The sequence below is a fragment of the Eleutherodactylus coqui genome, chromosome 1, assembly GCF_035609145.1.
Source record: "Eleutherodactylus coqui strain aEleCoq1 chromosome 1, aEleCoq1.hap1, whole genome shotgun sequence".
NCBI classification, from domain to species: domain Eukaryota; kingdom Metazoa; phylum Chordata; class Amphibia; order Anura; family Eleutherodactylidae; genus Eleutherodactylus; species Eleutherodactylus coqui.
In genome coordinates, this window is record NC_089837.1 from 394926049 (window position 1) to 394998137 (window position 72089).

Sequence of the window (72089 nt, forward strand, 5' to 3'; positions counted from 1 at the left end):
CGGAGTTAGCCACACAGGTATAGATAATTAATTTATCTTACCGTGTATTTGGTGGGCCCGCTAAGTCCAAGGTTGTCTATGTCCGTGCCTTGTGTCCGATTTCTTCGGAGCCTATCGATCACAGTCCCATCTGGGGTGCCAGCTGTCGTAGAATTCCTTTGCGGAACCACGGCTTACTCAATTTGGAATGTTTACACCCTTCCATATTAATTCTGAATTGATAATGCGCATAAGAAGTTTTCACACTGACACAAGGTTCAGCATGCATAGCTTCCTCAATTCTAACTTTAATGATCGGCGTGTAGCCTGTTTTAAGAGTTTAACATATCCGCCCATCTGGGCAGGTCAAAGATTACATAGATACAACGTATTGTTTAATTATTGGATAAGCATCTTGCAATTTTTCCATCCTCCATGAGTGGGTTGTCTTGGCCCCACGTGTGGTTCCTTCGATATGATTGGATGTTACATCATGAGTTAATAATAGCATAGACCTCCCATGTTATTCGCGTCTGTTTCCAGTAAAGTCGCTGGGGAAATTTTCGCGGTAACTTGAAAGCAGAAGCTTGTCTCAGATTCGGTTCATTGTCTACTTCCTAGTTCCTTTAATCACCCATGCAACCAGACAAACAGATATATTTATATCTTGGTTGCGTGCTAAATTCCATCCAGCAGAGTTTATAAACCAGATATTTCATATAAGCGGAAGTACCTATTGCATAACTGTAAGAACATTATATTTGTAGCAAGACAGAAAGCAAATATGTATACAGAATGTTAAATTGACAACTGTCTACTGCCAAGGCCCACCGATCCATCTAGATATATACTGGGCTTCCACCACAGAAGGATAGGAACACAATCACTGCACTGTAATGCTCATGTGCAGCTCAAAGTGCTGGAAGGTTCTGTGTTATGGCTAATCGGTGTGTGCATGTTAGGGTATATATGTATATACTCTTTGGTGTAGGTATATATATATATAATACATATATAATTTATATATATATATTTTTCTTTATAGGTTTTACAGTACTGCTATAGTAAGTACAGTATAGTATACTGTATACTGCACATACATAGGGCAAATAGCACAAATTCATAGTATAGCATTTATGTATTCCAGCTTTTTGTGTCTTCTTAGTTCTGCATCTCCGTAGTATATAATCATATTGAAAGCTGTCTTCATGTTCTTAGTTGATAATTCTTTCAACAAATGTTCAACATCTATTTATTTTCCACCTGCAGTAGACTGGTGAATAATACATGGCACCTGTCCTATAACTAAAGAGCGCACCTCCCTGAAGAGGAAAGCTAGCTAGCTACACTGGGGTATGGGAAAAAGGACGTGGACAGATTCCTCAAAAATATACTGCAGTGTATATACTTATATGTGTGTGTATATATATATATATATATATATATATATATATATATGTTCTTGGAAATTATTTTTATATGATTTACTTCACTTATAATTTGTCAGCTAACTACGTCAAACATTTTATTAAAAGGACTGGTCTCAAAAACCTCCTTCTTAGTTATCCAGAGATTCAGCTGATTGCTATAGGTCAGGCATCTTCAACTGGTGATTAACTGTTATCACTAGGAGAAGACATGTCAGGCCATACATTCAAAGAATTGTGTAATAATTAGACAGGCCAGGTTCACTTTAGTGACTCTCTAGTAAGAGAATTCCCATGTAGACGGACATATGATCTATAGAATTAGTGTACATATAAAGACAAAACATCATAGAGAAGTATCATGTGTTTTCAGCTATAAGCCAGCTCTTGCCATTGTTAGATAATTAGCCTTCAAGTACAACATTGAAAACACATATCCTAACAGTATCTCTCTAGAGGGAGCATTATTAATTGTATTAACTAGAATTATTAACATAAAAGAGGAAATATGAATCACAGAGTTCTCTCTTTCTTCTCCGAGTCTATAAGCAAACAAACAAACACCCATTTGAAGTATATTTTTTTGTTTGAAACAAATGGTAATTATACTGAGAAAATATGTTTTGAAAGGTTCATTCATCAACCTAATAGCTAAAGTCAGGAAACAGAAATCACAACAAAAATGGTGACAATGAAAATATATGTATTTCTTGCAAGACAAAACTAAGTACCCTTTCTTTACAACTGCATGTGTCAGCTAATTAGTTATTTTAAACAAAACAACAACAAAATGCAGGGAACTTACAAGGGATGATGAAACTTCCAGCTGTTTGTCTTTCATTCCAGAATTTGGCGTGATGATGTATAGATGACAAACAAAGTAACCTGATTTATATGGCACCTTTTCTGACATGGAGTGTTGACTGGCATCGAATAGTTGGGTGCAGTCTAAAAATCCCAAATATGGATAAATCCAAAAGCAGTATCATAAGCAACTACTCAGTCAAACTTCCTTAGAGAGGTTTTCTAAAAATACAGCTTCAACTAGAATACATTTTATGAAGAAAAAGCTGATTGGGAAGCCTTTTTTTTGAGCTGCTGCAGACGGTAAAGGTGTCCATATGCACATGTATGAGATTGTATGGGATTGTATGGTTCCTCCTTAACAGATGATATTGGGGGGGAAAGGAGCAGGCATGTTGAATTTCAACATGCCCGATCTCTTTCCCCAACTTATTTCATGTATGTGTATAGCAAGTTGGGATGAATCGCTGTTGGTCGAATGAGCATTCAATCAACGGCTATTCAAGGAGTATGGCTACCTTTAGATTTATGCACAGTCTAATCATGATTTAGAATTTTTATCAGATTTTTTTCAGGTATGGATACACACACAGCAGAGCTGTACTTCGGCACACAGTGACGCTATAATTCTCCACTATAAAGCCGTAGGCACACCCTGTGTTATAATGTGATGCCTCTATAATGGAACATTGCACTATTTTGTCCTGTTAGATTTCATGTGAAGCCAACAATTGTAGCTTCATTTCCAGTTATAATTTTTCCAAAACTGGATAGCAAAAGAAAACAGAAAAATGGCAATAGGTCTGTAAGTAAATAAAACATAATTGCAAAGACTTGAATGCAACTAGCACTTCATCTAATATATATGTACATCTTAGCCTACAATGTAGAGGTCAAGTGTTCTCTCCTTCTCTCCGGAGTTCTGATTGAGGGGAGGGGGCTGGAAGTGGAAATTACTTGAATTTATTTTGCATATACTTTAGATATGCCATAAATGTCTCAGATGGTAATACCCTTCTGGCCAATGGAAGTGGTTCAGTATGGCAATGTAACCAGACCAGAAAAGGTTGTGCACCCCTGCGTAGAAGCTTTCTATTAGTCACATTGAGCATGTTATCTGTTTATGGTGGTCTTTTGTGTTGGGTTCACTTTTGCCTCTTTTTTAAGTCTCTGTACTCAACAAATTACTGGTGTACTCAATGGTTCTGATTTACTACAAATGGGAAAAGCGCACACATGAGACTATAAAGAGTCCGATTTTCCAGCGCTGAAGGGCGACAGCGCTGTATCATGGGAGCTGATTATGAAAATACAGCACCTAGCTCCCTGTCATGTTCTTTAACAGCACCATAACTTATTTTATGATGCTGTAGGGACGTGACAGGTTCTCTTTAATATAAAATGGATTTAGAGGAGCCTCTTAATCAGAGGCGTAACTTGAAGCTTCTGGGCCCCAATGCAAAATCTGTAATGGGGCCCTCAACTAAAATCCTTTAGTCATGTTACTGGCTCCCTATATGAAGAAGAGAGGCCTTATGGGCCTGGGTGCAACCGCATCCCCTGCATCCCCTCTAGTTACGCCCCTGCTCTTAATAATTTTGACTCATCTTTAGCCTTTTGTGCACCTGAAAGTGAAACTTATACTAGCTGTGAGCTGTAATAGATTTTCAATATAATGTACAGCAGTTTGTGACATAAATTATAGTAAATCTGTTGAGCCGTTGGAGGGCATGGCCCTCCCACAAAGTTCCATCTACTTTTTGAAAAGTGAAAAACACAATGTAAAACAAAAAAGTTGCAAGAAATCCTGAGCCAAACCAGTTCTAGTGCTTTGAAAAATTCCCCAGCTAGTGTGTATCAGGAAAATCTCCTGTTGTACAGGCTACGTGTATTCATTGGGCTCTATCCAACAAGCAAAGGTAAAAAAGTGTTTATTTGGGCTCCGTCAGACTGATATACAATAATAGGCAGCATCAGCCAATCACCACCTATGGACGTCACCTTGCCCTCCCCTGTATGTCAGCCCAGCTAACCCATGTCTCCAGCCATACTTCCAGCAAGATGCACCAGTACCACAATGATATACTTTAAAACACATATGGTAGTAGTAGAAAGTTATAGAGTAAAAGAGAAACATGTACTGTGTGATATATTGTACATTCTTTACAGGAGGACCTTATGGGCAATGTATCACATTGTATGACTATACAGTAAGATACCTCTCATCTTTCAGGAGGAGGCTTATATCAAGAGTTTGTAGAGTCCTATCCTAAATGACAGAAAAATTACTATTAGTTGTTTAATTCCTTGTAAATTTCACAAAATTGTCCATAAAATTGGATTTAGTATAAAGAGAAATAATTATTTTGTTACCAATGGTTACATGATAATGGTAAATAGTGCTATAAAGTTATATATTACATATTGCTTTATTTGACCAGTGAACAAGGCTATCTGATTCTAGCTGGTATGTGTCGTTACATTTCATTTGGATGGAATTCCTATTATTGCTATTATTAGAGTTCAATGAGGGTGCAGCTTGTGGGTGTTTGGGATATGTTATTCATACACGAGGTAGACTCAGTGACAAATGGCTGAAAAATGCAACAGTAAACAAATGTGCCATTAGCTCTGCTGAAATTCCCTTGAAGTCAGATCTTTAGATCACACATTTGCTTTAGAGATTTTGCTTGGCTCTATCACAGCAGTTTCACCTGGTGACGTTACTGCCGGTAGGGAAGGATTGTGTAATTTGTCTGCTGACTCACACGGCACTGGGGAGGATAGTTTTTATATGACTTGGGCAGGCACCTGTGAGGAAACATTTCTCTTGCACTCTTTCAGATCCTCTTCATCTGTCACAACACAATCACCCCACCCTGAGTTGAAAAGAAAGCCTCATTAACAGACCAAAGGCCATCACTGTTGATCCCATAGGGAGCTGATGAAAAAGGATCTGCAACACTAATTTATGTTTTTGCAAACTTTTTTTGGTTTCCCAAAGTATTAGCGAATACAAGTGAATGGAGCTGCTGGTATCTAGGCTTGCCACATGCTCCCAGGCACTGCAGGGAGCTTCAGCCAAAAACATTGCTGTCCAGAGCAAAGCTGTGAAAACAAACCCCTTCCAGATTAGTTGCGTGCACCGCTGCACAGGTCATCGGGTGTCATCATTTATTCTCTAATGCCGCTCATCTAAAACATCCAAGATTATTTTAGGTGTCTTTTCCACATCCCAATGAATACAAATATAATTCATGTTCAGTATACCCTCTGGACAGCTTTGTATTCTCATGGACATATCACCAAAAAGTACTCCGATGTGTGAGATTTCTTCACCTTGTGCAGGGCTATCTAATCATTGTAAGATTGCTTATCACATGTCGTTGGCAATATACAAAGTTTACATTAACAGTTCAGAGATGTCGATGGTGACATCACACAGTTCAGAGAAGGCGGCTTCAGACAGCCATATGCACTAATATGCTCTTAGCTCGCTTCAGCACAATGTATTTGTACATGAACGAGATTGAATGAGGTGGATTAGCGCATAGTACTGTACTTTTTGTGCAATGCAGGCCAGTTCACATGCGCAGGCAAAACACCCCTTCCTTGGATTAAAATGCCAGTTAGCTGAATGAGGTCTAGATGTGTCCTTTTCCCCGCGGTTTTGCGCAGTGTTTCATGCATTCCCTTTGCGTATTTGTGCACCTGCCATCAACTTCTATGGCGCCATTGATGCTTAAATTCGCTGGAAAATAGAACAGGACCCATTTTTTTAAATTATTTGGTTCTATTTGCTGTGTTTTTGAGCACATATATTTTACATGTGTAAATGTGGTCGTGTGAAGAAACCCTAAGGGCTCATGTCCACGGGCAAAATATGATTTAGGATCCGCAGCGGATTACCTGCACGTGGATCCGCACCCCATAGGGATGCATTGACCACCCGCGGGTAGATAAATACCCGCGGATCGTCAATAAAATGGATTTTAAAAAAAATGGAGCATGAAAAAATCTGGACCATGCTCCATTTTCGTGCGGGTCTCCCGCGGGGATGGCTCCCGCGGGCTTCTGTTGAAGCCTATGGAAGCCGTCCGGATCCGCGAGAGACCTAAAATAGGAATTTAAAGCATTTACTCACCCGCAGCGGGCCGGGAAGCTCTTCTCTTCCTCACGGCCGCATCTCCCTTGCTTCGGCTCGGCGGATGTGCCCGGCGCATGCGCGCGGCACGTCGACGACGTGCCGGCGACGTGCCGCCGGCGTCAGGAATTCATCCGCCGTCCGAAAAAGAAGATCCGGCCGTGAGGAAGAGCTGAGCTTCGCCGCCCGCTACGGATAGGTAAATTCTTATTTATTTGTATTTTCAGCGCTCACGTCCGCGGGGCAGGAGGGACCCGCTGCAGATTCTCCATGTAGAATCCGTAGCGGGCCCGATTTTCCCCGTGGACATGAGGCCTTAGGGGTATTACTTATATTATGTTTTGTTTTCAGACTAGGAGCATACGTTTATCTTAAATATGGTGGATTTCTTTAGATCGGCACATGACAAAGAAAGCAGAAGTCATGTCTTGCTAAGGTTCTTTCACACACCTTCTGGGCACCGGTGAGGGGTCCCCTGCCCAATGATATCTCAGGCTGTGCGCCCGTTCACGCGTTTTTACGTCACCAGCGGGTGAATGTAAAAACATTGACGCCCGAGTGAAAGAGCCCTAAGGGAGGATGATACTATGTGCCTCATCTGCAGACTTTTGTAGAATGAGCTTGTTTAAGGACAGCTGCCGCCAACATGAAAATGAAGCTTTGATATGAGATTAGCACATTGGCAATTTTCTAATGATCAGAAAACTAGGGTGCTCTTCTTTAAGGGCTCCTGCCCACGGATGGGAATTTGCTGCGGAAACCGCAGTGGGCGTCCGCACTGCGGATCCACAGCAAATAGCGCCCATAGCATGCTATGGGAAATCGATTCTTCCTGCACACGAGCGGAAACCAATTGTCCTTACAGAACTGTTATAGAGTCACTGCATAAGTAAGGGAAAACTAATCATGGCAATTCAAAGTCAAAAAATGCCAGCGACTTTCATATCAGCTCTGCTGATATAAAAACAGATAAAGCAGCTCTGTGGTGTTAGGATATCCAGTATCTCCACATTACAGATCCCAGTCTGAGATACTGGATAAGTCTTAGGCCACTCTCACACGCAGCGATTTATCAAATGCAGGTTACTGCGCTCATCAGTGTTTTTTAATGCACCCCATCAGGTGACAAGGTTCATTAAAAAACACATCAAAATAGAGCAGACAGCGCTCGAAAAGCGTATTGTTAGAAAACACCACATTCGAGCGCAGATCTGTGAGGCCCCATTGAAATCACTGTAAAAAGCACATGTATGAGAGTAGCTTCAGGGTGCTTTCACATGGGCTGTACTTGGCTGCAACATGCACTGCAACGCTGAGAAAATTCTGCACCAAAATTTGCATGCCTCTGTGCGAATTTTGATGTGGAATTGAAAATGTTTAATTCTGCCAGCAATTCTGCATCTAAATTCGCATTTAGATATATAGCTTTTGGTGTGAATTTGTAAAGCAGCATATTCAGCTGCAAGTTGTAGTATGTATTGTTGCCAAATACTGCTCCATGTGAAAGTGCTATTAATTCCAGTTAAGGCCGCCTGCAGACAGCCGGGTCAGATCCCTCTGCATAGCCCTACGGCTCACCCTCTCCCGGCATCACCTCTGCTCTGTGATGTGCCGGCTGCCGCCCAGCGGGCGCACATGCAAGACAGAGCCGCCATGTCACTAGTGACATTTTTGTGCGGGTCTATGCGAGACCCGCACTGAAATAGAACATGCTGCAATTTATTTTCCACGCGTGTTTTCACCCAGACATATCGCTGCTGTGTGCATAGGATTGCATTATGTAATGCAATCCTATGCAAGCGGGCATGGGCGGAAATTCTGTGTGAAATCCCGCCGCTAAATTTCCGTCCGTGTAAAGGGGGCCTAAGGCTACTCCAATGAAAACTGCTACAACTACTGAGGTTTCCTTTAAAACATGTGTACTGTACAGGAGCTAATGCATGGAAGTTTCTGGATGTTTCTGAGTGATCTATGTAGTCTTGTGCCTATGTGTTGTCAGTGTTTTCTATGTGAGTGAATATGATGTGTATTGCACACATGCAGCACTGAATAGGTTACTGTCTGGGTTATGTCTGGAAAAGTATCTATTTGTACGTCATGTGACCGTGTTATATATATATATATATATATATATATATATAGTTGCAAGGTGCATGAGTAAGCTTTTTGCTGTCTGTCCTTCCAGAGAGTCTTTGGACTGGAGCTGGCCTACACACAGACACCTTCAGTCTGTGTGTAGTAAATATGGAAGAGGTGGAAAGGATATCGAGCAGGTGGTTTGGACCCCTTATTCTTTCTCCGCTGATTAAGTAAGAGTAAGAATCCGCAACAAGTGGGATTTCCCACTGTGCAGTGCTGGGTGCGTTCCTCAAGTCCGTGAGTGTGTACCGGTAGAGAGTTGGTGAGTATTTGTGAGGCCGTGTCCCGGAATAAACACAGATAACTTGGCCTGTGTAATTCACTCTGTCCTCTCATGTTTGGCTCCCTGTCACACCATGTTTTCTCCTGCACTGAATACCCTTCCAGTGGATGTAAATTGTGAACTGTTGTGGACTGTATTTCAAGTTGTGTTCCAGTAAACAACTTTACCGACTGTTCCTGCTTTTGCCTTTAAACTTCAACTTTGCATGTGGACTTTTTATTCCGACATCGAAAAGTCACCACGGAGGTCGGAGCAGTGGCGTCACACGTGACAAAAGGACCAAGGTAATCCACCAGTGGGTTTCCCTATTTAAATAGCCGGCCCTTGGATGTGTCCCTGGTTACCCTCTGGGTGGGAGATGATAGAGCCATGGTGACATCTATATCCCGCTATCTCCTAGGCTGGGGCCCACTCCTCGCACGCTGCACATGAGCTGCATAATACCCTTTTTTTTTTTTACATTTTTCAAGGAGGAAGTATATAGTGCCATAATTCTGCAAAAGCACCCCACGTACATGCAGGCAGAACCTAGAAAATGTATTACTGCTTAAATCTTCAATTTCCCTATAGCTGTTCACTCTTGTATCACATAAGACATTTGTCAAAAGGTGTACATAAGAGCAATATCAAGCAAACCCCAAATTAGCCAAAAGAATTTCACCATGCTCAATCCTTTGTTTTCACGAGAGATAAGCTGCCACCATAGGTATCTTGCAGTGGCTTACTCCCTTTTCCCTAATCAAACACGTGCACACTAAGCCAAAACAAGAGTGCACTTGTATAGGTAAATCAAAACAAATAACCGTCAACCAAATGACCATTCAGCCCACAGTTATTAAAGGTTGATGGTCATCTTTACATATATGGTTAATTGCCACCGGACAAGATTACTATGAACTCAATAATCACGGGACTAACTAAAGCAATTTGATATTTTATATCCTTTTATGTAAACGTCCACCAGTATCTCAAACAGCAAAAATGTAATGTACAAAAATTGGGCTGATGTTTCCTCAAGTGTAAAAGCAATTAAACTTTAGGTCTTCTATAGAAGGTTTCCTATGGCTTGAAATTCCCACAGTTTACTTGAGAAAGCAATGTAACTGAAAGAATTAAATTGGCCGAACAGACACATGAATGAAATCCAATTCCCATCACTGAACTGAATTGTTTAATCAGAATAAGTAAGTCAAATGTGCAGTTAAATGAAAGTTGTTTTAAAGAGGGTGGTGGGTGGGGGGCTCGTAGGATCAGTGCTGAGATACGACTATATTCTATGAGCGTAAATTGAAAATTCTGACCTGGAGAGTTTGTCAATGTGTTCTAATTGCCAAATAGAGACAGGGATTAATATCAAAGTAATTAGTGGCGCCCAGAGAGGCAGGCATTGTGATGACAGGTAATAAATGTTTTAATACATCCCACAAAATGGCCCATCTATACACTAGTGATTTTTCATGATATTAATGCCAATTATTGTTACGTTTACGATCTGACAAATTCTCATTGTCTCAAGCTCCTACCATAAGTAACACAGGAGGATTCAACTATTTTATAGTGGTTTCACGCTATGGTGTGATTTTATAATAACTGGTTTGTGCTATTAGCATTTCTACAAATGATGCGTCAGAAGATGTGAGTAACTTGTACAGTTATAGACTACAAATCTGTATATTTAACATCAACCAACATTTCAGTCCTCTCATTGTCAAACTTTATGCTACTCAATAGAATTCAGTGGGATTTTTTTCATAACCACCATTGTGATCATATTGTTTCCTGAGAGCACAGAAGGCAAGCTGACAAAAGAAAGGGATCATTTAAAGGATGATCATATGTGTACGGTGTCTTTTATGTTACAGAATGTCTCCTGATGTGAGGAATCATTCAGCTGCTCCCAGGAATCTTGACTCCACTGAAAGTGCTGTGAAGTGTATTACTCGGTTTGGTAGCAGGAAGCTCATCATATTGATCGTAGAAAGCAGTGCAAACAAAAGTATTGTGTTCAATTCAATTCTGAATGATACAGAGGGTTTTTTTTTATCACAAGTGAAATGTTGATAGTTAATACAGGATAATGAAGCAATTAAATGAAATGTTGCTCCTTTAAAGATCATCACAATTTCTAACAAAGTCGGTGAGTCACTAGGCAAGCAGATTATTTTACAGGTTTATATATTCCTTCATAGCAGTTCTACTAGTTTTATATAGAGGGTTAAAATGTAATAAGACTCTACTCAAGCAGACATTGTTTTGTCGTACAGCTGAAGGCTATACCTGGACCTTTCAGTAAGCTGTTGATGACAGATGTTATAGACATCAGATTTATCTTCACAATTCTGCCCTATCTAATTGTGATAATAATACACTCATGTAATAGTTTAGTCTATGAGTCTTCTCTGATGTTGGGGCTTGATTGCAATCACTAGCTCACAAAATAGTAACACCACTATTTTTAGGACCTGCATCAAAACGTCACTAAAAACAAAAGAAGGCCCCCGTAGGGTTTCCTAGATCAATAATTATGCTAAGAGACAGCAAGTGTGTAGCTTGTTTTAAAAGCAATGTCATACATTTTCTAAGGACAAATTCTACCAGACGAACAGAACACCCAAGCACGGACCTTCTCCAAGCGAAAGTTGGAGATCTATAGCTGTTTCTTCTGCTTTATAAAATTTTCGCTGTGGGGGAATAAGGAGGAAACATGGCAGAATCAGGAAAAGGAGAGCAGTGGTAGCAGCACCACTGCCAGTACCAGCAAGTAGTTGTGTATTAGATTGTAAGCATGTTGTGTAGGCTCTCCTCTCATCTTCATACTACTCCTTCTCTTCCTCTTTTATACTTCTCCCATGGCTGGTGAAAGGTGTGGGAGGAGACACCCCCCTCTTTCTTGCCCAAAGCCACCCTCCCTGCAATGTTGGGTAATGGCAGACTGGCCAGACATTTGGGAGATTTGTATCCCTTCCTCCTCCTGAGATAACACCACGTTATTGTCCATGAGGCCCTGTAGCGTCCTTTCTGTTCCAGCAGGCACATGACAGGGATGGTCCTGCTGATCATCACAACTGATCATTTTGGTCGCTTCCTGAAAGCAAGCTAAAATGGCACAAACATCTTTGATCTGCAGTCACTCTAATCTCCATATAGCGTCTGCTAACAGCATTCACCATCCAGTACTCAGTAATCACCCTCTGTTGCTGGCTTAGCCTCTGAAAGATATACAAAGTGGAATTCCACTGTGTAGGCATTTCGCAAATAAAGAGATTGTGTAGTAGCCCAAACTGTTGCTGCATTCGACCAGGCGAAGGGTGGCTGGATGTGAACGCTGAAAATGTGAGCAGTTTTATGGTCTTTTACAAAAGTGGATGTAAACTTTGGTAATTGTTTAGGAAACAAATTCAACATATGGGCCAAGTAAGGTACATGTGTGAGATTTCTGAGGAGAAGGGCTACCTGCAGGTTGACCCCATTGTCCCACATGACCATGCCTGGCTTCAGATTTTGTGGGGTCAGCCACTTGTCAGACTGGACCTGCAGAGCTGTCAATAGCTCTACAGCCATTGACTGTGCTGCCCCAGTCATATGAGTTCTAGAACAGCATGTTGGCACTTACCACGTGCAATGCCATATGGATTCTGGGTTTTGTCACATACGGATACGTGTGCTGATGTGGAGGGTGTTTCATAGGAAAAGGTGGAGGAAAAGAAGGCGGGGGGGGGGGGGGGGTGAGGAGGGGACAAACACATATAAATGTCCCGCAAGTTTTGGGGGTATCATAAAACATGAGCTACCCCTTTCGGCGTCATGCCCCTCCTCCAGGATATTGACCCAGTGTGCTGTTAAGGATATGTAATGTCACTAGTAATTCTTGCTAGACCATTTGTGTGTAGGCAGATGCACCCTGCCACTGACAGCATTCTACAACAGAAAAGTATGCAAGGTGTGACCCTATCCTTGACACCACTTTGGCCACCAATGCTGCCCAGTTGTGCTGCTTTATTTTTTCAGCCTCCTCGGGAATGACCATAGGCACCGTTCCTAGATGAAAGCCTGTGCCATTCTAATCCTGACCACTTTGACACATGGCTTTTCTTAGGACCCCTGATGGCAATAGCTCATATACGCAGTTGAGCCTGCTGAGCTCTCTATGGCCTAGCTGTGGATATACCATGTAGTATGGCAGGGATGGAAATTTCAGATGGGCTGTTGAGTTGGATGGTGCTAGTTGCTGGATCTCTCCCTACTGCTGAAACTATAAGCAAAAGGGTTGTTTTTTCCATGATCCCATCCATTTCTACGATCACTGTAGAGTCACTCTCTGTTTTCAATATCACCTTTCCTTTGAACTTTGGATTCTGAACTCCAGTGGGAGCTCTGGGTGAGATAATTTCAGTTTCTTCATTTATTAAATTGGATAACCTGTATAAACTGGATTATTTTTGAACTGCTTAACCTGTATTATAATAGCTTGAGGCAGGGTGATATGTGCACTGTGCTTTATGAATTTTGAATTGATAGCTTTATTCCATTAAAATCTTTAAAGTAGTGAGTAACTGTGGGAACGGATCCTATGAATACTGTTTATGTGACACCCATATTAATTTGATGATCCAGCTTACGGAGGCTTGGCATGTTAAAAATACAGACTTGTGAGTGCTGGTAAAGTGACGCCCTTCTTGGAAAGCTATGTATACTGTGGAAAAGGAAGGGTGAAGAGGAGCCTACAGGCAGAAGATTTGGCAGGCTTACTACTAAAAAAAAAAAACGAATACTGGAATGAGTGAAAATGCAAAACTTTATAAGTGCTTGAACTCCTACTCTATGGCTGATTAAAAACAAATGGAATAATGGCAATGATGAGTAATAAAAATCAGAGTGGGAGAACCATATGAGATGAGTCTTCTATCAGAAGGAAAGATGAAAACTGGAAAAGGTAATAGCTGGGGGGGTTGGGACAGGGAGAAAAGAGGATAGAAGAAGGTGTGCCAGACAATAGTGGGAGGCCTGGATATGTAGTGTAGAAATTTAAGGGAACCTGTCATTACAGTTAGGCCCGATATACTGCATTATGAGGCTCAGAGGTAAGGGAAGGCGAGTCTGGAGAGCTATGTTTTATACTCACCCGACTCTTTTCATATATATCTGAATAGATAGCCTAATGCCATAGACCTGTGAAAGATGTGTTGGAGTAAGCGGGTTCAGTTAACCCTTTCCAGTCCACTGTCTGACCTCTGAAGACATTATGATTTAAGGCTATACAGCTCCGATGCTGGAAGACATCCGTCGCAGTTTCTTACTGTATATTGCCAGCGTCTCTGCTGACAGAGCCTATCCAACGTGTCACCTCATGTAGTACTGGCTTTAGCCAGCATATAGCGCAGTTGTATAACAGCAGCAAAAGAGTAAGACCCTAGGAAAACCAGGATACAAATTGGATTGGAAAGGGTTAAAGTGGAGGCTTTATGATTTTGGTAAAATAAGGAGTAATATGGAAGAAGCTGAATGAAGATAAGTAATCTACAGAACACAAGATGAAAGATATTAAGGAATTACAAACAAAAAGCAAAAAGGTGCTGTAAATAAATAATACATTAGTGAAATAAATAGCTGATTTGGTAGTTCATCCACCAATCAGATGCAGCTTTACATGACCCATTGATTGGGTTAACAAACATTCCTACATGTTTATCAGACCATGCAAAAGTCCCATGAGATATAATTTATCCAAATTGGCCAATTGCTTCCACCAAAGTCTGCGTAGCAACATTGCTTGATTAATTGTTCATGATATTTTACGTCCTATATCTGCTGAAAGTTTGTTGAAATCATTCTTATTTGGCTTTGTGGATTAAAAGAAGTGATTAAGGGCTACAGAAATGGTATATACCTTGCTCTTCTTATACATAAAAAGTATATGACATGTACCATTTAACCCCTTTGTGACAAACATACGGCTATATACATCTTAACTGTACGTACCCCATGCAGTCAGCACCTATATAGTCATCCACTACAAATGTTCTGTATGGAGCAGTCTTAGGAGCAAACTCACTCCATACATGCCAGGTCTCTGACAGCCGACACCAACCAGCAACAGCCACAATCAGAGATAACTCTAATTGTAGCTGTTAATCCATTAAATGCCGCTGTCAATTCTGCAGAGTCCCTGTTCCAAACATGCTTGTGTGAGTGGGCTGCGGCTCCTTCTGCACTGGCGCCCTTTGGGGTCAACCAGAGACTATTTTCCCCTGCTTTATACTACTTTTTGCAGCAGGTTATGGGAGAAATACGAAATGGAGGGTCCGCTGGGGTCTCTCAGGGCTGCTGACAGCAGGGCATGTGCTGGTCGATGCATTATACCCATGAGCAAGATAGTAAGCAGGATGATTATGAGGTGTGTTTACTCTATGTGTCCATTCACATCTCCAGCCTACTTTAGAGGAATCACAATAAAAAAAGCAATAGGTACAAAATACATAATAAGGTTCAGGGAACAGAACCTGAAAATAAGATTAAATAGTTGGCAGAGCAATATGTAGGAAATCCTTCTGATGCTAAGTTTGAGGACTGACAGGAAGTAGTTTAAACCTATGTAAATTATTAATTGGCTAAAGATTTCATATAGCAATGGTTCTCTCAGTACTAGACTATCTGGTTAAGAGACATCCATGTAGTATAATATATTGTGCCAGAGATAGCAGAGACCTGGATTTTGGTTCATTATTATCATTTGAAGAATATTCTACACTTTATATGGTCACAAGAGTAGGGAAGGATGAAATAAGTCACAATTATCACAAGTTTTTGGTTTAATGTGTTGATTTGTGGAAAGAGATATCTTGGGAAATATCTTAATGAAATATAATTTCTAGATTAAGGCCGCCTGCAGACGAGCAGGTCGGATCCGGCAGCGAGAATTCTCGCCGCGGGACCCGACCCGAGAGCCTGCAGGGACGAGCTCGTACTCACCCGCGCCTGGCGGCCCCGGCTCTTTCATGTGCCGGCTGCCACGCAGCCGGCGCATGCGCAGACCGGAGCCGGCGGCCGGGTGAGTGCGAGCCCCGCACAAAAATAGGACATGCCGCGGTTTGTTTGCCGCGAGAGATTTCGCGCGGCCAAACCGCGGCCGTCTGCATAGGAGTGCGTATTGTAATGCACTCCTATGCAAACTTTCAGTGGCGGAAATCCCGCGGGAAATACCGCCGCGGGATTTCCGCCCGTGTGCAGGCGGCCTTAAAGGGATTTATAAAATGCCTCAATTTTTTGGGCGTAATATTGTTAGATTATATGATAAGTTAAGATAGGGATACGGGCTAGCACATATTTTTCTATATCTGCAGGTTCTGCTTAAGGCCTTGCTCATACGAGCATTGTTTTGCCCCCGCAATATTGTTTATATTTAAAGCCCTTCCCCGAAAATCACTGCAGGCGTTGCCTGCAGCCCATTGCTTTCAATGGGGCCACCGGCAGCAGTGGCGGCCCCATTGGAAGTAATGGGAGTACATTCTTTACTCCCCACGGGGAGTACCATCATCACTGAACACTGTGACAGCACTGTCAGGTCAGTGATGAGGGGACTCCACGCTGGGAATGTTTACGCGCAGCACGGACATATGGTGCATGCATGTCCTATGTTTTGCAGGTGTGTGAATTTGCACGCCTGTAAAACACGGACATGTGAACACACCATAGGAAAACAATGGTTCAAATATATGATCATGTGAACGAGGCCTAAGAGTAAATATAGTGCCTGAATGATGAATTATCCAATAAATTGGCAGTCCAAGGTAATAGGGTTAACATTCAGATTGTATAAATTGCTGATTAATAAAAGGAAGAATGAAGGATGTGGGACATCTGTCTCAAGAACGAAGAAGGATATTAAAGAATATTCTACAGTTATCAAGGAGCCCAGCTTATAAATTGACTCAGTACATATACATTATTTAGAGCGAATATTATTTCCTGCATAGGATTGCTGGGTCTGACAAAAATAAGAATCTACAATATCAGAAATGTAAAGAAGTAATAGGGAAATTGTTTCATATGCCCTGGGAGTGTCATAAGGTTAAATGATTTTGAAGGAAGATGTTGATATGCATTAAAAAAATATATAATATCCTTGTGCCAGAGAGCCGAGTGGTATGTATACTCAGTGATCTGGATACATTAGAATCAGTTGCCTTGTATGGGCAGGTAATAATGTAATTATGTCTTTATTGCTTAGGCCAGAGTATGCAACTAAAAATGGATGGACACACTATGTTTATTCAGCTCTTCAATATTAGAACATGAACTGATGTAAGGCCAGTGTCACACGAGCGTATGCGCATTTTGCGAGCACCTTGAGCGCACCCTTTTTGTGCATTGAATGGGGCTTTTTTACATGCGTGTAAGCGTATTTTACAGTACTTTGTCCACGTGCAAGGCCTGTTCATTTGCGTACGGCAAACAAGGATGTACCAATTGAAATGGCTACTTAGTCTTATTGAGGTTCAGATGTGTTTTTCCAACGCAATTACGTAGTGTCTTACGCATCTCCTTGTCTATTGCGTGGCATTTGCGAAACCCCCGTTGACATCTATTGGGACCTGTATTTTTTGTGCAACCAAAATGCATGCACAAAATTCGGAAATGTGAGCGAAAACATTTAAATCAATATCTTTTACTCCTTGTGCATTGTGTGTGCAAATCTGCCCATTTGAAGCTGGCCTTAGGGAAGCAAAATCTGGTGATTGTTGAGCTGTGTTACTTGACCTGGCTAACTGTACAGTATAATCTGTATATGTGGACCTGTTGAGGTCATTTTTATCTCCAGTGCAGGAAAAAGGAGTGGGGGGGGGGGGGGGGGGCTGAGGGTTTGAGGGAGGTCCTGGCGTGGGAAAAATAATTTTTGGTATTAGTTTCCATGGAGATAGGAATATATTATATGTAGTGACATGCATTTCATAAAAAAGTGTAAGAAAAAATAAATACAAATAATTGTGCAGACATTTACATAATTTCCAATCTGATCTCTAAGGTTTATCTAGGACCCTTTTATACTGAACGATTATACTGGTAAACAGCATTTTTGTTACAAAGAATGTGAATGGTGTTCTTAGCTAAGTCATGGGTGCTGAATTTGAAAATGAAATCAGTTTCTGCCTATCGGCTCAGTTTTCTTGTGACATGCTATTCTTTTTATCGAAATCCTTGAAAACGCTGCATTTTAGTATTCTGTTATGGCTTAATTTAATTCAGCAGTTGTAATTGTTGAAGAACAATTGAAATATACTAGGAATTACAATACAAAACCCATAGTTTAGAAAGCCACCACCAGGATATAAGGGAGGTTTGGCAACATTGCCCATGAGTCATACTGGAACATGTACAAACATGTTCTGTTGCGTCAGTTGCCACCGATATCTCAGCATTAAAGGGCGATTTCGCAATCGAGCACCGCGATTTTCGAGTACTTCACTACTCGGGTGAAAAGTACTCGGGGGCGTTGTGGGTGAGCGGGGGGTTGCAGAGGGGAGTAGGGGGGAGAGGGAGAGAGAGAGCTCCCACCTGTTCCGCGCTGCTACCCCCACTCCCCTCTGCAACCCCCCGCCCCACAGCACCTCCGAGTACTTTTCACCCGAGTAGTGAAGTACTCGAAAATCGTGGTGCTCGATTGCGAAATCGCCCTTACCGAGTACGTTCGCTCATCTCTAGTGGAGAGTTTACTCTGAAATCGCAAAAATGAACATTTAATCCTCTTGTAAAAAAGTGCTACGTTCTATATTTCGAGTGTAAGGTTGGTGAACAGGACTGCAAATGGGCTCCCCACATTTTCCTGTTTGATATGTGTTACACTCCTGACAGGCTGGTTAAAAGTAACACATCACATGCCCTTTGCTGTTCCCGTGATTTGGGGTGAACCACATGTTGCTTATTTCTTTGATTCCCGCTTTGATATGTTTCTTCACTTCTCTTTAGTCTTATGTTGCTTATATCTTTGATTTCTTTGTGAACTGACAGGTTTTTTTGGAACTCTTGTAGCAGAAGTGTGTCATTTTGCAAGATACATATAATAGCTACATACGTCGACGCAAGCATTTACAAAAAAACATTATCACATGAAAACTGAGGCTGATACAGAAATTCTGAAATGAGATCTGGATTCAGAGAAATATTATCTTGCAGAAACAGTGTATTTTGTTCTTGTAACAGAAAAACTTTTTTTTTGTAGACCAGTGTTATCATTCAGTTTATTGCTGGATCATGCAAAACTAAATCGTTTAGTGTAAACACTGCCAGCGACTGAACTGGTGATAATTTGTTCTTCTATTGTTCATCAGTTTATGCAGGTATAAAAATTAGCCGCTAATCGACCCGTGTAATACCTGTGTAAACAGTCATTTATCTACTGAAATGAATGACTACTATTCATATATATATATATATATATATATATATATATATATATATATATATATTATTATTATTATTATTATTATTATTAAGCCTCTACAATGATCTACTGGACCTTGTTGAAGCAAATAGGAGGTGAGCCAGGCAGCTCCTATATATAGCTACTATTCCAAAAAAAGTTGGGATGTTGTATAAAATGTAAGGCCTTAGTCAGACGGGTGTTTTTAGCCGCGATTTGCGCATGCGCATGCGTCCGGCAATTTTATAAAACCATTGCTTTGCAATGGTATCGGACACATGAGCGCTTTTTATGCGCTCGTCCGATAAATTATAGAACAGAAATCGCAGATCGCACCTATCTGCGATCTGCGATTCCTGTTCTCTTCTCTATATGCGCTCAATGGGGCCGGCGGCAGCAGCGCCGACCCCATTGAGAACATATACTAGACAAATAATTCTCCTCTGCCACAGCTGTAACAGCTGTGACAGAGAAGAACGATGTTTGCCCATTGAATTCAATGGAGCCGGCAATACAGCCGCTCCATTGAAAGCAATGGGCTGCCGGCGTGCGCGGGGTGAATTGTCGGGAAGGGCTTAAATATATAAGCCCTTCCCTGCAATTCATCCTAAAATGTGTTAAAATAAAAAAAAATTGTATACTCACCTTTCCGCTGCAGCCGGAGTCCAGCCGCGGCCGCTGTCAGTTCTCCTGAACTGCTTCTCGGCACTATTCAGCCGGCGGGGCTTTAAAATCCCCACCTGCTGAATGATCTGCCTCTGATTGGTCACAGCCCTGACCAATCAGAGGCAGGTTTCACTCACACACCCATTCATGAATTCATGAATGGGTGAGTGACTGCTGCCTCTCAGCGCTGAGCCAATCAGGGGCAGGTCTGACTCACATCCATTCATGAATTCATGAATGGGTGTGAGTGAGACATGCCTCTGATTGGCTCAGCGCTGAGCCAATCAGGGGGCAGGTCCGACTCACACCCCTTTCACACCCACTGCAGGACGGCTGCGCGGAGCTCCGGCTGCCGGGAGAAGGTGAGTATATATATATTTTTTATTTTTACACATTTTAGGATGAATTGCAGGGAAGGGCTTATATATTTAAGCCCTTCCCGACAATTCATCCCGGGCTCGCCCGCAGCGCATTGCTTTAAATGGAGCTGGCTCTATTGCCGTCTCCATTGAATGCAATGCGCTGGACAGCTCCGGCCCGTTTCTAATGAAACGCGGCTAGGAGCAGATTTTCGGGCGATTTGCGGGCGACTTGCGCGCACCGGTCACGCGATTTGCGGATGCGCATCCGTCATGCGATCCGCAAATCGCGTGAAAAAACGCCCGTGTGACTAAGGCCTAAATGTGTAAATGTAAGGAAAAAAATAATGCAATGGTTTGGAATTCTCAAAAACCCGTATTTTATTCATGATAGAACATAGAACAGAAATCATTGTCTGTGAACACAGTTTACTGTGTAATCAATCCACAAATGCAATTTAAAGCCCTACATCAAAAAAATCCAGAAACACCGATGTCTTCTCTGGGCCAAAGCTAATTTAAAATGGACTGAGGCAAAATGGAAAACTGTCCTGTGGTCAGTTGAATCAAAATGTGATTTTTTTTTTTTTTGGATAACCATGGATGTCGTGTCCTTCGGACTCAATAGGAGACGGATCATGCAGCTTGTTATCAGCGCACAGTTCAAAAGACTGCATCTCTGATGGTATGTGGTTGCATTTGTGCCTATGGCATGGGAAGCTTACACATCTTGAAGGCACTATCAATGCTGAGTGGTATATAGAGGTTTTAGAACAACATATGCTACAATTTAGACAATGTATCTTTCAAGGAAGACCTTGCATATTTCAGCAAGACAATGCTAAACCACATAATACCTCCATCATAACAGTATGGCTTTGCAGAAGAAAGCTTACTGAACTGGCCGCCTGCATTCCAGACCATGCACCAATAGATAACATTTGACACATTATGGAGCGCAAAATGCACCAAAGAAGATCCAGGACTGTTGAGCCTTGCAGAATAAACGTATTACAACAGCGCTTCCAAAAGATCACCACTGCCAGTGGGAGGCGTACATAATCATGCAAAGCCCATAGTCCAGACCTGACTCCAAAGTCCAGTGTAGTGGTCATAAATGCAGAATAATGAGCAGCATATTGAGTGTCTTCATAAAAGTAGTTTGCATCTATGAAGATGTTTCTTTATTAAACTCCAAAAGATACATGCAGCAACGTTTCAACCCCAACCGGGGTCTTTGTCAAGCTCAGGGCTGTTGAGCAGCTAGATTCCTACATTAGGCAAGAATGGGACAACATTCCTCTCCCAAAACTCCTGCAATTGGTCTTCGCAGACATTTACAGACTGTTGTAAAAAGAAGACAGGATGCTGCACAATGGTAGACATTGCCCTTCCCCAACTTTTTTGAAATGTGTTACTACCGTATGATCAATTTCTAAATGGGTTAGGGTAGTTTGACACCTGCATTGGGGATTTTGCTTTCCAGTTGCATACAGCTGAATGGCTTCGTCTCTGAAAAGAACCGAATAGCAATAAACCCCATTGACTATAATGGGGACACCTGCTTTCCACACAGTTATCTAACGGTATTTTGAACCAGCTCTATGCAGATGTGAAACTAGCCTTAAGTATTTTTAAGTGAAATGCAACAATGCCTCACTTTTACCTTCTGATATGTTTTCTATGTTCTATTCTAAATAAAATATGGTTATAGCAGGTTTTCAAACCATTACACTCCATTTTTCTCTTTATTTATATTTCACACATCGTCCCAACTTTTTTTGGAATTGGAGATGCATATATTTATATATTTCTTAAATGGCCTATTTGTATATCATCAATTTTGTGATATACTCTCTTGTATTATTATATTTTGTTTGTTTTACAGTTCAAAATCAAGTTTGAAATGCCTGTCACTAGGGGGCTCCCTTTAAGCAGCTTTGCAATCCACTGCCTGTTGTTAGGTATTTGGTTTCTCTAGTAACAGGGACATGGGGGGATGCAGCTAGTTTTTATATGCTACAGAGGTCTGGGCAATGATATGCTGTCTTGCAGCTTTTTGGAGCAGGGTTTATGTAAGACACGAAGTGTGGGAGTGGAAGTACTGGCCAATACAGTGCTGTCAGAATGGCTTGTTTAGGACACACCTCCATTTGTAAACGAACTGCAAGTTAGCAAAAAACTGGAAAATCTACATGGAAAACTGAATTGATAGAGCATAAATTGGGTACAAACAGCAGCAAAACAGTGGCCAATGAAGAGCTGGCCTGCAGTGATTATAAAAATTCTTTGAAAAGTCAGGTATGCTTTGAGGCTGTGTTATCTGGGCTTCCCATCTTTTTTTCTCACTATCCATTAATAATAAATAGTGTGACTTCTTTTTTATTATAAGGCTAGTACAAATACAAATGACAATATTAGTTTATAGAAAAAAAAGGCACTGCTGTAATTTAGCAAATAAAAGAGCGAGGTCCTTTACACACCCATACATGAAGGCACAAAGGGCCTCATGTGGCACAGAGTGTTAAGGCAGAAATGACCTGGAGGTTGCTGTTCGATCCCTGCTTGGTTCAGGTTCAGCCTTCCAATTTAGCAAATAATCAGTAAAATGAGTACCCAGCTTGCTGGGGGGTAAAAGATGACTGGGGTAGGCAATGGCAAACCACCCCACAAAAAACATCATGAAGTGACGTCACCCTAGGAGTCATGACTCAACAACTGCACCAGAGGACCTCACCTTTGACTTACATGAAAGCACACATGTATGATTAAATAAAGGACCTAATTTTTTACCCTTTGTTGAATTTTAATGCTGCCATTTTTTAAAAATTCTATTACTGTGACATCATCAGTGTTGCAAGGCCTTTTTTCTTTACTATGCTGTATGATTGTGGATCTATCTATTTGTAAAAATGATCTAGATAATATTGTTTTCCAATCAAAACTTTGATAATATATTTGCCATTGGTAAATTAAATCCAATGATGTATGTCACCCATGGTTGCTATTTATACTGAACGATCAGCGATCAGCTCATCGTCCATCATTTATGCAGCATAAACGATGGACGATGAGCTGAACGTTGATCGTTCAGTGTAAATAGCAGCCGTTCAATAATGGGTGTGATTGGCTGAAGCCACGTGCGCCTTCAGCCAATCACAGCCATTCAATGATGTCATTGAATAGTGTGATTGGCTGAAGCCACGTGCGCCTTCAGCCAATCACAGCCATTCAATGCTGTCATTGAATGGCTGTAACTGGCTGACGGCGTGTGTATTAGCTTTCTGGAGGCGGGGATTTCAAGCCCCGCATTCAGAAAGCAATGCTGCGCCGGGGACGAGGAGCGAGCGACATCCTGCCGGAGCGCGACAGAACGCCGGGGGAGGTGAGTAATGTTTTTTTTTTTTACACTGTATTACCGGCGTATAAGGTGAAAGTTGGGGGGGTCGTCTTATACGCCCCGTCGCCTTATACGCCGGTATATACGGTAAGTATCATTGTTAATCATTTCCTACCAGAGACAAAAAGGTATAAGTCTTTGTTTTCAGAAGGATTTATTTGATTGCAGCATTTAAGAACAAAGGTGAGTTTATCATTTGCTTAGATGACAGAGATCCTTGTATCTTGTGTGTCTGAGTGTGATAAATGTTTATTGATGCTGGAACAACTCTAGCCCAGCTTGAGCAAAGTTAATAAAGCAAGGATCAAATATTTTATAAACTCGTTTGTTTTATGAAGATGTTTATTTAGTTGTCCTGTGATAAAACAATATATTTAAAGCACACTTTTAGTGATCAAGGCAAAAACCTGAATTTATCTTGCAGGGACTATAATAATTTCTATAGCTGTCTAAGGTCTCATTTGCATCTGTACTGGTGGCTCCCTTAGGAACCTCTGTCACAGATTATGTCTAAAAAGCTGGAAAAAAAATAAGGTAGTGTACTATTCTGTTTTTCCAGTAAAATAGCAGACACCATGATAGAAACCTGAATGCCTCTACAGGGTCCGGCAGAAGTAACGTTTTTGTTTTATGAGCTGGTTTCTGATTGACAGCACCATCAAAGAACACTAGCCCAATTATACCCGGGATTAATATCACTGCCAAAATGGTTACATCTGGTAAGTTTGTCTATCTCCAAGATAATGTGTGGCTTCATATCGCTCCAATACACAAAATGATGGCGATTGATAAGGCTGTTCAATTTGAACGTAGCCTCATCTGACCTACAAATCTTGGTTGGAAACTTATCATTCTGATGTAATTCGGCCAAACATCTTTCTGAAAATTCTACCCAACTGTCTGAATCTCCATCTTGTAAGGACTATACCAAATATGGTATGCATGGCTTAATTTTCATTTTGTCCAGCAAAGCATTTTTAATATTTTTTTCATTAAAAATATTTAGAAGCCACAGTCAGCAATGACTGCAGCATCTGAGGGATTAAATGGTGTAGAGGAGTGATAAGATGAGCAACTTTTTATTATTTCACTCCTTTTCTGGGCAAATCCTATATGTGACAATCAGAAATCAAATATGCTCTCTGATTGATGGGGTTGATAACATGAACAAACATTCTTACCACCTCACAAGAGCCTCACAGGTATTCTCTACTACCCACTGGTCCCTCTTTCCCTCCTCCCTGCTGAACACACGTTGATTGAAATGACAGCAATAAATTCGGTATTTCCAACTCCATTTCAACTAGTTGAAGCTCTAATTCTATAAGAGGTACAGACATGGCCAAGACTCTTAACTTTAAAATGACACCAAAACCATATTGCCTGGACCTGACAGAACGAAAGCTACAGATATTTAAAGTAGAGCAAGCTCTATTCATCCAAAATTTGAGGGATGAACAAAGCTTGTCCTAAACTTCTGGGGGGCTGAAGTATAGTTCTATGTTTGAGAGAGGCTGCAGTGAATCTCCAACTCTCAAACCATCCAAGTTAGGTAGAATCTTGTGGTCATTAATCTTACAAGCAAGGCTTTTGGTGTCTTTCTGCAACAATTAATTCATCCGACCAATGCACCTCTAATTTCTTTAAGTGATATTTCTCTATCTTGCCTACTGTTTCTATTATTGCCATCTCCACAGTTGCTTTTTTAAATATTACTTCAATCCGTCAAACTTCTTGCAACCCATCCTACATTCTTTGCATATATATGCAGTCTGTCTATAGAGTCGGTCTGCAAAAGTCAATCCCTTTTAGTCCAGGAACTCATAAAATCTGAGGCACATGGAGTTATAGTATGGACACATAGATTTCAATAAGTGACATATTATGGATCTGTGCAGCACTAATCCATGCTATGGCCATGTACTGCACATGAGGTCTTTGTAGCAGTTGTTCCTGCAGGTGTGTTCTGTGGTTGCAAATCAATTTAGTAAGAAAGCACAATAAAAGTAGCCATACCTTGGTGATTTTAGTAATATCTTGCCAAAAATTAGCCATTTTTTGTGACGTGAAACAGTGTATAAGATTGAGATTAAAAAAAAACATCCGATTTGATTTGCTATAAATTTTCATTTGCTGTATGGGAGTCAGTGTCATATTTAAACAATCTACTATTATGGATTCGCGATTGCTGTCAATATGTATCCGCTACTGCTGTCTATTTAACTATTAACTATTTTTATAAATATTCAATTGAAAGGCCAAAGGTTCAATGCCTATCTAGATTCTAATATTGGAAAGTCCCATAACATATTGACCCAGCAATCCAGAGTATTTGAAGATTTAATAATTTTGAGTTTTTATTTCTAAGTAAGGATTTGCAACATTGGAAATTGTATTCTTCTACCAGTGTATCTGTGTTTCGACAACTTTAAGATAGAAAGCATGAACTAAATATTATTTGCTTCCTAGGTAGAAAAACTCAGAAAAGTATCCTTACTTCCTTTTCTAAAGTCCAGACATTATTGAGAAATGGTCCAAATTAAGGAACATTTATAATCTTCAATAGTTCAATCACATTTAACAGGACATTCTATAATACTTTATAATTGCTACTTTCTTGTTCAAAATGCTCATTTCAGCTAATATGCTTCAAGTGACTTTGAAAGCATAACTGCCTGCAATTTTAAATATAATGTCCATTTGCAAGAGATTTTGACATCCAAAGAAATTGCTAAATTTTAGTGCTGTACCGGAATGAAAAAACTTCAAACAGACAGCAAAAAAATATATATTAACTTTATCATTTTCATCTATTTTATCAACGTAGGGGTATTAAAAAGTTATGGATATATATATATATATATATATATATATATATATATATACATTCATTAGGATAGTGCCTCTTTTCTTTCTGCAACTAATATTTTTCTAATATAAAGTAAAAATTCTTTTTCGACAAGTCTAACAGTTTAAATATGTACAAAATCAAATAACTTTGAATGCTGTACATTCTATACTTTAAAATATAAATATTTTATGCTTTTTAAAATCAGTTTCAGATATTTCAAATTATTTTCTTCACTCACATATGTGGCTGTTTTCTGAAGGTTTACTGATGTAAGCATTTCATTAACAAAAATTCAATTAAAAACAATATGCTAAATACATCAAAATTGAATGTACAGTACATAATGAATGTTGTAACCAAAATAAATATGCTTAAACCACAGCAAAATTAGTTTTAAATCTATTATGCAAATCAAACTTGTATCTTTTAGACTTCAAAGCTTAACATTATAATAACAAATGTATAAACAAGTTCCATAGCATATAACTGCTCATAAATCACAGGTACTGCAACAAACCAGACTGTTAGTAAACCCTAGGTGAAAAAGGTTTCTACAAGAAAACACTGAAGCTATGTACTTATTGTAACCCCTTTAGAATTTTGTAGTTGAAAGTAAAGATCCAGAATGTTTTTGTTTGCAGTAAACAATTTTTAAGTTGTTCTTCAATATCCTTGAGAACAAGCCCCCTGAACTCGAAAACCTTATGTCCCATTTAAAAAAAATGTTTAGTGACACTAGTCTTAATTAGCATTCGTATCTAGCCTGCTAAAGACACACTGTAGCCCAGTGAAAAGTAATTTTATTAAATACTTATTTTTAATATGTTGTTTTGAGTAAATGGGGAACAGGCTAGATATGAAAAAACACAAGAGGGAGTGTTAAAAAGGAAACTAATTTTCAAAGTTACCTGCTACTATATACCTGGCAATCAATAGCTAAAGTACAGTATGTGTAGTAATTTGTTAAACTGGTCTGATATGATAGATATCGTCTGCAATTTACCACAATGCAACCATTTTTGATAATTGTTCAGGAATGTACAAATCATATTAACTAATATGTAGTCATGTCTTTTGGTTAGAGAATATAATACCAAACTGTCTGCCACCTTGCTTTAAGCATTACTCTGACATGGACATTAGAAGATCCTTGAGAGATTATGAGAGTTTAATTAAATACTAGAGATGAGCGAGCACCAAAATGCTCGAGTGCTCGTTACTCGAGTCGAACTTTCAGTGATGCTCGAGACTTCGTTTCGAGTAACGAACCCCATTGAAGTCAATGGGCGACTCGAGCATTTTTGTATATGACTGGTGCTCCGCTAAGATTTTCATTTGTGAAAATCTTAGCAAATCACCAAAGTCATGTAAAAAACACAGAAATAGATAGGGCAGGCGAGGAGCAACATGCAGGGCTGCATTTTGGGCTCCGAGGTCTCACTATTAAGCCACAATAGTGGCAAGAGTGAGACCCCCCCCCCCCCGCACTGTCAGCATGAAGATCGTTCTCCTCTGCCACAGCTGTGGCAGAGAAGAATGATGTTAGCCAATTGAATACAATGGAATTGAAAGCAATGGGCTGCCGGCGAGCGCGGGATGAATTTTCGGGAAGGGCTTCAAAATATAAGCCCTTACCTGAAAATCATCCTAAGATGTATAAAAAAAAAAAAAAAAAAATGTATACTCACCTTTCCGCTGCAGCCGGAGTTCAGCCGCGTCTGGCCAGCAGTTCTCCTGAACTGCTCTGAGTAGTATTCAGCAGCCGGGGATTTAAAATCCCCGCCTGCTGAATGAGCTGCCTCTGATTGGTCACGGCGTCACCAATCAGAGGCAGCTCTCACTCACACCCATTCATGAATTCAATGGAGAGAAGAACGATGTTAGCCCATTGAATTCAATGGAGCCAGCAATACAGCCGGCTCCATAGAAAGCAATGGGCTGCCGACGAGCGCGGGATGAATTTTCGGGAAGGGCTTCAAAATATAAGCCCTTACCTGAAAAAGAAAGATTTTAGTGTAAAAAAGAATAAAAATGCAGGCATTCTCTTCAATGGAGCCGCTGCTGCTGCCGGCGACTCCATTGAAGACAATGGTCCGCTGGCACACCTGAATTCTTTTTCAGGGAAGGGCTTTACATATAAGCCATTCCCTGGAAATGAATTAAAAGTGATTTAAAAAACAAAAAAAATAGATACTCACCTCCCTTCAGCTGCCGGGGCACAGCTGCGTCTTCTCCTGCTGTCCCCTGCACTGTGGTGCTGAACTGCTGTCATTCAGCTGAGAGCTGCGTTGAGCCAATCAGAGGCAGCATTCACTCACCCATTCATGAATTCATGAATGGGTGTGAGTGAGATCTGCCTCTGATTGGTCAGGCTGTGACCAATTAGAGGCAGCTCATTCAGCAGGCAGGGATTTTAAATCCCCGGCTGCTGAATACTACAGAGAGCAGTTCAGGAGAACTACCAGCTGGCCACAGCTGAACTCCGTCTGCCTGGAGCAGGTGAGTATATATAATTTTTTTATTTTTACACATTTCTGGATGAATTGCAGGGAAGGGCTTATATATTTAAGCCCTTCCCGAAAATTAATTGTGCGATCGCCGGCGGCCCATTGCTTTCAATGGAGCCGGCTATATTGCCGGCTCCATTGAATTCAATGGGCTAACATCGTTCTGCCGGGACAAGGTGAGTATAGTTTTTTTTTAACTTTTTACACATTTTAGGATGATTTTCAGGTAAGGGCTTATATTTTTAAGCCCTTCCCGAAAATTCATCCCGCGCTAGCCGGCAGCCCATTGCTTTCAATGGAGCCGGCTGTATTGCCGGCTCCATTGAATTCAATGGTCAGTGCTCGTTTAATCGAGACGAGCACCGCGTGGTGCTCGTCTCGAGTAACGAGCATCTCGAGCACCCTAATACTCGAACGAGCATCAAGCTCGGACGAGTATGCTCGCTCATCTCTATTAAATACTAAATAATTTCAATATTGTATTTTATTACAATGTTGTAGTAGGCCAATGGGCTAATATAAGAAGCTTATCATGTCTCATTTAGATAATCATGACTAGATTTATATGTGATCGTTTGACGTTTGATAAGCTTGTTATGCAGAATGTATTGATGCAGTGGTTATTTGCAATCAAAATTATTATTATTTGGTTATTATTATTAGGATCGTTTCTGTACAATGATTATCTATAAAAGAAGTTAAAATTCCAAAATGAAATGCTAGCAAAATACTAGTTTGTACACATAGTGTAACTATTCATAGGTATGCGGACGATAGATAGATAGATGGATAGATAGATAGATAGGCGTACTGGCAGGGGTCGCCGGGGTCGCAACATCAACCTGGCCCCTGCGCTTGAGGGGGTCCAGAAGCTGCCCTCCACTATATACAGGTGCACTTTCACTTCGCACAGTTGGCAGCTGCGTGCTTAGTGCGGTCCAGCCGACAGCACGAGCCAGAGACGCAAGTAGGAGAAGGGAGAAGGAAGGACTCAGAAAGAGGACAGGGGAAGAGAAGGGGGATGGGGGAAGGAGCAGAGAGGACAGAGACACAGACTCATGGCACACAGGCACAGCACAGGACGGCATCGAGTAGAGCAGAGGATGTTATCTCCCTGCTGCTTCCCTCCTGCTGACACTGTGTACAGCTGCACTCCTCACCAGAGAATTAGTCCGAGCACCAGGGTATGTATCTATCTATCCTTCTGCTTGTCTACATGTCTGTATGTCTTTCTATGTGTCTGTCTATCTATCTATCATGCCTGTCTATCTACCATGCCTGTCTCATATCTATCTATCATCTATCTAATCTATCTCTATCATATCTCTCTCTCATATCTATCTATCTATCTATCTATCTATCTATCTATCTATCTATCTATCTATCTATCTATCTATCTATCTATCTCCTATCTATCTCCTATATATCTATCTATCTATCTCTCTGCTATCTATCTATCTATCTCATATCTATCTATCTATCTATCTATCTATCTATTAGAGTTTAGCGAACATATTCTGCCGAGCTTGATGCTCATTCGAGTATTAGCATACTCGATTGTGCTCGTTACTCGAACGAGCATTAAGCCTTATTCGATCCAGCCCCAGGTTTTGGCTCCTCCCTGCTGTGATGTGCCCATTTTGGCCCCTCTCCGCTGCGACGCAGCGCACGTCAATGGCAATTTTTTTGTCTGAGAGAGAGTAACGGACCTAGAAAAAAAAAAAAACGCTTGGCACCCGGCGTCCCACATACAAAAATGCTTGAGTCTTCCATTGTAGTCAATGGGGTTCGTTACTCGAGTAGAGTTCTAGAATTTTACGAAAAGCTCAACTCGAATAACGTGGACCCGAGCATTTGGGTGCTCGCTCATCTCTAGTATTTACCCAATAGAAACTAATAAAAAAACAGAGGCAAATGGGGGTGGAAAATTGATGACATATGTATGTAATGTCTTTTATAACACATCTGTAACATGGATCTGTTTTACAGACATGTCTTAATAAACTCGTCTCAAATAAGCCAAAAGGGCATTTACACTTTGTTGCATTTGGCATTGTTTATAAATCTATCTATCTCTCTTATCTATCTATCTATCTATCTATCTATCTATCTATCTCATATCTATCTATCTTCATATCTATCTCTCTATCTATCTCATATCTATCTCTCTATTAGAGATGAGCGAGCGTACTCGGAAAAGCACTACTCGCTCGAGTAATTTGCTTTATCCGAGTATCGCTGTGCTCGTCCCTGAAGATTCGGGTGCCGGCACGGAGCGGGGAGCTGCAGGGGAGAGTGGGGAGGAACGGAGGGGAGATCTTTCTCTCCCTCTCTCCCGCCCGCTCTCCCCTGCTCCCCGCTGCGACTCACCTGTCAGCCGCAGCGGCACCCGAATCTTCAGGGACGAGCACAGCGATACTCGGATAAAGCAAATTACTCGAGCGAGTAGTGCTTTTCCGAGTACGCTCGCTCATCTCTACTCTCTGTCTATCTATCTCATATCTATCTATCTATCTATCTATCTATCTATCTACTATCTCATATCTATCTATCTATCTATCTATTTATCTTCTATCTATCTATCTATCTCTCTCTCTTGGGCCTCATGCCCACTTGCACGCACGGATTTCACTGCTGAATCCCTCAGTAGAATTCCGTGCACGCCTGTGGACATGGAGAGGGAAAATACATTATACTCACCTCTTTGGACGCTGCGGGGCTCTCCTCTGTGCAGGCCGGATCTTCTTTCTTCTGGTCGGCGGACGTGCTCGGCATGCTGGCAGCGTGCTGCGTGCATGCGTACCAATTTTTTAGAAAATCTCCTGCTCTCCTGCATATCCACGGAACAGCTGCAGCTGTTTTTGTGCTTCCATAGGCTTCAATGGAAGCTGCTTGAGCTGTCCGTGCGGCAGATCCGCAGGAAAATGGAGCATGCTGCGATTTCTTCCTGTGCGTGTGACCCGTATGCCGGGAAGGAATCCCATCTGCATGCTTTTCGCTACCCTACCAATGCTAATGCATCCCTATGGGCAGCAAGACGCACAGATCTCCAGTGTGGGGGCCACGCGCAGATTTTATAAATAAAATCTGCACGTGGACATTGGCCCTCAGGCATAGGTACGGGGCGAGGGTGAAAAAGGGCCCGAAGGCGGCCCGAGTTGAATGTTTGCACCCGGACCTGAGCCTTTAGGTACGATAGATAGATAGATAGATAGATAGATAGATAGATAGATAGATAGATAGATAGATAGATAGATAGATAGATAGATAGATAGATAGATAGATAGATAGATAGATGTTATTATTACATATCAGTAAAATACAATACAGTAAAATAATGATACTACTGCCACTATTATTATTATTTTATTAACTTTATTTGTATACAATAGGAAGGTCAAGAAAATGCTTTTAAAGTGTATTTGGTTTCATGTTACATGAATTATGCATGATTTGATACTTGTACACAAGAGACTTTCCATGGCCCACTAGTGTCCTTTTTCAGCAATAATGTATTCAGTAAATATTGCTGACAATTCAAGTGATAACATTTCACAAGCAGGACAAATACAATAGGGAAACAAAAGCTTATCCAAGTTATTCAGAATACTAAATCTTCACTTAGTATTAAAATAATTTTACATAGCAGGTCCCAATACTGTATATTCTGTGTTGGTGGTGTAGAAATACTATAGATTTTTTTATTCAAAAACTGTGCATTTTTGCCTAATATACTGCATGGCGTTACATTTTATTTTGAGCTTTCAACACCAGGACCGCCCCCAGCACCCGACAAACCCAGGCATCTATTACTGTGTGGTGGGGAGAGGCAAAGGAAACTAATTATACTGTGTTGGAGCTCACAAAGGAGACTAATTATTATGTGGGCGTACTATTAGGGAATGTTAGAACTTTTTTAACTACGCTATGTGATTCCTTCAGATGGTTACATCACTAGTGCCAAAACCAGTATTGTGATGGAACCCCAGAACCAATAATTGATATTAATGAAACAGACACCAATCTGGTGTCCATCTGACAATGGTTTTGTTTGTTTCCATTATATTTAGAGAATAGAAGAATGTAGTCGACTATGCTGTTTTATACTCAAATTAAAACAGAAATAAGCAAAACTCTTGTCAGGTGGACAGCAGAGTGTTGTACATTTCACTCCCCCGTCAGTCTACTTACCAGATCTTCCCCTCTGCCATCTTCTTCTGTCTCCAGAACTCCAGGGGGGGGGGGGGGGGTCACTTCACCTCATCATCTACCTGATTCTTCTCCTTTCTGTGAGGTTACGTACATCGCCGGCAGTCTTCTTCTTGCCAGCCAATGAACGTTATGTCACAGTTCACTGCCTATGTGCTTCAGAGATTGCTCATGTAAGCTGACTCTGAAATAGATTAGAATTCCTTCCTAGGCAGTGAACACTACCGCACAGGGACCTGATCTTCACTGACCCAGCCGAAAGGAATATGAAAAATGCAGCCTTCATAACAAGCCGGAGCAGCAGGTGGTGAGGTGACCCAGGACACTGGAGAAGCTCAGCCAGGAGAAGATGTGGTAAGGACACTGGGGGGGTGGGGGTGGGGGGTGAAAGGAATAGAAGAGTGTAGTTTTTTTTTTTTAATGACAAAACCCCTTTAAGGGACTTGTCACAATGCTGGTTTTAGCAGCTGTAATGAAACCCCCAGTTAGAATCCTATAGTGAAGTAAAAAATCCTTTAGAAACACTCCTCTACTATGTAGGGGCACTGTTTGTTCCTTACTTTGTCCAGGAAGGCAAGTTGGTTTATTGCATCGATGGTGAAGCTTTGATTGGTCAATTCAAAATCCAATATGATTCAACACAATGGTATTTTTTATAGATTCTTCAAAAAGAAGCCTCAAAGCAGTTTTGCTCCACAACAGCGTTTTTTATGCTTCCGTCCCTGTAGGTCATTCCGTACACTTGAAAAAAACCTATGAGAACTTGGAATTGGTTCTTCGTAAACTTAAATATGAAGACTACGGTTTGTAAGTGTGTGGGGATTTAAAGGTCTAGTGCATGTTCAGGCAGCATGCTGGATATAGCAAATACCCTTGTTTTCTATGTCTATGGGACAGTTGAGACTGACAAAATCACTGGACCAAGAAGAGTTGGCAGCCGAGGGTGCTCACAGTCAATCAAAAAAAGTCCTCTGAGAAACTTTAGTACCTCCACAAAAAGTTCTTCTACCACCTCTCCATATAAAATTGGGATTGATGAAGCAATTTGTGAAATCACTTAAAAGAGATGGAGAATGCTTCAAATATTTGGTCACCAAGTATCCAGGCCTCTCGGAGGAAAAATTGAAGGCAGGTGTGTTCATCGGACTAGACATTAGGAGGCTTATAGCTGATCAAGAGTTTGTCAATACCATGATGGATTCTTAAAAAGAAGGGTGGATTGCATTTAAAGAGGTTGTAGAGAAATTTTTACGCAATAAGAAAGATCCTGACTACAAAAAAAAAGTCGGACGAATGCTGAAAGCATTTCAAGCTTTAGGTTGTCTGATGAGTTTGAAAGTGCATTTCCTCATATCCCACCTTGACTACTTTCCTGAAAATTTGGGAGCTGTCAGTGAAGAACAAGGTGAAAGATTCCACCAGGACATTGAAGAGATGGAAAGAAGATACCAGGGAAAATGGAGCATTACAATGATGGCGGACTACTGCTGGATGCTTCAGCGAGACATTCCAGATGATACTCACAAGCGTAAATGTACCAAGAGGAGCCTCAGAGGGAAGAAGAAACGATTTTAGTGTATTTAGTGAGCTCATTTCAGTTCAAAAAGGCTTTTCATGTAAAATTTGTAATTCAAAATTAATTTTACAAGTCTGTTTTCATTTATTTTGCAGTATTGCCTTATTTAACATAGATAACTGAATTGTCAGGAAACATGATGTCCTATGACAGAACGGAGGTCATTTTCAGATTCAGCATACCGAAAAATATAAAGATTATGTGGATTAACCAAAACAGCTCTTAAATTTTTTTTTTTTTTTGCAGACCTGTGTTATTTGCCTCAGTAATAGATTTTTAACGGCTGCTGTAATATTTGATGGTCTATAGAAAAATGCTATGACAATTTAAATATTGCTTTTCCCTCCCAGTAGCTCTATGCATAGAGACTCCACATGTTAATCTCCTTCACATTTATCCTCCCATTGTGTGGCTTTTACATAAAGATAAAGACCTCCCCGTTTCCGATTTCTGAACAAACTGTAATCCTGTAAGTTAACCACCCAGTCATAGCTTTTGTCTAACTTTCTGGTATTTCGACTGTGCTATTGCATTCTTCAGATGTTAATATTTCCAGTTTGTCAACCTTATTGGTCAGACCTCTAGTATTAGTCACTATATGGTTTACAGGTGTTTGATTACGTTTTATATGTGTATCCCTATCTATTCTACTAGTTCTAACTGTACTATCCCCTTCCACCACTCCACCCCCATTTTCATTCCTTAGTTCCAGATCACTGTCTACACTGTCTTCCTCTGTTTAGTGGAAACTAAAGGTGGAAATCAGACATTATGCAAATTAACGAGAACTTCTGATCAGTTTTCTTGATGATCTAGAAAGGTGCTTTACAAGCGCTTTGCCCAATCCCTATGAAAGTAGTCAGGGGATTCTGGTGTTGCCAGACTATAAGACACAGGTTCTTTCAGCAAGATTTATTCTTGCAGAGGTTCATGATTGCAAAAAGTGGTCAATTGTTGTTGACTTCATGTTATTGCTGCAGCCCTGTAAATAAAAAATGGCAAGGAGCAGCAGAGAGGTGGCACTAAAGCAGCATGGGATTCAAAAAGTAATTTTACTTTACTTACTTTGGTATTTTGCACAATCATCTGCCTTTACCCGAATTTTGTTCAATCCCAGACCAACCCTTTAATACAGTAGCATTATGCATGTCAGTATCCATACAACTGAACTACCAGCAATAGTGCCTTTATTAGAATACTAGTATAAGTGCCACTTAGTAGTTCTAGAAAGAAAGCCTTGCCCCTTTAATAGTTTCAGTTAAAAGAATCTCTGTGTCAGTATTAGCCACAATCTTCATAAAAATAGCAATAATGGTCTTTTAAATAATGCCAGACACAGTTTCAATAAAACAGTTTAGCTGATGTGCATTTTTTTATTTAACTGTGTTATTACTGAAATTTTGTCATATACTACATTAAATTAACAGGCATCAAAACTTGCAGGTGAAGATATCAGAAAGGTAAATGCAAAGCAGCAAGGTGGAAGATATTTAAGATTACAAAAAGTACTATTGGAAGTATGCTTTAAATGACCACTCTGCCAAAAACACATTTTTCCATCCCTTCCCCTCCATACCTGATTGTCTGTCACACTTTGTTTGTCTCCTCTGTATATTGCAACTACTTCTATGCAGTGCAGCTCCCTGTTTAATGCTTATTAGGCACATCAATCTCATGATGCACCAGCAAAGCATTAGCTGCAGGTTGTACCATTTCTGCCTGCTGGTGGACAGTTTAATTAGCATTACCTGCTACTTTCACCTAAAAAAGGTATAAATGATAAACTGTGATCTCCTCTATTTTAACTGTGTGACATGAGCTGTGTGATTATCTTCAGTAACTGTTACAGGAAAGTCTATGTCCCCATCTGGGCTGTTTCTGTGGTAAACGCCATGTAAAATAGCATCAAACAAATTGAGAAATTGACTAGAAACTCAACACATAATCCAAAGCAAATGTAAGCTGGTCATAACCAAGCGCATGAGGAGAAAGTGGCCAGGGTTTTAGATAGATAGGAATAACTAAGCAAAGTAACATTAGCCAACTTATATATACTGGGGACTAGCTGAATAATGAATGAAAAAAAAACACTGGAGTGGCTCTTAAAGTTACTATTGACTTCAAAATACTTGCCAGGCCTTGAATACTTTTAATTTATCTCTTTAATTTCAACTCTCTCTATTTTGCTATAAATTGTCTCAAAACTATATTGTGGGGTTGAAATTAAGGAGGTAAAATAAAAGTATTCAATGTATGGCAAGTATCTTGCCATACATACAGTTTTTTTTGTGAAAATAACTGAAGTAATAGTAGTCACAATGCATAAATATAATGACCATTTCCATTTCAAGCTATTCAAATAAGGCAAACACAGTTTACTTCAGCCGTAACAGATGTCCAACAACAACAATTCCCTTCTGCAAACCTATGCAGCTGAATAAACATCGACAGTTATGCATGTTGACACCCGCATATTCTGCGTTTGTTAACTTCCGAATTTAGGATGAGTTTTGATATATATCACAAAGTACAAATAAAGCTATCACAAGCTGCACTGAACTACTGAACTAGGGAATTTTTGCTGGCATAGGTATTCATATCTCAAAAAAGGAAATGATAGTTGAGATAAAAGCACATATACAAAGCTCAAATGCTTCCCATAGTTTTAAACAAAACATATTTTACACGGTACTTTTTATATTTCAGTTGTAAAATCTCTATATATTTTTTGCTTAGTTTACATATAATACAATCTTTTGATAACGCTTGAAAAAGATACATTTTTGACTATCCAATGTATATGGGCCTCCAGACTTTAGTGCAATGGCAGATTCCTATTTTAAAGGTCCCTAATAGTGTTGCTTGTCATGATCAACCAGGCAAAAAATTGGATTGAGCATCCAAAAAAATTTTTGCTAATAAAATGTATGTATGTATATGCTTTTGTAAATGTGCTTCAGTTGTTAGGATTGTTGGTTTTCAACTGGGGTCCTAGCTTCAAGTGCCATTCGGAATAACATAAAAAGCATCCAGATCTTGCCTTTGGTCAGATTTGAACCTGCAAAGAAACAGTGCCAAATGCTGAGCCACCACACATGTTCTTTCTGCTTCTGAGGGGAAAAACAACAAGAATGATCACAATGAGAATATAAAACAACATTTAGATGTTGCTCTTAGTCAAATTTAAAATTTAAATTACAGCATTGCAAGGCAGCAGTGATAACAACTGAGCCACCACACTTTTTTCTTCTCCCTACTGAAGAGAAGGGGAAGATGGAGAAGAACAAGAACAATAAACACAAAGAGAGCAAACAAAATTCAATGAACCTTGAACCTCAGCTCTACAAGGCAACAGTGTTAGCTACTGAGCCACCAAGCTTCTTCCTACTCGGAGGAGAAGAAGATCTCCTTATTCTCATTCATATCCTTCTTCCCTTTGTCCTCTCCTGCTCCTCCTATGCCTCCTTCCCCTTCTTCTCCTTCTTATAGTTCTTCTCTTTATCCTTATTCTTCGTCTCCTTCCCTTTATTCTTCTTTTCTTTCTCCACTACAGAAGGAAGAAGTAAAAAGTGGAAGAAGGAGAAGAAAGAACAGGAAGAAGGAAGAACGAGCATGGTGGCTCAATCCTAAGAACTGTTGCCTTGCGCTACTGTGATTGTAGTTTCAAATCTATTCAAGGACAACATATACATGGACTTTGTACATTATCTTCATGTTTTTTGTGTCCTCCAGAGAAGGAAGACCAAGCAGGTGGCTCACGTGTTGGCACTTCTGCCTTGCACTGTTGGAGTACTAGGTTCAAATCTGTCCAAGTTCAATATCTGGATGCAGTTTTAATGTTCTCTTTATGTTTTATTCTTCCTTTTATTCTCCTTCTTTCAACTAGAAAGGACAGCTGTGGTGGCTGACATTATAGATTCAAATCTGACCAAGGACAACATACGTATGGAGTTACTCAAAGTCCATGCAGATGTTATCATTGACTCCCAACCCAAATATTTCAATGATCATTCAACACTAGTCACTAACAATGAGCCCAACTATAAGCAAAGGGAAAGTACACACTTTACTTACAAGTTCAAGAAATGTTTGGTCCATAATGCGTTATAACAAAGATCCCAGACTGCGCAATCATCCATTTAAGCTCACCTCATTACTTTATGTAATTCATATTTTAATTGCTTTCATGTTAGCCTAGCTTTTTAATTCCAAACTTCTCTACATAGTTGAATGCAGGATTTAGCTACTCTTAAATATTTGTGCTACTTGGGTCTGATTAGCTATAGAAATTCTACTCTATTCACTCATTTCCTGTTCACCTGTGTGTCTCGTCTATGATGAAAGTACTCAAGCCCTCCTCAAAATGGAGAAGATTTTTTTTCTAAAATTAAGTAAGCACTGTATGCATTACATATAATAGATCTAAAATACATACCTACTGTATACATAAACTGTGTATGTGCAGAGTTGAAATATTTGATATAGATTCTGTTTTAAAGGAAAAGGTATATAAAATACACATTTTCCTGAAAAAAGTTTAAACGTGACAAATGTATTTTCCTGATAATTTTGCCACTGGCCAGCAATTGAATTCATAATTAGTTTCTATAAATCATATTTCAAAATCAAAACCTTTTGGTTTAAAGCAATGAATTTGGCTCAGAATCCAGCAGTACTCTCTTCTGTTCTATTAGTAGTTTCATTTGACCTGTCCGAACTCATAAACAAGCTCCATAATTCACAATTTCTTTCTTTAGCCATAAAATATTATAGAATACAGGAGCTGTAGAAAATATGGCCTCAATCATTAACTAGAAAGTAGTTCACCCGAAATATAGGTGAGCCATTTGAATTGCGCTGCAACAAGTCTTTAAAATGCTTGCCAAGATACACAGTCAGTTATGATCAGGCTAGGCAACTATGAACTGTTATGACAATCAAAAACATTTTATGCAGTCAGGCATTTCTTTCACAAATGACAGCCAAGCCTATAATTAATTATGGGTGACATTCCAGGTACATTGCCCAGGAAATTGTCCAAGGCAAATATTGCATTGTCTAGGAATTTTCTCTGCTGTGCTCTTATTGATATGTCACATTTAAAACTGTGTTACTATAATTTTAACTAGGCTCTCTGTCATTGTGAATATTTGCCCCTGACTGTGTTTCCTTCACCATGCAGCTCCATGCCAGATGTGACACAGTGAGTCATATTGGTCTGGTATTTCATTACACCAGCCCAATAATTGGTGACCAATAATTGCTGTTTCAGAAAAGGAAGTTTGAAGGATGATTGCTTTCTGTGAGTACTAAGTACCATACGATGGAAACATTCCAAATATGTTTTTAGAGAAAGTGTAAAGAGAGACAGTAGAGAAAGAAATAATGGAGAAACAAAGCAGAGAATGATAGAAAATGAGTGAAGACAGAGTATATAAAGACATGGAATACAAAGAGAAAGTAAGGAAATGTTACAAAGGGCAGGTTACTGCAAAGCTATTAAAAATGAATCCTGAAAAAAAAACTCAAATGAAAACAGAATCATGTTTGGTTACAATATATCCCTACATATGTATGTAGTAAATAGTATCTGGAATTTTTACTTTTCTACACATACAATTAATAACTTAGTTCAGTCTGATATAAGTTATAAAAGTGCCTTGCAACACTTTAAAAATACATTTCCAAAGTTCGCTTATACTGAAATAAAAACAGCTTAGCCATAGATGTCAGGAAACATGTTCATCTGTGGAAGTCAGGAATTTAGTTACATTGAAAGTGGTAAAAATTAGACATTTATTGCCTTTGAAATAGTGAAAAACGGTTGGCATTTAATGCAAATGAAAAGTGACTCAATCTGAGCTGCATTAGAAAATAAACTTTTACAAACTAGTAATGGTTGCCAGCATGACTTCGTACAATTCACACTCTGAGGTAGCAGTACAGCTCATTCTGAGTGATTCTGTTTAGCAAGGAAGTAGGTTCAGGTCTCAGATATTTTTGTATAATAAATAGTAATTATTCTGCATCCAAGCTGTTTATTCTTTGCATAATAGAGCTCTTCAATTACTCCATTACTTCTGCCCAAGGAAATAAACTCAACAAGTTACCATTTTCTTAGGCTGCTCTTACATGAGCACAGTTAAGGCTCGTGTAATAGTGCTAATTGCCAGGCTGCACCTGTAGGTTCAGCCCTGCAATTGTCAGGAAAATCCGAGCACTAGCAACTGACCAGAATGCTAATGTAATAGCAGCTTTAGTAATAGTAAGACCAACTCCATATGACATGTATTGTGTTTATAGTACGATAAGAGATCAATAATCACCATAATTGTCAATGATTTGGCTATAGAGTTAAATTTGTGGTTTGCTTTTGTTTATAGCTCAGTGAATCGAAGTACATATATCATCTACTCATGCTTCTCTAAGGACTCCTTTACACAACCTTTTTAAAATGCTTATTACAAAAAAGTAATGAATTTTCAGCATTTTGCATATTCAGATCCAGAACTTATAGTTTATATGTTGTTTGGCTCAGAAGACTGAGACGAACAATGGAGATACTAAACTATAGTATGAACCAACTCTCCCATAGTGCTAATGTCCTTCCTATAGCCCCAAATAGTACTGGTGTCCCCTCTGTGTGACTCCACAGAGCACTGTTGATCCATCTCTTTGACCCCACAAAGCACTGGTGTACCTTCTCTATGGCTCAACATACCATTGATATAACATCTCTATGATGCCACAAAGCTCTGGTGTCCCCTTTCTGTGGCTACACAAAGAATTAGTACTCCCTCTCTGTGGTCCCACTAGATAATAGAGTCCCCTCTGTGCTTTCCCTTTCCTTTGAATGTCTAGTCAGCAGCACAAGTTTCACTTTCATTCCATCTGCTCCTCCACCCTCTCTAGGCAGTACTACAGAGAGCAGGAAGGACGGGTAGTAGCAGCCTCCACTGAATGAGAGACAGCACAGTAGCATCTGGAGAATATAGAATGTAAACAAAACTTATGCTGTTGGCCGCGCACTCAGGGGAAGGGGGAGGTGATTCAGCAGTAGGACAGGGTGTGAGAACAATCAGCCCTTGGCCCCTCTCTGTCTCATGGGGCCCGTGGCAGTTGCATGGTCTGCCTACATTGGTGGGATACTACTACATTGTGGTGTCTATGGAGAGAGGTAACCCAAAAAATGTAAAGACTGCTACCTGGAAGATTTGTTCAGCCAACCTGAGCTTCACTCAGCTTCTTGGAATCAATAAAAGTCTAAAGATGACCATACAACATCAATGGCTGTTGGCCGGATGGTCTTTCGACTGATAGCTAAGTCTCTCAAATCCTCTATACACATTAACACTTGGTTTTGCATAGCATTCATGTGTTTTCCATTGGGAGAATGGACAAAGCTTACCTTCAGAGAGAAGAGAAGGGTCAAATATTGGACTTCAATATCCCCAATCCTTATTTCCCTCAAGAGATAATGTCAGGAGCCCCCATGCACATCCAACCGCTGTCCGGTCCTGCTGAAGTGAGAGGGTTTGAACAATTATTATCTAATGTATATGAGAGACTTTAAGGGCTGTCTGTATCATACCTAAGCCCTTGGTATGTAGAAAGTCTTTAATTTTGTTGTACATCTTTAAGTTTCTTGTATGTGTAGATTCAAAGCATCAGCTGAGTAATCTGAAAATATGCTTCATGGGATGATAGTGACTTTTTGGTAGACATAAAAAGCCTTAATTATCAAAACTGTCTATTAGTTAAACTGGGATATTGGAGCTTTTCTCGGCATGAGCTGGGAGTGACTCATACAAAAAGGTTTCCTCAATTTATTCAAGTACTTGTTTCTAGTCAGAACTTAACTTATCATACGTGAAAGACATTTTAGTGACATACTTGAATAAATCAATAAAATCTTTCTGTATGAATCTCTCCTAGTCCACATCAAGAGACGGTCCAATATCCTGCAGTGCCTCATGTTGATCCATCTCCAGCCATGCTATATGTGCGAAGCAAGTATGGAACCAACAGCAGTGCTGGACCTAACCGAGAAGTACATACAGCGTTGTATTCAACACAGCCCCATGAAGTGAGTAAACAATTGTCCACTGATTTACTCTATAACATAGGAGCCTGTACATGAAGCACCTTTCCTTCTTATTTTTCTATAACAGTAAAACAGGCCTTGTTATCCATATCAACCACTCAATTTAACCTTAATTTTTATAGAGCAGATTAAAAAATGAAACCTGAACCTTTGGTTCCTATGAGCAACCCAGCTTATTTCTCCGCTAGACAGTTTTGATAAATGAGGTCCTTTGAGTGACTACTCCCAGAAAAAGCAACTTAGTCCTTGGCATGTTTATATTCTGAGGTATAACATCTAAATCCCTGCCAGTTTTATAGGAATGGTTGGGTTATTATTATTTGAACCCAGTAGAAAAATGAGCTTTAAGGAAAAATAATACAGCTGCATACAAGATAAACAATTAACAAGTTATAATCAGTAAGTAACCAGTGTCTATTTAAACAGTCAAAACATACAGCCCTGATAAATATAATTAAACCTACTATTCCTAATATTTATTATTATAATTGAGAAGTTCACCCAAATTGTAAAACTCAACTTTAAGCTACAAAGTAAGCCTGCTGTATCATGGTCAGACCTCGGGAGCCAGGGTCCTGCAGGAATATACTCTTTCTTCTGACATATAGGAGTACGGTTTATTCATTAACCTTTTCCCTTAAAGCATTCCCTTGCAGATTTTAAAATTATAGGCCATTCTTCTAGCACTCCATTTCATGTGTTTTAATTCAGTTTAAAAATAGGTATTGTGATGGCAATATTGACAAAGTAAGCTTATAAAAAGGCAGTTTAATTGATTGTGTTCATTGAAGCTGACTGCTAAAATAATTTTCAATAATCATTGTTAAGCTCATTCAGGTGATAGTTTTATTAACCATAAGCTTTGAACAAAGTGAGGCGGAAAATGAGTCATTGTTGGGCACCAAGCCTTTTTCCTAGCAGCAGTTGTATTGGCAGTAAATTAGCCCTTACTGGGGTACAGCAGTGCAAATATGAGGTAGGCTAGAAGTAAAGAAATAGTGATTTATGACCAAGACGTCTCCAGGATGTATCATATGTGATTGCTTAACTGGCTATATTATCTTTTCCTGACCTTGTATGAACACAACTTTATATTTACTATTTATATCTATGTTTATAATTGTAATTCAGTATCAGCTGATTAAGAGTTTTAATTGTACAATTATCTGAGATGGTTAGTTCTGGGCAGATGTTGCCCTTAGGTTCAGAAACTCTGGAAAAGACACTGATAAGAGCTTTTATCATAACATTTTATGGCAGCTTTGGACTGTAAATGAGTCATCGCAGTAGTAGAAACCTGCTGAGTTGTGCTTCATTGAAATACAAAATGCGCATGAAACCAGGAAGAAAAACAGCTGGGAGAAAACTAAACAAAATAAAAAATAAAAAACTTACAATGTGTGTCCTTTCCTATAACAGAGCAAAGATCACAAGTTTATATATGTATAGGCTTTCAGAATACAGAACATATCTGAGCTGCTATTCTTGATTATGTATTTTATGCTTGTAGCTATTTGAACCACATGCTCCAGGCTTGTACTTCTTCTGTAATGATCTAATGCATAATGCAGTAAAAGGAATTCTTAGTTCCTAAGCAGAGGAACAGAAGCTGCCTTTACGACTCATCTCTTATAGATCAAAGAGAGACAGACTTTATCTTGTAATGCTAGAGTCCCCAAGCCTTCTATTCAATTTACTGTTGATTACCTACATTTACTCTATATTTTATTCATACATTTTTACATACAAGTGCGCATGACAAATTGGCAGTATCTCAATAACGAAATAGTTTTTGTCTCATAAAATTACCATCTGAACCATTCAGAATATCCAGTAGATTAATGAAATAATTGCTAAAATATGTACTTTATATGATTCAATTGGTATTTCAACATTTATCTGCCGTAATCTATTGCTAATTTTAAAAAAGGTGACATAAACTGTATGGTGTCATTTCTAACTATTATGACATAATTATTATTTGCATGTCCTTTAATTCTATGTTGAGAAGTCATTGTTTACCAGGCACTACTTTTGGTAGTGGCCATGTCTAGTATTGCAGCTAACTAAGGGCTCAGTCACACGGCGCATCGGCACCTGTACACCGGCGCTGATGCGCCCGTGTGACTGAGCCGTTACTGCAGAAAGAAGACGGCCAAACCTGAAGACGGACGTCTCTCTGCAGCGCTGATGAAAGAACACAAGACCGGCAATGAAGCTGGTCACATGTTCTTTCCTCCGGCGCTGCAGAGAGACGTCCGTCTTCAGGTATGGCCGTCTGCTACCTGCAGTAACACGGGCGCCGATGCGCCCGTGTGACTGAGCCCTAAAGATCAGTTATATTCAAGTTAAGCTCGTTATTGCTCTAGTTATAAGAAAATAATCTTGTAAATTTTATACATCTTATTGGTTAACAAAAAGAAGCAATGTTGAACAGTTAGCTTTCGAGACTGCTTTGGCCTCTTCGCCAGGCATTGTATAACAAAGTATTTGAAAAAAAACACATATATTCAAGTTAAATTAATGGAACTGAGCAGCAATACCATACACAGCCTCTTTGAAAAAAAACATGGTACTGTATTTGGTAAATAATGAAGGGTGTCTCCTTTAATTAGCTGATTGAAGAACATGCCTGTACTTAGAGCCCTATGAAAAGATAATAGGAAAAATGGAAAGCAGCACAACTTCCAAGTATTCTTCTTTCAAAGCTCAGAAAGCATCCTTTATTAAATAGCCCACATGCTAAAAAAGCTTTGGGTTAAATTTTTCCTATTGTCTGCCCTAAGAGGTGAATTGGAGTCCTGACCTTATTTTTAAGCATGCACAACGTGATCTGGTTTGCTCCCCCACCTACATGGATTTCTGTGGCTGTGCTGCTGACAACTGCATTTCTTGGCCCCACAAAAAGATAGACCATCAATATTGTAATCATAAATAACTCCTTTAAATCTATAAATTATCTGAACTTGTTGAATACTGGTTTTCCCCGATAATAAAAATAAAAACTCATCTGGTCCACAGCGTCCCGATGCCTTGCGATGGTCTCTGGCGGTGCTGCAGCAAGCTGCAGTGTCCTCCACGCTGACATCTCAGCTTCTTTCTGGTGACGGGGCTTTAAATACGACACCATCAGCAAAGCGAGCCCTGTGATTGGATTGAGCGCCAGCCAATCAGAGATGGCACTCGTTGAGCCAATCAAAGCAATTCAGTGAGTTGCATAACCAGTGTCTGCAAAATAAGTACCGTGTTTCCCCAAAAATAAGACACTGTGCCTCTTTTGGGGCAAAAAATAATATAAGACAGTGTCTTATTTTCAGAGAAACATGCTACTTATTTTGCAGACACTGTTTATGCAACTAAAGAAAGCCTGCCTTAAAGATTGAGTTAGTCTTCTGTTTCAAAATTTTAGTCAGCCATTTTTCTACTATTCCTTTATATTAAAATGGACCCTTCAATTAATCTGATCATAGATTTTCCCATAGGGACCCCCAAAATCATCTGCAATTTGACTCCCTTGTACCATTATTACAAGGCACATAAAGCATTGAATAGATATTTTGTGTCATGTGTTAATTAGCATAATATAGAAAAACTGAGTACTGTGCCTGTGAAGGTATCTGCGATCAGAGAAAAGGCACAGACATGTTATTCTATATCCCTGTGGACACATCCAAATTGAATTTACTGAGAAAAATCACAACTTTCGTAGGCATATTAGAGTGAGAGAGGGGGGATCAAGCCGACACAGCTGTTTGCAGTTTTAAGAGGCGGAAGGAGGTGGGTGAAAGAGTATGCTTTACAGAACATGTCTCAACACACTGAACTTGGAGGCCCACAATCAAAAAAGAGAATGAAAAAAGCAAGAAAACAAGACATAATGCAATTTGAACCTCTTAAAGCACACAGATATATACCAAAATATTTTTTCATGACATATCTTGACAGCTATCTCCTCACCTATACTAACAAAATACAACCATCTTTTGTTGGTGGTGCTAAGGACAGCATGAACTTGTATTGAGTTAGTTATTAGATTGCTGTAAATGTAATCCCTTGTGGGGTTTGTCCCATGAATAATATTGTTTATAGTTAAATCCAGCCCATAGTTATAAACGTTTTTTTGTTTACACTTATTTAAGAAAAAAATATTATATCCTGAAATATTGGAGGACTAATGTTAGAATAGCACCACCTGCTGTTCTACTCTATGTCCACCGCAGTAATTGTTCCCAGGTGATCGCACATGCTGAGTCTTGCTTTTTTCTCAGCTAGAATCGTTAAATAAAGGGATCTTTAGTGTACAGAGTGGCTGTTTCTGAAGTTGCTGTGTCTTCTCTGATTCAGAAGAGATACTGAACAAGTGGTAAGAAAGTGAGATAGCTTTAGTGCAGACGAGCATTAGATGGGATCATCTTGGAATATTGACTGAGAAAGACAGGACGCAGAAAGGATTTTTATTAAAAACAGCAGGTTAGATATTCTAAAATTAGTCCTAGAATATCTGAGGATAGAAAAAATTTTTAATAACTGTAAATACAAAAAACCTAATAATTATGTTCTGGATTTAACTATAAGAAACATTTCTGTGGAATAGACAATTTAAAGCAGTTGTCCCTCAAAACAAACATATCCCATAGCTACAGCATAGGAGAAAAATATCTGATCAGTGGGGTCCAACTACTAGGACTCCCACTAATTACAAAAAGGGTAGTCTGAAGTGTCCTTCAATGAATGGAGCAGTAGTCATTTGTGTGCACTATCACTCCATTCATTTCAGTTGAACTATTGGAGATAGGTGAGTGCTTTCAGGGACAAACTATATGTGATATCTGCTCTAACCCAGATCATAAGTGTGCACACTAGTACAGACTAACAACAGAGCTGTTGTGTATGGAAATGTTAAAGTGATTTCTGCATAAAGAGACAGTACTTCCTAGTTACAAAAAGAGACTTAATGCAATACATTGCCGTACATCTTCAGAGTACAGATGCTGTTTTTAATTATAACACATTCACAGTAGTGCACTTACAACCTGGTTCAAAATTGTGTACCGCTTTCCATGTCTGTGTTGCACTGTTACCAGTCTAAGGCCTCATGTCCACAAGCGGACTTGAATCACGGAATCCGCGCAGGGCACCCGTGCGAAAGATACGGAGTTCAAGCCGCCCATAGGGAACCATGGGCATCCACATTTGAATTTACACATGCGGATTTGTTTTCCGGATTCCACATGTGGAAAAAAAATCGCAGAATGCTCCATTTTAGTGCGGATTCTTTACGGATGTCTTCCATTTAAGTCAATGGAAGCCATCCGATCCGCGGCCCGTCCGCAATTGGCATTGCAGACGGGCCACGGATTCCATGGCAAAGCAGGTGTTTGATAATAAAAACTGTACTGCGCATGTGCCTTGGTGTGCTGGCCAGCACTTCCACACATATCCGCAGTACAGAAAAAAAGAACACTTGAACAGGTACGCATGGTCGCTGTCTGCTAGCAGGGTTGGATTCTGCTGCAGGCTCCCATATGGACATGGGGCTTTACTCTTGCAAATGTCATAAATATTGTTTTGACTTATCGCTGGTAGTAAGTAACGGCACCAAACTGAGTCCGTGTGTGCAGCAATAAGTAGCCGTAGAGTAAAACTCAGATTGTTTACCTATTGCCAGTTACTCTTGATGCTACTTGCGCTCATATCAGTGTAATCATTATTTCTGTATTCTTAAATAAAACATGATATATTATTGTTAACTTTATGGCTCCATTGTATCCTGAAACCTGCACTGCACACCACCTCCTTGCAACAGCAGTGCACATGCTTGACTACCACTACATTAATTTGATGATACTTTCAACCCCCCCCCCCCCTTCCATTCTCGTGATCAATTGGGGTCCCAGAAGTCAATGATCAGATAAGTTTATTTCATGGGATTAGATTGCATATGAAGGACACAACCAATGAATAGTACAGCATGTAGCAATTAGGCATAAAATCACGTTAAAATTGGTTGCAACCCCTGTCCATTATGAATTCTTTCTACAAACTGAGCACATATTGATAATGTGTCTGCTCACCGAAGCTTATGAAATAGGTTCTGGAGCCACATTTGTAAGCATTTGTCTAGAAACTGCCTACAGCCAATCCTGATGCTGCTTTCATTGCTTCTGTTTTGTACGTTTCATTATTCGGCAATGAACAGCCTTTGCGTTTATATAGTGTAGTTCTTTTCATAGGGTTAAGGGTCTATTCACAGTCTCTGAATGCCAGAAATAACAATCACTTTAAATTAGACCTCAGTGCAATGAAGTTGAATTTCATGCTGTCTTTTGAAAACTTGCTGAACAAAGTAATGATTATTTTTCTCCCTGTTCAATACTGACACTTGCCACATATTCTTGTCTTAATAATCATCCTTTACATTTCATGGAATGTAAAATATATGTTTAAAAATGTTCTCCAAAGTTTTCAAACTGTTCGGAGATTGTGACTAACCAGATCCAAAGAACTACAGTATTAATTAAAAGCAACTTTTTCACATGATTCAGGATCTTTCATTCTTGAACTGTTTGCAATGGCTGATTTGCATAAGAATACTCTTCTCTGCTGTTCTTGCATGTCACAATAACACTGCTAACTAAGGAACACCCCATAAGAAAGACTTTCAGCACACAGTTGCATTGCTGGACTTCCTCTGGTTTTACCCTTTACTGAAGTCTAGTGATTACTTTGCAAAATCAGTAAGTTCAAGACAACCTGTGACACTATAATCTGATGATGATAATGGTGAATGATGGTGATAAAACTGATAATGACTATAGTAAATTCTATCTTTAGCATTGTCTTAGATTATTATTACGTCCTTGGACACTTCACTGATAATAAGTTATAGTAAACATTCATATTATGGGAAGTGCCTTTATCATTAGGAGTTATTTATTCACTTATTCGTTTTCCAAAACACTTTTAGATCAGTGCATTTCCCCATTTTGCCTGCAGAAGACTCAATGACAAAATATTGACACATGGTCGCACAGTAGACACTGACCTTCATGAAAATTAAATGTTTCCCTTTATTAGGCCTCATTCAGACGAGCGTGTTTATGAGCGTACAATCGTGCGCACATAACCACGCATCTATTTAGAACCATTGGTCCCCTATGGTGTGTTCACTTGTCCGTGTTTTACAGGTGTGCAAACGCACGTACCTGCAAAACATAGGGCACGTGTGCATGCATAGATCTGTTCTGCACGTCAATATTGCCCGCGGGTAGTCCCCCTGTCACTGAACACTGTGACAGCACTGTCACAGTGTCCAGTGTCAAGGGGACTCCCCGAGACGAGTAAAGAATCCCCTGCCACAGCTGTCGCAGCTGTGGCATAGCATCACGATGCTTTCCCATTGCATTCAATGAATGGCCGAGTGCTGCCAGTGATTGGCTGAATGCTGTGACCAATGGCAGGTAACTCTCAGCTGTCATTCAGTGAATGGCTAAGCGCTGCCTGTAAGTGGCTGAGCATTCAGCCAATCAGATGCAGCCCTTTCAGCAGGCAGGGATTTTAAATTCCCGCCTACTGAAAGAACTTCACTACACTGGTGGGGACCCAAGCAGCTAGACGTGCCTGAGCCCCGACAGTGGCTGAGAGGTGAGTATATGTTTTGTTTTTTTTTTACACAAGCCAGGGATGATTTTCAGGGAAGGGCTTATATTTAAAGCCCTTCCCTAAAAAATCACTGGAGGGGTTGCAGTCATTGGGGCTGCCGGCAGCAGCGGTGACCCCATTAAATGCAATAGGCACGGACCTGTGTTCACGCATGTTTTTGCATGTACGTGGGTGCGCGGGTTTGTGCACACTTATGTACGCACATAAACACGCTCATGTGAACGAGGCTTTGGAGCAGTAATTTAGACCAATACAATAGGTACCACAATATCTAGTCATGATGCTTAATAAACACGTGGCTTACCTCTGTATGTCTCTTCTCAGGAGCTCTGTAAAGTTTCCATGAAATATGCGATTTTTTTTTAAATGTTGCCTGTTTCCTTATTTCCATTGTGTCTAATTAGTCATTTTCTATAGGAGCACTGACATTAAAATTAAATTTTCATATTAAATTGAAAACATGCTCTTTATATGTAAGCTTTATATATTCTTTGTGGCTCAGTCAGACGTGCAAATTTTTCACGCATTATAGGCGCGGTAAGAAAATCGCACATTGCATGTAGAATGAAATCACGTGACCAAGTCCATTTGCACTCACATGTCCTATCTTTTGCAGGTGTGAATTTTAAATGCATGTAAAAAACGGACATGTGACCACTTTCATGGGAAAACATTGGTTCTAATAGATGCGAATCGCAAACGCGCCTAACATGGGTGCACAAAAACGCTCGTCTGACTGAGCCCTTATAGTAAATGTATCAACATGTTTTATTAACGACAAAGAACTCTTGTTGTCTGATTTTAAAGCATCACATTCAATAAGAATACACTCTTGTCAATAAAGAGGGGAGAATCAGCATTAGGGTTGGTTGGGAAACCTTGTGCCTGGAGAAATATAAGGTCTCTCTAGTACTGTAAAAAGTCCATTAGTTTGTTGCTTCTTCTTTGTCTGCCCCTCCTCACTACAGAAAATTCCAGTGCATTTTGAGTATAATGTGGAAGTTCATAAAATGGCTCATGGTTTCTATGTGTGACTGCATGCTGGGGCTATCACTTGAGTAGACTGGACCTTGTTGCTGGTCTATGAATAAAGTCTCGTGGATTACAGAACATGAATGATTTTCAGTAGCATACGGTAATTCCAGAACCTTCAGACAAATATAGGTTTTTTAAGTGTATATTCACATGTAGCAGATTTTTCACAGTGGAAAATCCATTGTGGATTTTAGTAGGGATTCACATCAAAGTCTGTGCCAAAATCTACATATCTTACGTGTGGATTTTAAGACTGATTTTGATGTGGATTTTTACTTAAATGTCGCCCTCTTTGTTAGGGCTCAGTCAAATGAGTGTTTTTGTGCACCCATGTTAGGCGTGTTTGCGATTCGCATCTATTAAAACCAATGCTTTCCAATGAAAGTGGTCACATGTCCGTTTTTTACATGCGTTTAAAATTCGCACCTGCAATAGATAGGACATGTGAGTGCAAATGGACCTGGTCAGGCAATTTTACTACACCCAATGTGCAATTTTTTTCCCATGCCTATAATGCGTGAAAAATGCGCTTATATGACTGAGCCCTTAAGCAGGAGAAATCCACATTGAAAATCCACAGCATAAATTGTCATGCTATGGATATATCCCTTGCTTACAAGACCTCATAATCTGTGGCAACAGACGTAGCTGAGCTATACTTTTCTGCCACAGATTTGCAGATGCCTTTTTAAATTGGCATAGCCCATATGTGAATTTCACAATGCAGATTTCATGTCAAGAAGTGACATGTGGTCGTTTTTTCACATGCAGATTACAAAATCCACTCTGTATAGACTATGGTGAGGAATCCCATTGAAATAACTGGGACACTTATTTGCACAGATTTTTCCATGGCGAGGCCAATGCAGTTGAGAAGTGCAGTTCTTAATGGTGCAGTCAGTTCAAGTTCAGCACTGGCAGCCAGGGTGGCTGCCCTTATGGTACGCCAGCACTATATAACTGCATTTCAATTGCTTCTCTCATACATGTGTGTTGGTGGGTTGCTCGACTTTATAGATTGGTCTGCTGCTTGGTCTGCATAGCCCTTCCTGTGACCCAATAAATCCAGCAGATCCTCCTTAAGACCTGCAATATGGTGCCAGTGTCTAAACTGTAGCTCCTCCTGTGCATGTAACTGTTCCTAAAGAATCTTCATATTCTGCCCAGAAGGGCCATGTGACCACAGGTCGTTGAGCATGTACTACAATGCAACAACAGTTAACCATACTGTTTGGCCACCAGGTGGAAATATATGCGCACACTGTATATGTAATACTGTATCTCACAGTTGTGATCAAATTCCTGGCTTGAATCCATGTTAATGAGAAGATAATTATGCAAAACTCCCAAACAACAGGGCAAACTGCACTAGGGTTCATCAGCAATTGAACACAAATACATACCGTATTAGAAAAATAGAGTTAGCAATGTCACATTCATTCACCTCCTCACTGCAGCCCCACGAAACGGTTTTCGGGATAAGTTGGGGTCCCAGCATTTAAAATCCCACTGATTTATCAGTTTTCAAGCATTTAGTGGATGCATAGAAACCTGAAAAAACATCCTGCTTTAAGGCAAATACTGTATTTGTCTTATGCAAAGATCTCCAATATAGCCATGTACCTGAACTGCTACCTTAGAAAGGGCACATAATCATACTGATTTGTTGCAAAGTTAGTGTAAAATGATCTAAAAGTCATAAAAAACAATAACAAAATTTAATGCTCTTATAGTTAAGATCTAAAGCTGAGTCATTATTAGCTTATTACTACAATTTAAAATTGGTGATTCAATATTTAATATGTTTTCATATGGCTTTTTGAGAAGGCGTTTTTTTTGGCTAAAATCACACTATGTTTGGGCCCGAGACTCTGAGTCAATGATAGACAAGTGCAGCTATTCGTTGATGCATGTACCAAACGTAATGTACAAAAGCAATGTAAATTTAGCCAAGCAAAAAAATGAATTTTGTTGGTGTAGGTCACATCATTATCTTAAAGGGGATGTCCACTTATGGGATACCCCACTTCCAAAGGGCTGTATGGATTAAAATAAACTGAAACATACTTACCCTTCTTTGGCCGCTGGGATCCAGTGCTGCAACCCCTCTTTGGTCCTGGTGATTGTTGTGATATGTGACATCACAGTAACTCAGATGACCGCTGCAGCCAATGAGAGGCTACAGCATGACCTCCTGAACTGGCATCATTGCACTCAGGATGTGAGTGTTGATGCTAGGACAATGAGTGGTGACACCGCAACCTTTCATTGGCAGCAACAGTCACCTAGGTTCCTATGATGTCATCTATCATAACAACCACTGGGACCACAGCTTGTTATTTTAAACCCTAAAAGCCCTATTGAAGTGGGTTTGTCCGGTAATTGGACAACCCTTTTAATCCTGTTGTTTTGACTTCTACCTTAAGAACAATTTGACAAGATATTGGTTTCTGTCCTATTCAAAGTAGGATCCAAACAGAACCTGAACTGAGTCCTTTCTCCTTTAAAAAACTATTTTAAGGTATGCTGCAAATTGCAATATTTCACTGTACCCACAAACCTTTTTCATCTATTTAGAAGTTGAAGAAAAGAAAACCAATACACTGCAGTGATTGACATAACGGTGTTTCCCACACTTGGTAAAAAAAAACATATAATGTGTCTCCTTTCTGGTTTTATTCCTTGCCTCTGTGCCTGTTTTTTGTTTGTAACTGTCTTGGAAAGCCATGGGTTCATTGTATTTTTCTATTTAATGCATCCTGGCAATACTATTATAGTACAGTGGAAAATGGCACTTCATTTAAAAAAGGCACACATGGTTCTCCATTTACACTGAAAGCCTTGAGAAAGCATAGATCTGTTGCTTTGAGTATATTTATTAGCACACAGCAGAAGTTACCATCCAATGCCACTGTATCAGAATTTTATTATAAGCTGTCTGCCTATAAAGTTCCAATGTGTATGTAATCCCACCACACAATAAAAGTGATGTTTTTAACATACTTATACCCATACTGATATGAATTTCCACAGGTAAGAATTCAGAGCTAAGCATTTGTGGGAACTGTATTATATATGATCATTGATAGCAGTCATACACTTGGGGATAAAATAATATTCATTCTGAGAGTTATTTTGAAAACAGCCAAACGTAGACTGAAAAACAAGAGGGGCATCTACTGGTCCCATCATTCAACCAATCAGGAGAAGGATTTCATTTACACCTAGCTGTTGAATGCTGCCAAATAAGAGTTTTTTGATTGGCACATCGGATCTTATATTAAATAACATTGCTACTTCAGATTAAGGCATTTCTTTAGATTAAAACTATTTATATGCATGGTTATAAAAAGAATAGCTTTCTATATTGATCTCTTTAGCTATAGCTTCTCTGTCTCAAGAGACTGCCTCATCAAGGTTAAACTGGTAAGGGCAATTGTGACCACTAAACATGCCCTAAAGTGCAGATTCCAATTGTAGGAGGGAGGCTACAATCTAAAGAACATAGGGGCTCTATATCAGCATAGAAAGGCTTTCTTTACTGTAAGATGGCAATACACATTAGACGAATGTCAGCCAAACTTGCTGATTTTGGTAAAACCAGTATCACATCTAATGTGTATGGTAGTGTCTTAACTGTCATATATGTTTGAAAAAATGGGTCAGGCATGTAGGATTTCAACATGCCTGATTCTCCAATATGCCTGATCCTTTGTTGTCACTAGAAGTGTCTGATAACAATTTTTGTACTTCTCCCATTGAGAAAATATGCATTCTCGGCTGAGCCAAGCATGCATGTATAGGGGCAATTAGAGAAGAAGCTTGATAAGGTATATAGCAACCTTCAAAAGCAATTAGTCCTTGAAATTCCCTGGCAGATGAAGTTGTGATGGCTAATTAATTTAAATCATTTAAATTATATTAGTTATGTGTACTATATTACTGGAGATAGTTCGTTGATCTAGAGTTTTATTGCCATATTTGATATTGCAAAAGAAAGTAACTACATGTTTCTGGATCACAATGTAGGTTAAACTAAATGGACATGATGCTATATGTCTAGTCCATCTAAGGTATGTCAATTTAAAATATTATATACGTCTATGTTTTTCCCTTTTTCATATCACAACATGTATACATGTTCTGCTTGGAGATGCAGGCAAAACCCATCAATTTTCTTGTATTTGAATAGATATTACAGTATTCTGTATATACCATGAAAGGAAACATAAGTAACTGTGTGAAGGTCCTGGTATCTGGCTCAAGGTTTGCCCTGTCTTCCAGTGGCACTAGAAATTCAGTCCAAGGTATGGTGAAATGTTCCAGTTCCGAGGCCCATTTAATTTAGAGTCACCATGGTGCCCTTGTCTTCATACGCAGGCAGGGCTGCCAACGAAGATTCATGTTCAGGATCCGACCATACTGGTTTGGGAGAATGCTGGGTGTGGAAATAGGCCTTATTTGTGGCCATGGCATAAAGACTATGGTTATAACTCACATATGGTTTAGGAGCCAACATCCTTGCTCAATAGCTTTAATTAACAAAATACAAACAGTTTCAAAACTCCTGTTACTAGGACAAATAAGTCTTTGCATCTTCAACCAAGTTTAAGGAAACCACTGTAGAGGTAAAAGTACAAAAGTCTCTATCTGTTTGTTAGACACTTTAGATCCTTTTAGCAGATTCAATCACACCAATTACGTGGTAACCGGGATTATATGGCTTTGGCAGTTCCCTTTCTCACTGATGTTATCGGACAGATGGGAAGTGAATAAGAAGTGAATATGACTGTCTCACTGGAGTTTGGACTTTGACTGATTCTTTCCTTTTTTACCTGTAGGGCTGTTACTGTGCACCACAGTATCACATAGCAGAGTATCTCCAGCTACATTCACACAGCATAGTTGCCTCATCTGACTACTTCTGGGGGATTTCCCACCCAGAGAGCTTCTTCTCATTTCTGCCCCCTCTTAAAGCCACAGTTATCACTATATCATAAATATCATATAAACAATAAAACAACAGAAGGAAGCCATACCCTCTTACATAACACACTGTGATACAGGATTGTACAATAGGACATGTGAGCTGTTTGCTTGAAGTAATGTACATTAGAAAAAAATGTCCATTCAAACAGAGTACTTAAGTTAAGTGAGGTTATCACTTGTGCATGCAGTAGATTTCTCTCCCAGCACTAAAATGTTCAAGTTCATTATGTTCACTTTGTTTTGTGTAGTAAGTGTGGCTTATACTGTAGATACAAGAGACTGATAAGAATATAAACACAGCTATAATAAGTATGTTTTTTTGGTACATGAATTACATATATATGACAAACATTATAGAGTTTAATTAGTAAATATTCTGTTTGTCTTGTCTATCCTGGATACTCAATGTTTGTGGGAGAGTTCATGGGAACCACACTTCTTGTACTGGATATACCATTAGTAATAACACAAGCACTGTTCATACTCAGGACTTTGTTTCCGGCTCTAACCTTTTTGAGATATGGTTCCTAATTTATGGCTTTCATTTCCTTACTAAATCAAGATACAAACTGAAACCATTGCCAGGATTTGGAATAATGTTTTTCTTTTCCCTTAGGGGATTTTATTAACTGTTTGCCTTACAGTAGGAATGTTTTGTATAAAATAAAAAAAATGAAGAGTAATCATTTATAGTATCATATTTATGTTTAGACATGTTACATTTGACTGTACTAATGATGTATAGTGTAAGTATTATGTGGCAAAACAAACTATTAATATACCTGTAATGGAAAGGAAATAGCTTAAAGAGTACAAATGGTCTTTGAGTTCTCATAGTTCATTGATGGAAATATGTAATTAAAGGGTCTTAAAACTAAGCCATTAAGAAACAGTAGGAACTCTTTGATGGTTATGAGCCACTAAGTAGCCTAACTTTATATAAATATTTTGTTTCTGCTGACATATTAATAAAACAGTAGAGAAATGTTCACTATTGCTGGACATATTATAGTGTAAAAACTGTGTTAAGTTCCAAATAAAGTGTAAAGCTAGACAAGGATAATAGAATCAGTATACGCTAGTCTGTGGTCCCCCAAAAAGTACAATTTTGCTTTGTAAATGTCACAGATAGTGCCTGTTTATAATTCAGCACCATATATTTCTTGCCCTCATCAGTTGTAAATAGAGATGAGCGAGCACCAAAATGCTCGGGTGCTCGTTACTCGGGACGAAATTATCGCGATGCTCGAGGGTTCGTTTCGAGTAACAAACCCCATTGAAGTCAATGGGTGACCCGAGCATTTTTGTATTTCGCCGATGCTCGCTAAGGTTTTCATTTGTGAAAATCTGGGCAATTCAAGAAAGTGATGGGAACGACACAGAAACGGATAGGGCAGGCGAGGGGCTACATGTTGGGCTGCATCTCAAGTTCCCAGGTCCCACTATTAAGCCACAATAGCGGCAAGAGTGCCCCCCCCTCCCAACAATTTTTACTTCTGAAAAACCCTCATTAGCAATGCATACCTTAGCTAAGCACCACACTACCTCCAACAAAGCACAATCACTGCCTGTATGACACCCCGCTGCCACTTCTCCTGCGTTACATGCTTATAGCCGGTTCCACTGAAAGCAATGCGCTGCCGGCGTGCGCGGGATGAATTGTCAGGAAGGGCTTAAATATAGAAGCCCTTCCCTGCAATTCATCCAGAAATGTGTTAAAATAAAAAAAATATATATACTTACCTTGTCCCGGCAGACGGGACAAGGTAAGTATACTTCTATATATTTACTTCTATATTTAAGCCCTTCCCGACAATTCATCCCGCGCACGCCGGCAGCCCATTGCTTTCAGTGGAACCTGCTGTATTGCCGGCTCCATTGAATTCAATGGGCAAACATCGTTCTTCTCTGCCACAGCTGTAACAGCTGTGGCAGAGAAGAATGATTTGTCTTCTATATGTTCTCAATGGGGTCGGCGCTGCTGCCGCCGGCCCCATTGAGCGCATATAGAGAAGAGAACAGGAATCGCAGATCGCAGATAGTTGCGATCTGCGATTTCTGACTATGGCCTAAGAGGGACCGTTGGGGTTCTTGAAGCCTAAAATAACTCCTAACGCTCTCCCTATAGCAGCTCCGGCATCAGCAGCACTGTCCCTGATCTCTGTCAGAATGCATCTGTGGCGAGCCGCGGGCGGGCAGATTTTAATACTCGGGTGACACCTGATCTCGCCAGCCACTCACTGCAGGGGGGTGGTATAGGGCTGGAACATCACAGAAGGAAGTTGTAATGCCTTCCCTGTCTTTCTATTGTCCAGAAAAGCATGCAAATTTCTCAGGGAAGAAAATGAAAGTGACTCGAACACCGCGTGGTACTCGTCTCGAGTAACGAGCATCTCGAACACCCTAATACTCGAACGAGTATCAAGCTCGGACGAGTACGCTCGCTCATCTCTAGTTTTAAAACCAGTCTGGCAGCACGACTGGCATTTGAATTAACATTACACTGGTATTAGTGCCAGTTAGATGTATTTGTACCCTGTTGCAGTTTTGTGATTTGATATTAACTTATTGTATTGTAACCAACCTCCCTAACTCTTGAATTCCTCATTATGCTACATCCTGAACCTACTTGACTCTGGTTATATCTGATCTATGTCACCTGTCATTTTAGCTCCACTGAGTAAAGGTCCATTTACATGCAACGATTATCGCTCAAAATTCGTTTAAACTATGGCAAATGAGCGATAATTGTAGTGTGTAAATGTGGCCATCGTTCACTTTTCTTCTGAACAATGATTTTAAGGTTAGCTTAAAATCCATCGTTCAGTCGGAAAGAGATAACACAGACCACATGCTGTGTTCTCAGCGGGTACAGGGAGATTACATTATATTCTGCCAACAGTTGTGAGAGAACAATGCAGCTGTGCTGTGTGCAGAACACAGCCCACATGCAGGGCTCTGCAAACAGCTCCCCAGAGGCCCTTTTACATGCAAATGAAAGGTGATAAAGTGTTAATGGACATTAGTGTCCATTAACACTTTATGCAAACGGTCAGTCTTTCAATCATTTGAAAGATTGTCTTCGCGTGTAAACGGGCCTTTAGCTTACATTATCAACCACTGGCCTGTTTGTCTATGCTTCTCATTTCAAAAACTTACAGTCCCAGATTATTTAAATCCAATCCTATAGTGTTTTATTCTACCTCCACTACATGTTATTTTTTTGAATAAATTACCCAACCAGCCTAAAGTACCTAAAGACGATTTCTCCAAAGCTCTCGTTCCAATTTTTAGAATGTTTTTCAAGTTCTACTACTGGTTACTACTTGTCTTTGATGTGCCATATATGGGGGTGGTATTTGTCTACCCTACTAGTTATTTGATTGTGTTGTGTACTGTGAAGCCGCAGTCAGACAGGCGTTTTTATGTGCGTATGTTACCTGTGTTTGCAATTGCATCTATATAGAACCAATGCTTCACAATGGCAGTGGTCACATCCCAATATTTACCTGCGAACAAAAATGCACAGCGGTAAATATAGGACAGTGCTCAGCTAATCAGAGGCAGCATTCATTGAATCCAGCAATTGATTGAATGCACGAGTGCTGCCTCTGATTGGCTGAGCACTGTGACCAATCAAAGGCAGCTCTCAGCTGTCATTCAATAGCTGAGAGCTGCCTCTGATTGGTCACAATACTCAGCCAATCACAGGCAGCCCTTTCAGCAGATGGGGATTTTAAATACTCACTTGCTGAAAGCACTTCAGAGCAGTGAAGGGAGAAGACCCAGCTGGATTCGCCTGAGCCATGACAGCTGCAGAGAGGTGAGTTTATATATATTTTTATTTTTTACACATTTTAGGGATGATTTTCAGGGAAGGACTTATATTTAAAGCCCTTCCCCGAAAATCACTGCAAGGGTTACTGACAGCCCATTGCTTTCAATGAAGCCGGCTGTGGCACCGGCTCCATTGAATTCAATGGGAGGACATCGCGCTCCTCTCCCCTAGCTGTGATAGCTGTGGCAGAGGATTTCTTCATCTCCTCGGGGAGTCCCATTGTTACTGGACACTTTACGTGTGCAAAAACGCAGCCAAGTGGGTTTTTTCCTGTGTGACACCTGCTTCGGTCACGTAAATGTTTTTTGGCATCCATTTTTGCGCACATAAATTCGCATGTTAAAACACCTGTCTGACTGAGCCCTAAGTATTATATGGCTTGAGCTGAGTATTGCTGCCATGGAGGCCATATTTTAAGAAAACATGTTTGTGATTGGTTAGTCCAAGTCATGATTTCTTAAAATCTATAGATTTGTTTAACCTTGTCTTTCCAAAGAAATCTGGACTTTCCCAGAAAAGAGGGATCAAAGTTTTCACTGCTGCAATTAAGCATGAAGCTAATCTATCTTTCAGGGGGTTGAAGGAGGGGTTGGATCTACTTAAGATAATTAAATCAGGTCACCCTTTTTTTAGGATGAGTTCCATTTTCATTTCTATATCTGATCAGAATTGTTTAATCTTGGGGCATTTGCACCATATATGTAGATATGAGCCCATGTGTTCCTGGCCTCTCCTACATCTGTTCGTCTCTGCAAGTTTACAGTATATGCATGAAGCCACTCTGGGGTTCTATCCCATCTGGCCAATAGTTTATGATTTTCTTGCAGCAGAACTCATGGGGATACACCAAATATAACCTTGAAAATTGTTTTGAGCTCTGCATCAGATATCCTGACACTAGAGATGAGCGAACACCAAAATGTTCGGGTGTTCGTTATTCGGAACGAACTTCCCGCGATGTTCGAGGGTTCGTTTCGAACAACGAACCCCATTGAAGTCAATGGGCGACCAGAACATTTTTGTATTTCGCCGATGCTCGCTAAGGTTTTCACGTGTGAAAATCTGGGCAATTCAAGAAAGTGATGGGAACAACACAGCAACGGATAGGGCAGGCGAGGGGCTACATGTTGGGCTGCATCTCAAGTTCACAGGTCCCACTATTAAGCCACAATACCGGCAAGAGTGGGCCCCCCCCCCCTCCCAACAACTTTTACTTCTGAAAAGCCCTCATTAGCATGGCATACCTTTGCTAAGCACCACACTAGCTACAACAAAGCACAATCACTGCCTGGATGACACTCCGCTGCCACTTCTCCTGGGTTACATGCTGCCCAACCGCCCCCCCCTCCCCCCCACAGCGCACACCAAAGTGTCCCTGCGCAGCCTTCAGCTGCCCTCATGCCACGCCACACTCATGTCTATTTAGAAGTGCGTCTGCCATGAGGAGGAACCGCAGGCACACACTGCAGAGGGTTGGCACGGCTAGGCAGCGACCCTCTTTAAAAGGGGCGGGGCGATAGCCCACAATGCTGTACAGAAGCAATGAGAAATAGAATCCTGTGCCACCGCCATCAGGAGCTGCACACGTGGGCATAGCAATGGGGAACCTATGTGCCACACACTATTCATTCTGTCAAGGTGTCTGCATGCCCCAGTCAGACTGGTAATATGCACCTTAACAGTAACCGCGTTGGTGGTAATGTGGTGGTGACTGCGGACCTAGTAGCACGGTTGTATTTTGTTGGTTTTCGGAATGCGGCCAGGATTAAGTGGGCCGTGGCGGGGGGATGGTGTGGGGGCTCTCTTGTAGTGTCGGTGAAGGTGAAATTCTTGGACTGCCACCAGACGAACCAATGCAAAGGCATTTGCCAAGAATGTTTTCCCTGTTGGAGGAGGAGGGGGATGTTTTTGAGGCACTACGTGTCCTCTCCACGTGTCCGTGGTAATATGCACCTTAACAGTAACCGCGTTGGTGGTAATGTGGTGGTGACTGCGGACCTAGTAGCACGGTTGTATTTTGTTGGTTTTCGGAATGCGGCCAGGATTAAGTGGGCCGTGGCGGGGGGATGGTGTGGGGGCTCTCTTGTAGTGTCGGTAAAGGTGAAATTCTTGGACTGCCACCAGACGAACCAATGCAAAGGCATTTGCCAAGAATGTTTTCCCTGTTGGAGGAGGAGGGGGATGTTTTTGAGGCACTACGTGTCCTCTCCACGTGTCCGTAGTAATATGCACCTTAACAGTAACCGCGTCGGTGGGAAATGGCCTCGCCGCCATCATGTCTTTGGGAAGCCTCTGTTTCCACACCCCAGAGACATATCATTAGCAGCGGTATAGGCAGAGCCCAGAATTCGTAACATTTCAGCCGTAGCATTAGGACAGGCCCCACTAACATATCAGTAGCAGCATTATAGGAGGAGCGCAGTCTTCGTTCCATGTCAGCAATAGTAGCACTCAAGACAGGCCCCAGTAACAATTCCGAAGCAGCAGTATGGCGGGAGCGCAGTCTTCATTCCATGTCAGCAATAGTAGCACTCAAGACAGGCCCCAGTAACAATTCCGAAGCAGCAGTATAGCGAGAGCGCAGTCTTCGTTCCATGTCAGCAATAGTAGCACTCAAGACAGGCCCCAGTAACAATTCTGAAGCAGCAGTATAGTGGGAGCGCAGTCTTAGTTCCATTTCAGTAGCCTTAGTATAGCCAAGGCACAAGTTACATTTATGTAGCTAAAGTGTAGGCCAACCCCACACACCTTTCTGTACCATGAGTGCAGGCGAAGAACATAGAAATTACTATGATTACACTGTAGGTGAGGGCCCCAAAAAATTGGTGTACCAACAGTACTAATGTACCTCAGTAAAAATTGGCCATGCCCAACCAAGATGGCAGGTGAATCGCTTTGGTTAATGTGGCTTAAGTGGTAACTAGGCCTGGAGGCAGCCCAGTGTAACGAAAAATTGGTTCAAGTTAAAGTTCCAACGCTTTTAAGCGCATTGAAACTTATAAAAATTGTTCAGAAAAATTATTTGAGTGAGCCTTGTGGCCCTAAGAAAAATTGCCCGTTCAGCGTGATTACGTGAGGTTTCAGGAGGAGGAGCAGGAGGAGGAGGAGGAATATTAGACACAGATTGATGAAGCAGAAATGTCCCCGTTTTGGATGGTGAGAGAGAACGTAGCTTCCATCCGCGGGTGCAGCCTACGTATTGCTTACGTATCGCTGCTGTCCGCTGGTGGAGAACAGAAGTCTGGGGAAATCCAGCCTTTGTTCATCTTGATGAGTGTTAGCCTGTCGGCACTGTCGGTTGACAAGCGGCTACGCTTGTCTGTGATGATTCCCCCAGCCGCACTAAACACCCTCTCCGACAAGACGCTAGCCGCAGGACAAGCAAGCACCTCCAGGGCATACAGCGCTAGTTCAGGCCACGTGTCCAGCTTCGACACCCAGTAGTTGTAGGGGGCAGAGGCGTCACCGAGGATGGTCGTGCGATCGGCTACGTGCTCCCTCACCATCCTTTTACAGTGCTCCCGCCGACTCAGCCTTGACTGGGGAGCGGTGACACAGTCTTGGTGGGGAGCCATAAAGCTGGCCAGGCCCTTAAAGACTGTTGCACTGCCTGGGATGTACATGCTGCTCGATCTCCGCACCTCCCCTGCTACCTTGCCCTCGGTACTGCGCCTTCTGCCACTAGCGCTGTCGGCTGGGAATTTTACCATCAGCTTGTCCGCAAGGGTCCTGTGGTATAGCAACACTCTCGAACCCCTTTCCTCTTCGGGAATGAGAGTGGGCAGGTTCTCCTTATAGCGTGGGTCGAGCAGTGTGTACACCCAGTAATCCGTTGTGGCCAGAATGCGTGCAACGCGAGGGTCACGAGAAAGGCATCCTAACATGAAGTCAGCCATGTGTGCCAGGGTACCAGTACGCAACACATGGCTGTTTTCACTAGGAAGATCACTTTCAGGATCCTCCTCCTCCTCCTCCTCCTCAGGCCATACACGCTGAAAGGATGACAGGCAATCAGCCGGTGTACCGTCAGCAGCGGGCCAAGCTGTCTCTTCCCCCTCCTCCTCATCCTCCTCATGCTCCTCCTCCTCCTCCTGTACGCGCTGAGAAATAGACAGGAGGGTGCCCTGACTATCCAGCGGCATACTGTCTTCCCCCGCCCCCGTTTCCGAGCGCAAAGCAGCTGCCTTTATGGTTTGCAGGGAATTTCTCAAGATGCATAGCAGAGGAATGGTGACGCTAATGATTGTAGCATCGCCGCTCACCACCTGGGTAGACTCCTCAAAATTACCAAGGACATGGCAGATGTCTGCCAACCAGGCCCACTCTTCTGAAAGGAATTGAGGAGGCTGACTCCCACTGCGCCGCCCATGTTGGAGTTGGTATTCGACTATAGCTCTACGTTGTTCATAGAGCCTGGCCAACATGTGGAGCGTAGAGTTCCACCGTGTGGGCACGTCGCACAGCAGTCGGTGCACTGGCAGCTTAAAGTGATGTTGCAGGGTGCTCAGGGTGGCAGCGTCCGTGTGGGACTTGCGGAAATGTGCGCAGAGCCGGCGCGCCTTTACGAGCAGGTCTGACAAGCGTGGGTAGCTTTTCAGAAAGCGCTGAACCACCAAATTAAAGACGTGGGCCAGGCATGGCACGTGCGTGAGGCTGCCGAGCTGCAGAGCCGCCACCAGGTTACGGCCGTTGTCACACACGACCATGCCCGGTTGGAGGCTCAGCGGCGCAAGCCAGCGGTCGGTCTGCTGTGTCAGACCCTGCAGCAGTTCGTGGGCCGTGTGCCTCTTATCGCCTAAGCTGAGTAGTTTCAGCACGGCCTGCTGACGCTTGCCCACCGCTGTGCTGCCACACCGCGCGACACCGACTGCTGGCGACATGCTGCTGCTAACACATCTTGATTGCGAGACAGGGGAGGAGGAGGAGGAGGAGGGTGCTTTAGTGGAGGAAGCATACACCTCCGCAGATACCAGCACCGAGCTGGGGCCCGCAATTCTGGGGGTGGGTAGGACGTGAGCGGTCCCAGGCTCTGACTCTGTCCCAGCCTCCACTAAATTCACCCAATGTGCCGTCAGGGAGATGTAGTGGCCCTGCCCGCCTGTGCTTGTCCACGTGTCCGTTGTTAAGTGGACCGTGGCAGTAACCGCGTTGGTGAGGGCGCGTACAATGTTGCGGGAGACGTGGTCGTGCAGGGCTGGGACGGCACATCGGGAAAAGTAGTGGCGACTGGGAACTGAGTAGCGCGGGGCCGCCGCCTCCATGATACTTTTGAAGGACTCAGTTTCCACAACCCTATACGGCAGCATCTCAAGGCTGATGAATTTTGCTATGCGGACGGTTAACGTTTGAGCGTGCGGGTGCGTGGCGGCGTACTTGCGCTCGAACACTTGCGCAAGCGACGGCTGGACGGTGCGCTGAACTACACTGCTGGATGGGGCCGAGGACAGCGGAGATGAGGGTGTGGGTGCAGGCCATGAGGCGGTAGTGCCTGTGTCCTGAGAGGGGGGTTGCATCTCAGTGGCAGGTTGGGGCACAGGGGGAGAGGCAGGGGTGCAAACCGGAGGCGCTGAACGGCCTTCGTCCCACCTTGTGGGGTGCTTGGCCATCATATGTCTGCGCATGGTGGTGGTGGTGAGGCTGTTGGTGTTGGCTCCCCGGCTGAGCTTTGCGCAACAAAGGTTGCACACCACTGTTCGTCGGTCGTCAGGCGTCTCTGTGAAAAACTGCCAGACCTTAGAGCACCTCGGCCTCTGCAGGGTGGCATGGCGCGAGGGGGCGCTTTGGGAAACACTTGGTGGATTATTCGGTCTGGCCCTGCCTCTACCCCTGGCCACCGCACTGCCTCTTGCAACCTGCCCTGCTGATGCCCTTGACTCCCCCTCTGAAGACCTGTCCTCCTGAGTAAGCGTTGCACACCAGGTGGGGTCAGTCACCTCATCGTCCTGCTGCTCTTCCTCCGAATCCTCTGTGCGCTGCTCCCTCGGACTTACTGCCCTTACTACTACCTCACTGCAAGACAACTGTGTCTGATCGTCATCGTCCTCCTCACCCACAGAAAGTTGTTGAGACAGTTGGCGGAAGTCCCCAGCCTCTTGCCCCGGACCCCGGGAACTTTCGAATGGTTGGGCATCAGTGACGATAAACTCCTCTGGTGGGAGAGGAACCGCTGCTGCCCAATCTAAGCAGGGGCCCGAGAACAGTTCCTGGGAGTGTTCCCGCTCCTGAGCAGGTGTCATTGTAGTGGAGTGAGGAGGCTGGGAGGAAGGAGGAGCAGCAGACAGAGGATTCGGATTTGCAGCAGTGGACGGCGCAGAACTGCGTGTTGACGATAGGTTGCTCGAAGCACTTTCTGCCATCCAGGACAGGACCTGCTCACACTGCTCATTTTCTAATAACCGTCTCCCGCGTGGACCCATTAATTGGGCGATGAATGTGGGGACGCCAGAAACGTGCCTCTCTCCTAATCGCGCAGCAGTCGGCTGCGACACACCGGGATCAGGAGCTCGGCCTGTGCCCACACCCTGACTTGGCCCTCCGCGTCCTCGGCCGCGTCCACGTCCTCTAGGTCTACCCCTACCCCTCAGCATGCTGTATTACCAGTGATTTGATTTCACAGGCAGGAAATAAATTGGCGCAAGACTGCAGCCAAATATAATTTTTTCCCTTTTTTGAAAACGAAAGGCCCCACTGCCTCTAGTGAATGAATAATCTAAGTTTAATAACTGTGCTGTGTCCCTGCTAATGTGTCACAGAACGTGAGGGTAGCAGAGTTATTAACTCTGGCAGAGCAGGTATTTTTTTTCCCAATTAAGGAAAGCAAATGGCGAAGCCAGGAGTAAAACGTAGCTGGGTGCGTCTGATTTTTAAACGTTGCACACGCAGCCGACACGTGTCCACAGCCCTTAGGACGGACAGAGGCAGGACAAATAGTTTTTTTTTCAGTTTTTTTCCACCAAAAGGCAGCACTGCGTATATTCAATGAACATGAGAAGTTTAATAACTGTGCTGTGTCCCTGCTAATGTGTCACAGAACGTGAGGGTAGCAGAGTTATTAACTCTGGCAGAGCAGGTATTTTTTTTCCCAATTAAGGAAAGCAAATGGCGAAGCCAGGAGTAAAACGTAGCTGGGTGCGTCTGATTTTTAAACGTTGCACACGCAGCCGACACGTGTCCACTGCCCTTAGGACGGACAGAGGCAGGACAAATAGTTTTTTTTTCCACCAAAAGGCAGCACTGCGTATATTCAATGAACATGAGAAGTTTAATAACCGTGCTGTGTCCCTGCTAATGTGTCACAGAACGTGAGGGTAGCAGAGTTATTAACTCTGGCAGAGCAGGTATTTTTTTTCCCAATTAAGGAAAGCAAATGGCGAAGCCAGGAGTAAAACGTAGCTGGGTGCGTCTGATTTTTAAACGTTGCACACGCAGCCGACACGTGTCCACCGCCCTTAGGACGGACAGAGGCAGGACAAATACAATTATTTTCAGTTTTTTTCAACCAAAAGGCAGCACTGCGTATATTCAATGAATAATAACTGTGTTGTGGCCCTGCCTACACAATTCTTTCCCTGCAGTATCAATGGAGGGTGCAATGCTCTGCAGAGGCGATTTTGAGAAGAAAAAACATATGCAGCACAGCTAACAGCAGCCAGCACAGTACTGCACACGGTTAAATATGGCCCTAGAAAGGACCGTTGAGGTTCTTGAAGGCTACACTCACTCCTAACACTCTCCCTGCCTATGCAGCACTTCTGTCCCTAATGCCGGGTGCAACGCTCTGCAGAGACGATTTTGAGAAAAAAAAAAAATTGCCACTGCTAACAGCAGCCAACACACAGCTATCAGTGGCCCTAATAAGGACCTTTGGGGGTCTTGAAGCCTACACTAACTACCAATTCTTTCCCTACAGCAGCTCCGGTACAAACAGCACTGTCCCTCATCTAACTCACACGGCATCTGAGGCGAGCCGCGGGAGGGGCCGACTTTTATATTAGGCGGACACCTGATCTCCCCAGCCACTCACTGCAGGGGGGTGGTATAGGGCTTGAACGACGCAGGGGGAAGTTGTAATGCCTTCCCTGTCTTTCAATTGGCCAGAAAAGCGCGCAAACATCTCAGGGAAGGAAGTGAAAGTAACCCGAACAACGCATGGTGTTCGTTACGAATAACGAACATCACGAACACCCTAATATTCGCACGAATATCAAGCTCGGACGAACATGTTCGCTCATCTCTACCTGACACCCAATTCTTTTTCCCAAAAGAGAAAAACAGCTGTCGCCCGAGGTGTATGGAGGGAGATCGCAGCAACGGCAGGACGTAAAAACTCATAGGCGGGTCACTAAGGGCTTATAGTAGTTCAGAGTTAGGCCATCTGGCCCTGGACAATTAGCTTTGGGAAAACTATTTACCATTTTGCAGAGTTCCTCCTGGCTGATAGGTGCCACGAGAGTCTCTGCTGTCTCTGTTTCCTAAAAAGTTATTTACCTCCCTAATTTTGCGCTCAAAAGTCTGTTGAGGTATACTCTTGTTTAGAGGTATTACACTAGTTTATACTCTTGTATAAACTTGTGTAATCATTTTTAAAGGCTAAGGCTATATCTGGTGAGGATTTGGCTGTATCACCTGACTCTTTTGATGGCTTTGACAAAGGTCCTCTCCTTTGCCTTTTTTATTAGTGAAGTCATTAACTTTCCTCCTTTGTCTCTGTGTGCATATATCTTGTATTTGTAATAAAGGTGGGCTAAAGTATGTTTAATATCCAGCAATTTCCTGAGTTTTTCTCTTAGTGAACTTAAATCTTGTTGCACCTTGTTCAGGTCTGAAAGCCTACTTTTCCATTATAATTATGCTATTTGCGTGAGGACGCTATCAATTTCTTTTTGTTTCTGTTTCTTTAATCTTATGTCAATGGTTATTAGAATACCCCTAACATATGCTTTATATGTCCCCCATATAAGAGTGAAATTCTTGTTTTCTCTGGAATTTAGCTCAAAGAATTCCATTAGCTTGGAATTTATCTCTGAATGTATTTCTTCAGAGTTTAAGATGGTCTCATTTAAGCTCCACCTCCATTTCCCAGTAGTTTTAGGTAAAATGTTTAATATGGCATGTACTGCAGCATGATCTGAGATTGTCATAGTGTGAATTCTCATTTGTGTTAGTTATTGGAGTAGATTTTCGGATACAAAGAGGTAATCTAGTCTAGTGGACAGGTGAGTAAAATGTATAGTCTTTCGCTGTAGGGTTAGTGTAATGCCATGAATCTATAAGTTTCATATCCTGTACAGTCAAATGTATCCTCCTCAATGCTACCTGTGAGACATCGCGCAGCGATAGTGACTAGCAGAGACCTTTCACCTAGCTGTCCCCACTGCAATTAGTGTCCTTTACTGCAGTTAGGAGACTCTGCACCTCAGCAGGACATCTCCTTGCTGGTTGTACATACTGTGCCAAGGGTCTACAGAAGCAGATAGCAGGACCATGGACCTCCTGCAGATGTATCCTCACGTCTTCCCCAGGTCAGTGTCTAGGCAAGCCAGCTCCGTCCAGACGGCAGGCAAGTAGATCTCTCCCTTTGTGGCTCTCTGATCTCCATCATGGTGCGATCCCACGAGCCTTCCCAGAACTCCAGTCCTCTGCTTCTCAGGCTCCACTAGGCCATGATCTTGCAGAGCGGCTGGGCAAGACATGAAACCTCTTTTTTTACTCCTTTGTACTCAGAGGAGACACTGGTGGTGCAATCAGAGGAAACGAGGGCCTAGGAAGGGTTGTCAGCAGATTAAGTTGTCTGGCTGAGGAGCTCCAGATCTACATACCTGCCCTTGTTGCAGGTTAAGCCATGCCCCCCTATTAAAGAACTTGTAAAAGTTAAAGATAGCTGATGAGCTGCAAATTTTGTACTGTACTACTTGTAGAATAGAAATAGTTTTTTTCCCCACGCTATATTAAAATTATTTCTGCAATATGATGTTCAAGAATGGATCATTTTCTATGTTTATTGCTTTCCCTGATTGTAAAATCACAGAATATGCAATGCATGTCCAAAAAGTAAAGTCTGTTTCTTGGGCCCATTATCATTGGGAGAACAGAAGCTCTGTAACCCCTATCAAAAAATCAAAGCAGTCGTCAGTAGCCCTTTTCACCACTAAAATTAGTGAAGAGACTACTTGTGTAGATTTGTGTATCTTTCTGTAACTTCAATAGACTTCAATAGAGAGAGTTGCATGCAAACTCAGACATTTTTTCATTAACTTTAATGGTTAAGGCTGTTAATTTGAAATGGAACTGCACATCCTCCCGATAGGTGAAGGTCTATTTTCATCTTTACTTAGTAATATATTTTAATTTTGTTTTAGAACAAAGGTGCAACCTACATCTTCTAGGCATTTATAATGCACTTTTAATACAATTCATTTACAAATATTTTTATTTAAACATACATGGGTTTGGAGAAAAAAGCCCACAAAGGTGTCCACAGACTTTAACCCCTCAGTGACGACGCCTGTCTGCACCTTAGTGACCAAGCTAAATTTTGGAAACCTGACATGCGTCACTTTCAGGGCTCCTGCACACTTGCTTTTTTCTTGCGCGTTTTTTTCACATGATTGTCAATGGGACTTTCTAATGTTAAAACGCATCGCACAAAAATTGCAAAGCACAAACTTGCGATGCGTTTTTAACATAAGAAGGTCCAATTGACAATCGCGTGAAAAAAACGCAGCGATATTGCGTGAAAAAAACGCGCAAGAAAGATGCAAGTGTGCAGGAGCCCTGGGAATGTAAGCAAAGCAGAAGGTAAAAATTGCAATTTTCACTTTTTTGCCAATTGTCATTTTAAAAAAAAGGTTTTTTTTATACACACAAATGAATAAAGACTATCACCCCAAAATGGATACCCCCGTTTATCCTGTGTTCAGAGACATACCCATTGTGGCCCTTATGTTATGTCCGTATGCACAACTGGGCCCAAAACTAAAGCAGCATTACAGTTCAACTGTTTTTAACTTTTACATGATCGGCACTATCTGTTGGATAATGGCAATCACATGACCGGGGACCGCTCACCGTGGTCCTCGGTCACTGCTCCAAGCTCTTGGCTACCCTTAGTAGTCAGAAGCAAGGAGAATTTTACATTTCCCGGGTCCTCTCCAGCTTCTGCGCCTGCGTCCACCATTTTTCCTATGGGCGCATGCACCAGAGTTGAAGAAAGGTCTGTGGATAAATATCTGGTCAAGGGACATCGCTGGAGGCCTTAGGTAAGTAATTTCACCTCCCCTCATAAATCGGATCTGTGACGGGAGGTGAAATTTCAACTTTTTTTTACTTTTATGTGATCTCCGTTATGCATTGGATAGTGGCGATCATGTAACTAGGGAACACGTATTGTGGCTCCCATGAAATCTCCAGGCTCTCAGAAATTTTAGATTATCCTGGTAATCTGCGGCTTTTGTGCATGTGTCCGCCATTTTGGCGATGGACCAGATCGTCATGGGACATCGCGGGGGTCTGGGGTGAGTAGTTTCAGCGCCCCTCATGGATGCGATCTGTGAGGGTAGCAGAAACTCTAAAGGCCCATTTAGACACAATGATTATCGCTCAAAAGAGCGAGGAGACACAATGATTATCGCTCTGAGCAGAGGATGTAGAAGACAAGTGGGGTGTCCCTGCTAGTCTTCTGCTTCCAGTTGCTCTCTGCTC